Source organism: Ictidomys tridecemlineatus, chromosome 3 (genome assembly GCF_052094955.1).
Source record: "Ictidomys tridecemlineatus isolate mIctTri1 chromosome 3, mIctTri1.hap1, whole genome shotgun sequence".
Lineage (NCBI taxonomy): Eukaryota > Metazoa > Chordata > Mammalia > Rodentia > Sciuridae > Ictidomys > Ictidomys tridecemlineatus.
This window is the reverse complement of record NC_135479.1, coordinates 141229927-141302015: the sequence shown is the minus strand read 5'-3', so window position 1 is coordinate 141302015 and position 72089 is coordinate 141229927. Positions and strand designations below refer to the sequence as shown.

Genomic DNA, 72089 nt, shown 5'->3' with positions numbered 1-72089 from the left:
AAGGCCATGGATGGACTGCATTGTTCTCAGCGTTTCCTTCCTGCCTAGGCTCCCTTCCTGACTCCCTTTTTAAGTTTCTGAGAAACTCCTGTCTTCAAGGGACCACCCCTAGTGGGTTAACCTGGAGACAAGGTACCTGAAGTGCTTGCTGTCACTTCAGAGAAGAAAGACCCAGGTGGACCAATGGGAACACTGGAGGCAGATTTCATATGGATAAAAAGCCAAATGGAGCAGATCTGTTAGGAGAAACAGCAGGATTCCCATCGCTCCACGCGCCCATCACAGGCGGGAAGGCTTGACAAGAGTGAGTGGGGGAGGGGTAAGCAGGCCTTGAGGACTTGCCCAGTCCCTGGAAGCCTCAGCTGCCAGGACCCAGGAAAAGCAAAGGTGCAGGAAAGGAGGCCAGGAGTCAGGGACCAGGCACAGGCTGGGAGGGGCCTTGAGCTCATTCTCTGATCTCTAGTTTCCCAGTGCCTCCCCTTTCCCCTCCAGAGCTTCCCAGGCTGCTTCCTGTCTCTTACAATCTGGAGAAACCAATTTCCTGCAGTGGCTGATTTCATTTGATAAGGAAAGGGAGGGGAGCTGGAGCCAAAGCGCTAGCAGAAAGGGGAGCTGGGTCTTGACATTTCCTGCCCCATTTCAATCCATCTCGAAAGCAGGGAGATTTAGGAGAGAAGCTGCCAGCCAAATTCTTGCAAGGTTTGTTTTGAATTTTACAAGGACCGAATTGAAAGCCAACAAAGAACAGTGGCCAGCATATTTCCCAGCTCCAGAGAGGAAAGAACAATTCAGTTCAGGTCAACAAACTGGACCCTAGGGCCACGTTGTGCTGAGCCTGGAAGGAATATAAAGATGAATACATGCTTTCCTTGCCCTCAAAGCATTCCCAACCTTCAACTGCATCTGGAGAGCTAAAAATTAGCTACAGGGACTGGGGTTGTACTCACCTAGCACGTGTGAGGCACTGGGTTTGATCCTCCGCACCACATAAAAATAAAATAAAGGTATGGTGTCCATTTACAAGTAAAATATTTTTAAAAATTAAATACAAAGAAAAACTCATTATAAACATATTTAGTCTCGAATTACCAGGAAAGAATATGAACTCTCCCCAGATATATAACAATGTAACAAATTATTTATCCCATGTCCTTTCCTGGTGGTTTATTTTTTATTTATTTATTTATTTTAGTGAGAGAGGAGAGAGAGAGAATTTTTAATATTTATTTTTATTTATTATTTTTTAAAGACAATTTGAGCTATGATTCATACTTTTTTTAGAGAGAGAGAGAATTTTAATATTTATTTTTTAGTTTTTTCAGCGGACACAACATCTTTGTATGTGGTGCTGAGGATCGAACCCTGGCCGCACGCATGCCAGGCGAGCGTGCTATCGCTTGAGCTACATCCCCAACCCTTTTTCGGATGGTTTAAATGCAGCTTTAGGTGAGGGGCAGGGAAGTGGCCTTAAACCAATGATCCACTGGTGGTATCTTCTAGATTAGAATTCTAGAAGTAGATCTCCCTGTTAGGCTCTTGGTCCCAGGGAAAGAAAGAACCCCCTCTCCTCACAAAGGGCTAGAATCCAAGTCCCTAGAAATAATCTTAGTCTCCTGTCTTGTCTCTCAATAGCCCTCAAACCCTCAAGAATCACTTTTTTCCAACATCTAATTCCACATGCCCATGAAACAAAGGCCAAAATGCTGGCAAAAAGGAACTAATAAGGATAAACAGTGCTTTAAAAGTCCTCAGTCAGCTGGGGATGTAGCTCAGTGGTAGAGTGCTTGCCTACCATGCATGAGACCCTGAGTTCAATGTGTCCCAGTACTATAAGAAAAAAATACAAATAAAACAGTTTTTAATTAAAAAAAAAAAACACTTTAAAAAATAAAAGCACTCTGTCACATATAAAAATCTTTCCATATAATTTTTTACCTTAGTACCTCAATTCTTATAATTATGGAAGGCATATTATTATTATTATTATTATTATTATTATTATTATTATTATTATTAGACATCAAGGATTGAACCCAGAACCATGTAACCAATGAGCTACATTCCCTAGCCCTTTTTATTTTTTTATTTCAAGACAGGGCCTCACTAAGTTGCTTAGGTCCTTCCTAAACTGCTGAGGCTGGCTTTGAACTTGAGATCTTCCTGCTTCAGCCTCCTGAGTGCTGAGAATACAGGCATGCACCACTGTGCCCAGCTTGGAAGGCATTATTAATACCCATTTATAAATATGAAAACATACTCAGAAAAGGCAAGTGACTTGCCCAAAATCAAGTATATAAAAATCAAGCATATGACCTATGACCTAGTCCCAGCATGAGATGCTACTCTCCCAGGTGCTCTCTATTCTACCACACTGCTTCTATATGAGCACACGGTAATAGTGGATTTCAGAGCCAAGCAGTGAGAAGGTCCTAAGCTTACATTCCTGGGGGATCCCAGCAGCTTTATTCTTCACCACTGTGCTTCCATATCCCCAATCACTGGCGAACTGCCCCCAGGTGTGCAGGTGTGGACAAAGCTGCCAGACAGATTGCAGGCAGGTGTCTAGACTCTCTCCTATTCTGTCAGAGGATTCAGCAAGTGAGTGGGTCCAGCAAGAAAGTGGGGAACAGGGAGATGTGCAAGAAACTGAGAAAGGCTTCTGTCTTCTAGTGGTTGTGGTAGAAGATACACATGATGAGACTGGATAGATGAGGAAGTAGGGGGCCTGCCAGCTTTGGCCTTGCCTGGGGCTTCCAGAGTAACTAGAAGGTAGCTCTGGGGCTTGATCTATAATCTTGACAGTGGGGAAAACCAGGAAAATGTTGGAAACGGAAGAAGGGATGAGGAGGGTGAAAGGAACTAGAAATTTCATGGCCAAAGCAGAGGGTAATGAATTAGGGGAACAGCAAAAGAATAAAAAGCCAGGTTCTCAAAATTATTGACTTGACCAACTCCTTCCAAAAGAAAAGACTGTCAGCTTTACAGAAAACATGGTATTTGTGGCTCAACTCACCACAGGGTGTGGGTTTGCCTCTGAAATGGGGTTGAGGAACTAGTTAACTTTTTCCACTTAATGGGTTTCCTCCTGCAAGCTCCTCCCCTCAGGGCACCCCACAGCTCCCCACCCTACCCAGCACCTGAAGTGGGCTGCTGCTGCCGCCTGCTGGAGGGAACACTGTTGGACCCCCAGGGACAGGGACTCTGCTGAAGGGTGGCTACTCTCCACAACAAGGCAGAAGAGAGGACTTTAGGAGGTAGACAATAAAACAGGATTCAGGTACAGCCAGACACCAAAGTAACACTGTGTAGGAAATGTCTGACTTACAATCAGCATACAGGCCTGTTAAAGGGGTCCAGGAACACCAAGGGGAAGGGTAGCCACCAGAGGTAGACTTTTAATGAGGTCTAGACTGCCCATCGGTATCCTCTGGCTCATCTGAACCTTATTAACCTTCCTAAAGCCCCAACCTAACTCTTTAGTCGTACCTCCCACCCTTCCTTTTTTTTTTTTTTTTAAATGGTGCTGGGGATTGAACCCAGGGCCTTGTGAATGCAAGGAAGCACTTTACCAGCTGAGCTGTATCCCCAGCCTCCACCCTTCTTTCTTGCACAGGTTATGCTGCTGTCAAACTGGATTCTTCATTCTCCCCCACTCTCTCTCCTCTCTTTCCCCTGTTCTTTCAGTGCCAATATTCTTTCCTATCTACCCTGCAAACACAGCTCTCTGAAAAACATGCATTATGCAGATATAAAATTATGAAACAAAAATGATACAAGAACAGGTGAATATTTTTAAGCCTCTTAGTGTATTTTTGAATCTTGTACTCTGTGCCTATATTTTATATTTAAAATAATAAATTCATTAAATTGCTTATTTTTATCCAGAAGAAGTAGACTAGAAATCATGGAAACATAGTATATATTTAATGATTTTTAAAAATTCAGAAAATTTGTGGCCGGGCATGGTGGTGCAAGCCTGTTATCCTAGGGCTCAGAAGGCAAAGGCAGGAGGATCACGAGTTCAAAGCCAGCCTCAGCAATTTGGTGAGGTCCTAAGCAACTTAGTGAGACCCTATCTCTAAATAAAATACAAAAAAGGCTGGAAACATGGCTCACTGGTTAACTGCCCCTGGGTTCATTCCCTGGTAATGAGAGAGAGAGAAAGAGAGAGAGAGAGAGAGAGAGAGAGAGAGAGAGAGAGAGAGAGAGAGAGAGAGAGAGAGAGAGATTGTGAGTTAAAATATGATGAAGAAATTTTTATTTTTTTATTTTTTACATTTTTTTAGTTGTAGATGGACACAATATCTTTATTTATTTATTTTTATGTGGTGCTGAGGATCGAACCCAGGGCCTCATGCGTGCAAGGTAAGCACTCTACCACTGACCCACAACCCCAGCCCAATGAAGAAATTTTTAAAGTAAAAAATATGTAATAGCAGCTAAGTGACATGGACTAAATAAAATCAATAATCCATTTTCTTTTTTAAGTCTCAGAAGATAAGAGTGGTGAGAAAGGTGAAATAGGAATGATTTAAAAGGTAATTGTTGGGGCTGGGGATGTGGCTCAAGCGGTAGCGTGCTCTCCTGGCATGCGTGCAGCCCAGGTTCGATCCTCAGCATCACATACAAACAAAGATGTTGTGTCCACCGAGGTAATTATTTCCTGGATATCCACATTCAAGAGAATGAAGTTGAACTGCTACTTTACACCATAAGCAAAAATTAATTCTAAATGATCACAGACCTAAATATAAGAGCTAAAACTATAGATCCGTTAGAAGAAAACAAAGACACAAGTCTTTGTGAGTTTGAACTAGATAATATTACTTAATTAAAACAATTTACTACATATTCTTTAAAATAGCAAACAATACTTTATAAAATCTGATTAATGTGATTTTTCAGGAACATGTATTATATAGACAAAATTCATATTTTTTGAATGTCTGTTGTAATAAGATTTGAACTCCAATTACAAAATAGTGCAAGAGACTTGAAAATGAAAATGACTAACATATGTATGCTAAAATGAGAATTTAAATACAAGGGAAAGCAAATCAAAATTCCAATGACTTGTGCATATATAAACACTGAAAAGAATTGCTGGGCACAGTGGTGCACGCCTGTAATCCCAGTAGCTCAGGAGGCTGAGGCAGAAGGATCGTGAGTTCAAAGCCAGCCTCAGCAACTTAGCAAGGCCCTCAATAACTCAGTGACACTCTGTCTCTAAATAAAATACAAAAAATAAATAAATAAAAAGTATACACAATGGAATATTACTCAGCTTTTTAAAAGAGAATAAAATTATGGCATTTGCAGTAAATGGATGGAGTTGGAGAATATCATGTTAAATGAAGTAAGCCATTTATCATACCACAAATTACACTAGAGCTATAGTAACAAAAACAGCATTGTATTGGCACCAAAACAGACATGAAGACCAATGGAAGAGAAGACACAGAGACACCCCCACATAAATACAGCTATCTCATCCTAGACAAAGCACCATAAACATACATTGTAGAAAAGGTAGCCTCTTCAACAAATGGTGCTGAGCAAACTGGAAATCCATATGTAATAGATTGAAATTGAACCCCTATCTCTCACCGTGCACAAAACTCAACTCTAAATGGACCAAGGATCTAGGCATTAGACCAGAGACCCTGTGCTTACTAGAAGAAAAAGTAGACCCAACTCTCCATCAGTTCAGCTTGGGAACTGACTTCTTCAATAAGACTCCTAAAGCGCAAGAGGTAAAATCAAGAATCAGTAAGTAGGATGGGATCAAACTGAAATGTTTCTTCACAGCAACGGAAACAATCAAGAATGTGAACAGAGATTCTACAAAATGGGAGAAAATCTTTACCACCTAATCCTCAGATAAGGCATTGATTTCCAGGATATACAAAGAACACAAAAAACTTAACACCAGAAAAAATAAATAAAAATATATGAAAAAGTGTTCAACATTACTAGCAATTAGAGAAATGCAGATTGATACGACAATAAGATTTCATCTCACTCCAGTTTGAATGGAAGTTATAAAGAACACAGTAACAATAAATGTCCGCAAGGATGTAGGGAGAAAGATATTCTCATACATTGTTGGTGCAACCACTATGGAAAGCAGTATGGAGATTCCTTAGAAAACCTGGAATGAAACTACCATTTGACTCAGTTATCTCATTCCTTGGTATATACCCAAAGGACTTAAATTAGCATAATTACAGTGACACAGCCACATCAATGTTTATAGCAGCTCAATTCACAATAGCCAAGCTATGAAAACAACCGAGGTGTCCTTCAATGGAATATTATTCAGCCAAAAAGAAGAATGAAACTATAGCATTTGCCGGTACACAGATGGAACCGGAGATTATCATGCTAAGTGAAATAAGCCAATCACCAAAAGACAAAGGCTGAATGTTCTCTCTGACATGCGGGCTCCTTGGTAAAACAATTGATACCAGGTCTGCAGCAAGAAAAGTATGAGGTCAATCTAGGACAACTTGTTGTACTACAAATTTATCTTATATGTGTTTGCAATGACCTTTGTATAAGGTTATTCATTGCACTGTATCCATAATAAGAAAAGACTGGAATAAACTAAGTGCCTATTGATAAGTACTATGTGAGCCAGGCATGGTGATGAACACCTGTAATCCCAACTATTCAGGAGCCTGAGGCAGGAGAATCTCAAGTTCAGATTGCCTAAATATGCTATTGTTTATATGGCTGAATGTTGGGGTGTGTGGGAGGGGAAGCATGTTTGTCAGCATCTTTGCCTAATACCCGGGGCCTCATACATGTTAGGCCGGTGCTCTATCGCTTACCTATATCCCCAGCATCCTTGTCTGAACTTTAGGACCAGATGAGTTGAACATTTTATATTTCACACACAAAACAAAAATTTGAATTAAAAAAAAATTTCAATAAAATTACTGCTCTCTCATGAGTGGCTCCTAATGATATTTACCTAGAAGAAACAAGAAATGCAGTGAATGCTTACTCTGTTTCCTCGATACCCACTATTCTAAACAGCTCAACATGCATTTGTTTTGAACTATTTCCCTCTCCATTTAACATATCAGGAAACCCAAGCAGAGAGAGATGTCTTGCTTAAAGTCACGCAGGTAGAAAGTGTAGAACTGGGGTTTGAATTCTGGTGATCTTGACTCTAGCATCCATGCCTTTAACCACCACACTATGTGCTTTACAAAACTGGGTGACCAACACAACCTGACAAAATACCTTTGACAAATATGCAACACCCCTAAAATTGTTGTTGACCTTACCCTTCATTCCAGTGAACAACCAAACACAGCATTGAATTTACCTCTAGAGATAAATAGCAGAATTGATAGAGGAAAAAAAAATTAACATGTGCATTAGTTTTTTAGGGCTGCCACATGGTGGGGCGAGGGTACCACGAACTGATGGAATAAAAAAAATTATCTCACTCTTCTGGAAGCCCAAAGTCCAAGATCAAGGTGTCATCATGGTTAGTTCTTGACTATTTTGAACAAGAATTTGTTCCACAACTCTCCCCTAGCTTCTGAGGGTTCCCTGGCAATCTGGTACTTCTTGGTTTCTGCTGGATCACCCAGATCTCTGCCTTCATTTTTACATGACATTTCTTCTGTGTGCATATCTGAATCTTTCCTTTTTATAAGGACACCAATAGGAGTGGGGGGCTCATTTCACTCCAGTATGACCTCATCTGAACTATTTACATCTTTTTTTAATATTTATTTGAGTTGTAGTTGAACACAATAACTTTATTTTATTTATTTTTATGTGGTGCTGAGGATCGAACCCAGGGCCTTGCACGTTTGAGGCCAGTGCTCTATTGCTGAGCCACAACCCAACCCCACTATTTACATCTTAAATGATCCTATTTTCACAAGGTCTGAGGTACCCAGAGAACGGGATTTTAAAATGGGATTTAGGGGGCTGGGGATGTGGCTCAAGTGGTAGCACGCTCGCCTGGCATGCCTGTGGCCCAGGTTCTATCCTCAGCACCACATACAAAACAAAGATGTTGTGTACGCTGAAAAAAACTAAAAAGTAAATATTAAAATATTCTCTCTAAAAAATAAAATAAATGAGTTTTAGGATGATACAATTCAATCCATAATACTAGGTTTCATTACTTTTATTCCTGAAGAAATTTTCAATAGCTATTTCTCCTTTTGTCGAAGTTTGATTCTTAGAGACAACAAATCACAGATGCAGCTTCTCAGTTTGGGCTTAGCATCCAAATTTCATTGCTTCCCTGATTCAGGGAGGACCAAATCTACTGCTCTCTGGAAGAATCCTAACAAGTATACTAGCATCTTTTTATTTTTATTTTTTTAAATTTAGCTTTCTAAGGTCCATTGAAAGAATAATAAAAGAGATAATAAGTTTCTTGGGTATTCACTATAGTTGTTGCTCTCAGTCTCAATGACTTGCTCTCAGTATAAAACAAGAGCTCTTTTTTTTCTTTTTCCTGGTCACAAAACAGATATTTTTCTTTTTTTAAAATATATATATTTTGGCGATGGGGCTGGGGCTGGGGCTCAGAGGCAGAGCGCTCACCTGGCATGCGTGAGGCACTGGGTTCGATCCTCAGCACCACATAAAATAAAATAAATTATTGTGTCCACCTATAATTAAAAATAAAATTTAAAAATATATATTTTTAGTTGTAGGTGGACACAATACTTTTATTTTATTTTTAAGTGGTGCTGAGGATAGAACCCAGTGCCTCACGCATGCTAGGTGAGTGCTCTACCACTGAGCCACAACCCCAGCCCCCAAACAGATATTTTTCTACCACTCTCAGGCTCCTCAAATGTTACTCCTGAATGGTGATCTTCAAGTTCGGGGGAGAATTACCTGGAAATGTTTTTTTTTTTTTTTTTAAATACTGATACTAATGCCTTATTCCCCATAGACTTTATCCATCCTGAGCATCTTATCTTTTAAAAGCTTCCCAGTTACATAGTAACTTGATTGTGATGGAAAATGTGCATGTCAAAACTTAACAAATTGAACAATTGAAATGTAGATAGCTTATTGTATGTCAATTCTCAATAAAGCTGATGTAAAAAACAAAACAAGGGGCTCAGCAGTAGCTAGTGCACTGGCTTGGCCTGTGGGAGGCGCTGGGTGATCCTCAGCACCACATAAAAATAAATAAAATAAAGGTATTGTGTTCAACTACAACTAAAAAATAAAATAAAATAAAAAATAAGGGGAGCATTTAAATAAATAAATAAATAAAACGAGCTTTCCAGGTGATTCTAGTGGGCATGCCAAAATGAGAACCATTGAACTAGGTCAACTTCCTTTTAGCAGATGAGGAAACAGACCCAGAAAGGAAGAAGTCTGCTCAGGAAACTGTCGTGGCTTACAACACCTCCAGGATTTGGAACTGGTGGCTTCTGAACTACTAATCCAGTGGTCTTGCCTAAAAACCAAATGATAGAAAATTACTGAGCTCCTCAAAAAATTAAAAAGAGGCATTTGAAAAGTTTTAAGTATTAGAATTGTAACTCAGAGATGTGGGGCATGGGAGAGGAATATCTAAATCACCAGCATTTAATTGTAGGCTGTCCTTTCAATGTGTATACTAGGTACTGTAAGAGTAAAAGAAATTGAAGTTAAAGTGTAAGAGTTAAAGTGTAAAAGACAGGGCATTGTAAAGTTTCCAAGCTGCAGGGCCTGAGTTAAAAAGTGAAGGACCAGGTATTGTTAAAATCCTCTGTTACGACAATACCCGAACTGCCCAGTAAATATTCCCACTGACTTCCTGGTTGTCTAATAACCTGGGACTCTGTGTAGTTTGTCATGTAGTCCTTTAGGCCCTAAAACTAATCAGTTTGAATGCGTACCCCGCTTAGAAGTGACCAATCACCCCTGTCCAATCTGTTCCCACTAATGAATGTACTAATCACGTCTCAGAGTTGCTGTTCATTTTTCCGCGCCTCATGATGATTTGTTCTGATGTATGCAAAGCCCCCCACCCTCCCCCAAAAGTGTACTTAAGCATTGCTCAACCACTGCTCTGGGCTCTGGGCTGTTTTCCCTTCCTGAGTGAGCCTAGAGCCTCAGCACGCTGAATTAGGATCCTCTTTAATAAAAATCCCCTTATGCATGTTGCATGAAGCTGGTCTCTTGTGGTCTCTTCCTCCGACGTTTCGCCGGACCCTTACAGTACACCTCCCTTCACTGGTCCTACTGAATGGTGGAGCTGGTAGAATCAGAGGAAAGCAACTCATTAGCATCCCCCCACCCCTTCTTTCCCAGGGCACTCTACTACTGAGCTACATCTCCTTTATATTTTTTATGTTGAGACAGGGTCTTGCTGAAGCTGACCTTCAATTTGTTAGCTTCCTGCCTCAGCCTCTTGAGTCACTAGGATTATGGGCATGTGTCATTGCCCCCAGCTTCTCATCAGCATTTGTTTCAGTTGACTGTTCACTATTTGAACTATAATCTTATTAGTTCTAACTGCCTTTTTTTCAGTGGGTGGGTACTGGGAATTGAACTCAGGGGCACTCAACCACTGAGTTATTATGGTTATTATAAATTAACAACAACCGAGCCACATCTCCAACCCTATTTTGTATTTTTATTTATAGACAGTGTCTCACTGAGTTGCTTAGCACCTACCTTTGGCTGAGGCTGACTTTGAACTCACGATCCTCCTGCCTCAGCCTCCGAAGCTGTGGGATTCACAGGAATGTGCCACTGCACCCAGCGATAATATGGCCACTTCGATAATATAAATTCTGCCTATCCAGGAACATGGTAGATCTTTCCATTTTCTGAGGTCTTCTTCAATTTCTTTCTTTAGTGTTCTGTAGTTTTCATTATAGAGGTTGCCTGGCACCCGGCTTCCAATTGCCTTTTGATTCTAACTTAGATTCAACATGTTTGCAAGTTAATATATTGACACCACCACCCAATCTATTTCTTCTTTTTTATTCCCTAATAAAAAGAATATCATTATTCTCTACATGTCCACACTAAACTGGGTGCCTCACTCTTGACTCCTTAGATTGACTATTATGACCTGGCCTCAGTTTCCTTGAGCCATGCCCTGTCCCATTTCTCCAGTATGCATCATTTTCAGATATACTGGACCTCCTTATGCCTTTGTATCACAGCACATACTACTCCCTCTTCCTACAATCTTCATTAATATAAATCTTAATCAACTTCTAAGACACCACTTAGCTATCTCACCCCAGGTTAAGTTGAATATTCAGTCTCCTATGTCACCCTGGACCTCATACCCAATTTCACTAAAGCAACTATTCCACTGTTTCATGGTAGTCTATTTCCACATTTGTTTTCATACTAACTTATAAGCAACTTCAGAATAGATCTTTCTCTGCCTCCTCCATATCCCTATTATATCCTACTAGCACATCCCTAGTAACTGACAAGAGCCTGGTACATAACAGGCACAAGAATCTATTTAATGAATTCTTTTAAATATTGTTTTTAGTCATAGATGGACCCAACACCTTTGTTTTATTTATTTTTATGTGGTGCCAAGGATAGAACCCAGTGCCTCACAAGTGCTAGATGAGCACTCTACCACTGTGCCATGATCCCAGACCTTCATTTAATGAATTCTTAATTATTTTTTCATTCTTTCTAAATTACTGAGTTACTATAGGTGGGCAGGGATATCCTTCATAATTTCAGAAGCTATGGTGCAGTTACAGCTACATGGCCCAGGGAGTCAGTAACAGTTCCATATGATTCCATAGGTACTTAAGTTCACTATTCCAATAGGCTGTATTTGAAAGCATGGATGCATTTAGCTGCTTCCAAAAGTTTGATTCAGTTTTTGCTACCACTATGCCTTTCAGCAAATAGCCATCTGTCCTCTACTGCTCTGGAAAATTTGGCCATGAACAATATCATTCTTTGGCCTATTGGGGGTTGGGGTGGGGATAGATGTTACTGACAACTCATCCTAACTTTAAGCCTGCTTTCCTTCAAAGTTGGAGGTGGTCAACAAAGGGCATAGATGAATAAACCCGCAGGGGAAAAAAATTAACAGGTACATCATCTATTCTCATTATTATACACCTTTAATTAATCAGATTTAGGATACTATTTTAAAAAATTATTTCAAGGAGTTTTTCTTAAGGGAGATAGGAACTTAAAACCATTCCCGTTATTTTATTTCACCTCTCCCAATTTATTTGTAGAGGAAAGGAAGAGAATACAGATACCAAGTATCACACCATAGGATAGGGCTTGACTTCCCTTATCTTTTTCTTATGCTTCCCTGTTTAAAAGAAACAAATTAAACACCACAATAGGGTGACCTAAGGAAACTCCCTAAAGATTCCTGAGTCAATCATTATGAAATCCTATGTACAAAGGCTGAATAATGCATGACAACTTTAAATCCTGCAGGACTGCTTTCAGGAAACTATATTAAGATTAGAGAACATGATGCTGTCAACAATATTCTAATGACTACATTAAATAAAAAGCAATTGGTTTGGGGGAGGATCTAAAAATGAAACTAGGACAACAGACTGGTAAAGCTGTCCCTATCGTCTCTTTCCACTAAACAAAAAAGATACAGAAATTTCACACCTCCTTAATTTTCTGTTAGGAAATTAATTTTAATGTTAATATATTAAGAAACTTTTAGCAACATGCACTGATTCTCTTCTAAGCTTTGTATCTTGGAGGCCACTTGTTAAGCCAGTCCTAGACTAGTATGCTGCCTCTTCTAACTCTTGGCAAACAACCTACATTATCAACTGTTAGCTGGGGTTGTGCCAACAAGGAACAAGACCTACAGAATTACTGTTCCCTGTCTATGTTCCCTTCTAAACATTCTATTGTTAAAAGTCATGGAATTTATAGGTTAATTTTTTCACTACCTTTGGCTACAAGGCACCCCAATTTTTCTGACCAATGTATAAAATTTTTCCTTTCCAAAATGTAAGCAATCACAGGTGGTTAAGCTTTGTTTTAACTTTTTATTAGGAAACTAAAGCAAAACAACAGAATTCCAAAAAATTAAAATACAGAATTCTAGTTTCAATTCTAAACAAATACAAAATCTACACCAAGAACTAAAAATCAGCTTACCAATATTTACAAATAAAGGGGAATGGCTAAAATGCATTCACAATAATTATTTTTTCTTCATTAGCCTTGAATTTGCATCTCTCTCCTTTCTGCTTCACTTGGACTAGGACAAAGAATTTCTTTCTCATCTATCTTTTGTTAAATATCCTGTAACTGTAGAGGAACTTTTGTCTTTCTATGTAGTTCTTTCTCTGTTCCTCAACATATATGTAAGCCTATTGAGCTTAAAGATGTGAACACAAAGATGAGTCCATCAGAGACCCTGTCCTAGTTTAGGGAGTTAAGACACCAATAAATAATCAATAAATATAAATAATTTTATGCAAAGTATAAAGTCATACAGCATGAGTTAAGTATAGATACATATAAAACTAAGAAAATTTCAAGGAAGGAGAGATTACATTCAGCTAAAGGGATTGAGGAATGTTTTATAAGGATTGCATTTGGCTTGGGTATGGACTCTTCCTTCCTAATAAAGGCTTCAAAGTGGGCCTATCTACCACAGTCCCAACTATGGTGGTCTTGATTTCTGGAAAGTAATATTTTAACTCCTTAAACTTCTATCTCTTCAAACAGTTCATTTCTTAAAATTGGCCAAAAAATACTAGTTACAGTTTACATAAAGAGTAGTTTGGGGACTTAGGTTAAAAGTTAATAATCATTTCTATAAAGTTTAGGGGTTTGTTATTTTTTAAACTCCCCAGTCAAATCATATGTGAAAGGCAGAAGAGGCCTAATCATTAAGCCATGATTTCATATATTCAACTGGGCAAGACCTACTTGGCTTTAGGTGCCTTACCTTATATGAATAAGAATGAAAGATGAAATAAATAGCTTGATATTTAAAAAGTCAAAATAATGAAAAATTAAATGGGAACTATGAAATGATATCTATTAACCACAAAATTCCTTGTATGAAAAATTTTAATGAGTTATAAGCCAATGAACATTATTACAGACTTTAAACCTATTGATAGTCCTTTCTTTCCTATGTAAAATCAGATAAATAAAAACAGTCTATCTCAAGTATGACAGAAGACCATCGTCTGAATATAGGTAATGGTAATGTTTGCTTCCACATCTGCATACTTCATTAAAAGAACCAAAGAGTGAGCTCCCAGTTATCCAAGGCAACACAGTAAATTCAATTACACATTTTTTCCTGATCATGGTTGCAGTTGAAATAGTACAAATATTACTTTGCCTTTCATCCTTAGCACAAGCACTTTCCCCTTATTTTTTCCTTTACCCTCAATATCCTTGTGAGGTAGTGAAGGGAGGGAGCAAGAATTTTCTATTTTGCAGATGAGAAAAGTAGGTGAGTTTTAGAATAATGGTTCTCAACCTTGGTGGCTTATTGGAATCACCAGGAAGTTTTAAAATATCCTTTAGGCCAGATCACATTCTGGACGAACATCAGTGTCTTAGGATATGGGACCCAAGCATAAATTTTTTTATTTTCCTATGGTATTGAGGATTGAACCCAGGGCACTCTACCACTGAGCTACTTTCCCAGACTTTTTTTTTTTTAGACAGTCACCCTAAGTCGCTGAGTCTGGCCTCCCACTTTCAATCCTTCTCCCAATTTGCCAAGATTACAGGTGTGTGCCCCTGAACCTGGTAAATATAAATATTTTAAAACAAACTCCAAAGTGATTTCAAATACAGGCAAGGTTGAGAACTATTGGTTTAAGTAATTTATATTCAATCTTCAGGTACAACTATCTTCTACCTAAATGCTCTCTCAGTAACAATGAAAAAGAGATCTCCTTGAATATGGTAGCAGTTTGTTTTAATCATCTGGACAGTCACTGCTGGTCTCTAGTAACAAATTGATCCATCAGGATATAAATGAAGATTTTTTATTCTCCTGATGCTCATGCTAACTACGAAACTCCATTTTACAAAACTTGCAAAGGGGATATTTGGGAATTCAAATCTTTGATATAAGAATGGCTTGTTGTTAAATATTTAGGCAATTATTGGACTCTAGGTTCAATATGGAACGAATAACCATGTTTTTGTTTTCTAGTAAGCACCTTCAAAACTTTGTTGTAAATGAACATTTACTAACAAGACAAAATAGAAGTTATAAACAAAATTCTTAGCAGATGCTCTTGGAATTGACCATATCACAACCTGAAAATGCAACAAGTACTTAAAGGTCTTTATCACTTTGTAACTAGTCAATCTTCATCCTGAACCAGTTCTCTTTAATCATTTAGATTTAACCAATTGAGTTGTTCTACACCTAGAAAAACCAATTCCTGTGTCAGCTATATTCTCTAATACATTTAACATATACTTTCACTCTGTACAAGGCAGCTTTTTCTTGACATGGATATCGAAAAGAATCTTTAACAATCTTTTTTTTCGTTTCAAACAACATACCAAATGCACAATAAATACTTGTAAAACTTTCAGGTAACAATAACAAATCTTTGTTCTATGGCTGACATCTCCTGCTTCATAGGGATTTTGATAATTTTAACTCTCAAGGAGCAACCCAAGAACCCCAGCAAGCTGCTTGCTGTCCCTAATTTTATTAGATTTAAAATTATACATACGGCAATAATTTAAAAAGTACAAATATTTCACTTGTCTTAATTAATTCTTATATATCTGAAACCATACAATTTATACTTTCATACAGAAAGATGTTTGTTTCTCTTCTAACAAAAGAAAAATCTCAGCTCATATGTGTTGGATTATTAATTCAAAAGAGTGTTAATGAGAAAAAAAAAAGATTTATCAAAATAGGATGTTAAGCTCTCCTCCAATGAAAATTTCAAAACATTGCCAACCTGAAATTCTCAGCACAAGGTGTTATATTTCAAGTCCCATGGGGGCAATTATCTATAATGAGATTAATAAAATTAACCTGGGTTCAGGTTGGCACTGCTTCAGATGGGTAGGTAAACATTTTTTAATAGCCCCAAAGAAGAGTTTGAGGCTTGGACTGTTACATGATGTAAACAACATGAAATTAAAAAACTTTAATATCTACAGCATTATAAAGTTAAAAATAAAAGAATCATTAATTAATTCTTTTCCTAGGTTGTATGACTAATATCGTTCATATTTGAGGACTGTAAGAGCACATGGCATTGTTTTCAGTTATGAGACACTTTCTCAGAAAGCCAAAAAAACCCCCAAAATATATATATTACTATTATGTTTAGATCATCTTTACTGATATATGAATAATCAGAAATAGACTTGTCTTCCCTCAATCTTTAGCCAGGAGATTGAGGAGTCTTAACTATAATTTTGATGGTTTAACTAAACAAAAATCAAAACAAGCCAACAACAGACAACAGACTATAACAGTTACAGGAACTGAATCAAAAGTAAGACCAAATGAGCCAATACAACACATCTCCTCTTAAAATCCTCCTCTTTGTAGTTACCCAATTGTCCCTAAATGTTATTTTGATTTTGTACCATGTAGTGGTTTTTAAGAAACTGAAATAGAACAAAGCAACCCTTTGTCCTTTTTTTCTTTTTTACAGTTCTTTTTTACACACATATTGTATATACAACTCTTAAAATAGCTGCACAATTTTATTTCTCATTGTTAGAGAAGTGCAGTCCAAGCAGACCATGCTTCTCAATATATTAAAAATATTAAATAAAACCCAACCAGTTTCATACTTTTCTAATAGTCAAGCTGGCTGGGAAAAAAGGGACTGGAGAAAAAACAGGCAGTTGTAAGATGGGATCAATCTTTTTCACAAACGCATTACTTAAAAATCCTTATCCCTTTTATGGATGTCCCTAAAATCTCACCTTTAAAGTTGGAAATAACACATTGCTAACATAGAGACAAAATCTGTTGCAACATGCATATGTCAACTGCCCACTCAACCAACTGCAACCCTGAGGATTTTTCTGGCCCAATGGAAAGAGGAAACACTAAGATAATCTGTTAATAGAGTTGCTTCTCCAGTTTACAATTTCATGTGTTTTTCAGGATGTTTCTTGGACATGCACATATGACACTGTCACTTCATGATTCTACTTTCCACAAGTAGATCTCTTCTCCAGTCTGTCTTTCATCCCAAGAAAGCTACTGTCATCCATCCAAGGGTTTTCCAAGGTAAACCAAAGTCACTTCTGTGTTGCCATATACAGCAGAAACTGCTGGATATAAACAGGCCTTTGGAAGTCCTCTAAAGGCAACCCCCAGGAACTCATATCCACGTTCAAAAGCTAAAGTCTTATCTTCCATGTCCAAGATGACTCGAATTCTTTCTCCTATCTGCAAAAAGACATCAAAAGACAGTCAGAAGGGCTGGGGTTATGGCTGAGTGGTACAGCGTTTGCCTAGCAAGTGCAATGCACTGGGTTCAATCCTCAGCACCACATAAAAATAAATAATTAATCAAATAATTTTTTTTTAAAAAAAGTTAGAAGAAAATACACCAAAGGCATAGCCAGAAGAAACATGACACAAATTAAGAAGTTAAAATATTACTAAGAAAAAAATATTTTTAATGTTATCTAGAAAAATAAGAAGGGAAATCTTTTGGTCAGAGAGAAACATCTAGAAGAATAATATTCTCATCAAAAGTGTTTATTCTGATCACTTTTCTGAGACAACATGGGATCCACATTTAATTACTAACAATTTAAATGTTCCCCCTGAACTGTCCCGAGATTTTATATATTCTTTGCTTAAAGATGTTTCTTAAGCAAGTTAACACTAACATCTGTAACTTGGTCTATTTTGCCAAAGGCTATATAAATAACCTTCTCAAATCACTATTGAATATACACACATAGAACGTTATTAAGCTACAACATGGATTAACATGAAAACATTATGCTAAATAAGCTGGACATAAAAAATAAATATTATATGATTCCATTTATATAAAATATCTAAAATAATTAAATAGAGACAGAAGGTAGAATGGAGGTTACCAAGAACCGAGGAGCAGGGAAAATGAGGAGTTATTGTTTAGTGAATTTGGAGTTTATGTTGGGGATCACAAAAAATGTTTTGGGTATAAATAGCAGAGGTGGTTACACAACATTGCATTGTTGTATGCTTACAAAGTGTTAAAATAATAAATGTGCTATGTATATTTTACCATGATTTAAAAAAAAAATCACTGTAATAAAACACTCAATAGGCTTAAGTTTACAAATCAGTTCCAATGTGGAATTTATGTAATCATGGAAAATTAAACCTGTCTATATTATTCTAAAAATTTAGAATTGGCTTTACTGAATAGTCAATTTGTGGTCCAGTTATAAGAGTTCAGACTATTAAACTAAACTGAAAGCTCAATATGTTCATTTCTTTCTCCATTCTGAAAAGCAAAGAAGAATGTTTCATCTTTATAGTTTGCTATAAGAGAGTTGCATTTATATATTCAGAGGTAGAAAGTTCGAATATTTACAATAAAAAAATCAAAATTTAATAATTCCTGATTACAATTCCTATCATTGTCATTTACTTTCCTTTGCTGCATTTTTCTGTCACAAATAATTATCAACATCTGCTTTTCCTTTCCTTTGCCCAACATAAAATAAACTCATATCTTACTCTGTGGACCTAAGAACCTCCAAATCATCACCATCAATGTTACTACCAAAACAACACCAAAAACAACAAAATGGAAATAATATTTTGTTGAGTAATTGTGTATTTCGTTTGCATTGTGCCATTTAATCCTCATGTAAATCCGAAGAGTTACTCATATTTCACAAAAAACAAGACTACAAAGACAGGATTAATCCTGCTAAAATTTTTAAGTTTGCTTCAACTTTGAGCTACACCATGCATACAGAGTAGGAAGCAAAAAGTAAAAGTCTTACTAGCTACAGAGGGCAGTGAATAAATCTTGAGGATGGCATAGCAACTGGAAACTGTAAGAAGGTACTCCAGAAGCAAAAAAAAAAACCACAGAGAGGGGTGAGCCCATATGTTTGATAATAAAGTCTGCCCAAATCCTTTGAGACTACAAGGATTTCAGAAGCCAGGGAAACCCCCAGGAAACCAGACTGAAAAGCAGCAAAGGTGATGACATTAGAACTGGGCAATGGCATTAGCTACTTCATACCACGTGGAAGATCAAGTTTATGGTTTGAGTCCAGGTAAATTAAATACTTACCATTATAAGAAAACCTACACTCTTCAGAGAATAAAACAAGTTTCTAGAAAAACAAAACATTCCAGAGTTTTGTAAATAATAAAACATATTACCTACATTCCAGTTTCAACAAAAAAAAATGACTTTGTAGGAAAAGAAAAGGAGGTTGCGGGTAGGGGGTTTGTCAGCAGAAACTGACTCCAAGTAGGCCTATGTGTTACATTTGGCAAAGACTTCAAAGTAGCTATCTTAAATGTGTCCAAAGGATAAAATAGTATTTAGTAGTGAATAAGCAGAAAATCTCAAAGAGAAAAGCAAACTCTAAATAAAGAAACCAGCTTGGCATGGTGACACACTCCTGTAATTCCAGCCGTTTAGGAGGCTGAGACAGAAGGATAGCAAACTTGAGGCCAGCCTCAGCAATTTAGTAAAAACAACCCTGGGTTCAATCTCCAGTTACAAAAATAAATAAATAAGAAAGAAATTCAATGAAAAGTCTAGAGTTAAAGAGTATAATATAACCAAAACTCATTAGCCTAGTTCAATAGCAGTTGAGATGGCAGGAAAAAGAAGCAACAAACTTGAAGATGTTGCAACAGAAATGATCTAATCCAAAGAACATAGAGAAACAAGCCTGTGTGTGTGTGTGTGTGTGTCTGTACATGTGTGTACATAAGTTCATAGACACAGAGACAAGGACATTATCAAGCAGTCCAATAATTACATTAAATATAAATGAACTAAACACTAGAAAGCAGAGATTATGAGACTGGGTTAGATAAAAATCAATACCACATGCTACGTAGGAGACCCACTTTAATACAAGAAAGAAAAGGGCACCAGGGAGCCCTTTGCAAAATAGTAAACATGAGAAAACTGGACAGGTTATATTAAAACCAGACAAAACAGATTTAAAGGAATCTGAACAGTCAAAGGTCATTTCATGACTACAAAAGAACTAATTAGACAGAAAGATATAACATTTAAAAATGTACATTCATCCAATAACAGAGCCCAAAAATCTATGAAGCAAAGCTGACAGAAAGGAAAGAATAAACAAGGTAGCAAGTGTAGTTTAGGATTTCAATACTTCTCTCAGTATAAGAACAGAAAAAAAGAAAAATCAGTAACAATACAGAAGACTTGAACCCTATCGACCAACTTGACCTATCATAGAATATTCCATCAGTTTATATTCTTTCTAGGCACACATGAAACATTCCTCAAAATAGGTCATACATGGGAATTAAACAAGTTAGTAAATTGAAAAAGAAAATTGAAAAAAAATAAAACAGAATATGTTTCTGAAAAACACTTGAAGAATTATCATTATAAAATTACTGCAAAGGTAGTGACAGGAGTTTATCTTTGGTGATTATGAAATCCAGACACCCTTCTATGTAGGGTATTTGCAGAACATAAAAAGACAATGAGGAAAGAATTCTATAAAATAAAATAAAATACTTCCAGGTTTTATAACTCAGGAAATGGAATACGTTTTTAGTTTTTCTACTTTAGTATGCCTGATAGGTCATCAATGAGACTACAGATTTCAAGCTACACATGGCTCTGAAATATGGAATCTATAGTTCCATAAGACTTCTAATTTCTTATCAGATTACTGTGTTTTATACTCTATCACATCTATAGTAATAAGGCTTTTAGAAATAGTAATTATAACTTTGACTCCAGAATAAAATGAGTATGCCTTAAGGCTAAGGTGAAAAGAATTAAAAACTCTAGCAGTTTGTCTGAACTTGTCTGTCTCTAGAAATTATTGACACCTCCAAGGGTTTTGAATCCACAGATTAATAAGTAGCTAGCAGAGGGTGAGTATGCATGTGTAGGTACATAGGTGCATTTGTTGAGCTGAGATACGTAGAAAACAATAATTTGGATATGCCATGATATAGGAAAGATGAAATCTTGATCAAGAACTCACAAACTATAATCCCTGGGCCAAATCTGTCCTGCAGCCCATAAATAAGATCTTATTAGAACACAGTCATGTTCATTTGTTCATATATTATCTACAGCTCATTTGTGCTATAACAACGGTTGAAAGCTGTGATAGAGATTGTATTGACTGCAAAGCCTAAAATACTTACTTTATGACTTTGTACAGAAAATGTTTCCCAATCCTCAATCTAGAACAAAGATGAGTTGTTTATGGTGGAATATGCATTAACAGATATTGAGATACATCATATATACCTTTTACTTTAAAATTATATAAAAATTTATAAGCCTAAAACAAATTAAGGTGTGATTGGACAAAGGCCCACACCTGAAAACAGTTTCTCACCTGGTATTTTGGTGCATTGTTGCATTGTGGAAAACTGCCATTGACTTCCCCATTATGTAGTAGATTATTGTCCACCAGATTCCAGCCCCAGCTCTGGTCGTCGCTTCCCAGCAATGCCACATAACCTTGGCACTGCATGGGGGCCCGTTTTGTAGCAATTCCAATCACTGCCACAGTGCCCAGAGGGCCCTCCCACCACACTTCCCATGCATGGCGGCCCTCACTGAAACCGATCTTGGTCCTTGCACCATCAGTGCTCTGAGCGATAGGGTTTCGATGCAAAGTAAAGCCATTCTTCTTAATATAGACATTCCTGGAGCAGTCATTAGTGCTGAAGGCATGTTGGAAAGCACGTACCTAAAAAGACAAGAAATAGACCAAAGAAAAAGAAATTTGATTTTTCTTAAACACTGAGAAATACCCAAACTTCAGACTATATGTTTCTAAAAAATAAGTTTATATATTTTTAAATAACATAATAAGTATTCCAAATAATGGCTAAAGTTTCAGGATGGGATACTAACATAAAACATTGCATAACATTAAGATAACTGCCAAATGCAAAGTGTGGTGGTATAGTAGCACATGCCTGTAATTCCAGCAACTCTGAAGGCTGAAGCAGGAGATTGCAAGTCCGAGGCCAGTCTTTGCAACTTAGCAAGACCCTTTCTTAAAATAAAAAATAAAAAGGGCTGGGGACATAGCTCAGTGGTACAGAAATCCTGGGTTCCATCACTAGTAACACACGTACACCTCCCCCACCAACTGGAGCCAGACACTGGAGCATGCCTACAGCTACTTGGGAGGTAGTGGGAGAATCAATTGAGCCCAAGAATTCAGGACCAGTATGGGCAATATAGCAACCTAACCACAGTAACCCTGTCTCTTAAAATAAATATGTACATACCTATACATATAAATACATAAACAGAATTACTGCAAAATGTTTCATTACTGACCAAATTTCAAATTACAGTATTTCTCCAAATGGACTTCTTAAAACATTAAAAAAAAAAAAAAACAAGAATCCTTATATCATTAGAGATAATACCGAAGTGTTTATGGATGAAATAATGATATCTAGGGGCTGGGGATATGGCTCAAGCGGTAGCATGCTCGCCTGGCATGCGTGCGGCCAGGGTTCGATCCTCAGCACCACATACAAAGATGTTGTGTCTGCCAAAAACTAAAAAAAAAAAAAAAAAAAGAAAAGAAATAATGATATCTAAGATTTGCTTTAAAATACTCAGGAGTGGGAGAGTGCATGAGGTAAACATGACCATAGATTTGTCACTGGTCACTGGTAAAGCCTGGTGATGGTATAGGGAAGCTCAAACTGTTTTCTCTGCTTTTGCTTATATTTGATCTTTTTATATAAAAAATTTTTCAGGGGGGCTGGGGCTGTGGCTCAGTGGTAGAGCGCTCGCCTAGTATGTGTGAGGCACCGGGATCGATCCTCAGCACCACATAAAAACAAAGTAATGTGTCCGCCTAAAACTAAAAATACATAAATAAATAAATGTTTAAAATTTTTTTTTCAGGGGCTAGGGTTGTGGCTCAGTGGTAGAGCAATTGCCTAGCATGCATGAAGCAATGAGTTGAATCCCCAGCACCACAAAAAAATAAACAAATAAAATAAAGGTATTGTGTCCATCTACAACTAAAACAAAATTAAAAAAAAATTTTTTGATATTAGCAATGATGCCATGGAAAACAATTATATTTTAGGGCTGGGAATATAGATCAGTGATAGAACATTTGCCTAGCATGTGCAAAGCTGTGGGTTCAATACCCAGCACCACACACACATATTTGTATAAAACATATGTGTATATATAAATGTGTAAATATATATTTATGCATAAATACATGTACACATATATTTGCATGTCAACACGTTTGTATATGTATAAATAATATACAAAATAAAGACCTTAGTTATAGCAGCTCTATAATTTATAAAAATTTTATTAGCCACAAACTACCTTAGGTCCTTAGTTTATTTTCTAGGTATAACTCATATACTAAGACATGACCACTCTGATTTTTCCAAATCAAATAATCTCCTAGATAACATCTAAACTCAAGCAGTAGACTTTTTTATAAAGAGATAGTCTTTAAGAGCAGTTAACAATAGGATCCTTCAGTAATTACAAACAAACAAACAAACAAACAAACAAACAAATAAATAAATAAATAAATAAAAGGACTGGGGATGTGGCTCAGTGGTTAAGTACCCCTGGGTTCAATCCCTATGCTTATTCTTCAAGTCTCACAAATTCCAGCTGCTTTTTTTTCTATCTTTATTCTCTTTGTCATACTGATCAATTAATAACCTCTTCCTCTAATTTCTGTGACATCTTCCTATTTTACTGTAGTGATCCCCAATTATATTCTTTTTATTGGCCACCATTCCTCTGCCTCCTTAAATTCTCCAGTCCTTCACCATGAATTCTTTCCAGGCCTGTCTTTCTAAAACAGCATCTTTATTGCATCTCACCCTAGTTAATAACCTTTAACAGTTCCATATTTAGTACCATATCAATTGCAAATTCTTCTGCCTGGCTTTTTTTTTTTTTTCTACAGGGGAGTAGGGTACCAGGGATTGACCCCATGGGCGCTTACCTACTGAGCCACACCCAGGGCCTTTTTATTTTTTATTTTGAGACAGGGTCTCACTAAGTTGCTTAGGGCTTCGCTTAATTGCTAAGGCTGACTTTGAACTTGTGATCTTCCTGCCTTAGCATTCCAAGTTGCTGGGATTATAGGTGTACAGCTCCTCTGCCTGGCTTTTGAAGATCTCCAGATTAGATTCTTATTTCCTTTTCTACTTTCCTTGTATCCTTTCTGCTTGCCTCATCCTACGCATTCTCTAACACCACCTCCATGAAGCTATTCTTAACCAAGGCCATCGAATCTCTTTCTCTTCTGAATTCCTATCCACCATTGTCTATATCATACAACACTTAATTATATAGATTTTACTTTCTAACGTACCTCTAACCACTTGATTCTAGTAAAAGTATCTTGCCCCCCCCAAAAAAAATCTAATCTAAATTTATCAAATTTCTGTAGTAAATACGGGGGACAGAAGAACATGCTAAACAATACCATGAAATCAGCAAAATCCAATCTCATGACAAAGAAGTTGCAGGGATGAGATGTTAAGATGCATGGGGCTGGGATTGTGGCTCAGTGGTAGAGCAGTTGCCTAGCATGCACAGGGGCTCTAGCATGCACAGGAGCCTTGGGTTTGATCCTCAGAACTACATAAAAATAAATGAATGGAATAAAGGTATTGTGCCCAACTACAACTAAAAAAATATATATATATTAAAAAAAGATGCAGAGTCAATCTGTATACTAAAACAGCCTAAAGAGACACAATTAACATGATAGCCTTATATAAATTAAATAAACCATAATAATAAAATTTGAGAATCAGAAATTAGAACACTGCATATTTTATATTAAGAAAATTATTTTCTTTTTAGAAGTGATTAACGGTATCATTATATTGTCTAATAGAAATGGATACTGAAAAAATCCAGATGAAATGGAAAAATACCAAATAAAACAATCCATAGCTTCTGTCTCAGTCTCATAACAACTTGGATTTTACATTATAGTAAATAGCTTTAAGACCTAGTTTAAATCTGAAATTTAGACAATCAGATGACAAGTATTATGGGACTAACTAATGCTATTTGGTGACATGTAAAACATGAATTTTTAAAAAGAAAACTCCTATCTAAAAAGAACAATTTTTTTTTTTAAGAGAGAGAGAGAGAGAATTTTTCAATATTTATTTTTTAGTTTTCGGCAGACACAACATCTTTGTTTGTATGTGGTGCTGAGGATCGAACCCAGGCCACACGCATGCCAGGCGAGTGCGCTACCGCTTGAGCCACATTCCAGCCCCTAAAAAGAACAAAATTTTAAAAAGAAAGAAAACTGCTGGGATTAGATGTGTTAGCAGACCATGTGCCAAGCATGCATGAGGCCTGAGTTTGATTCTCAGCAAACAAACAAGCAAATTTTAAAAAGGAAAAGAAAAAAAAGAAGGAGAAAACCAAATAGACGGACAAACTTTAATACTTTTCAATTGTAGTTATCCCAAATCTGTTTCAATCCTTTCGAGTTATTCAGGCTCCTCAGAAATTCTACTTGACTCTGCTCCTTACCCCACTCACCCAGTTAGCTGCCCATCTACATGGATTTGTTGTTTATGATAGCTCTCCCAGTCATCTACTTCTTTCCTCTATACTGTATTTCTGGTATGTGCACTAACCTCTGCCCTCTTCAGTTCATCTTATGGCCCCCTGTCTTTATTTTTGTGGTACTGGAGATTGAACCCAGGGGCACTCTACCACTAAGTTATACCCCCAGCCCTTTTTATTTTGAGACAGGGTCTAAGTTGCCCAGGCTTATCTTGAACTTGTAATCCTCCTGCCTCAGTCTCCTCAGTATAGGCATGTGACATTGTGCCCAGATGGCCTAGTCTCTTTAAAGCACAGCTTTTATTTTGTCACTCTTCCAGTCAAACTTCTATGGGTTTTCCAACTATAGAACAAAGTTCAAACAATATACTGAAAGCTATATTTCAAAAGGCTCATTTCATGATATATCCAGTCCAGCTTATGTTTATAATCATATTCCTCTTCATTCATTCATTCAATATAACTGAACTGTTTTATATTTTTAACCTAGACATTTACTCTAGCTAGAGCCTTTAACAGCTACCTACCTGTAATTGCTGATTTCTCAAAAACACCATAAATTCTAATCTACCCCAAATGAACTTGTTTGTTGCCAGTCCTCTAAACCTAGCCAAACTTATTATTATGTAAGCCAGATACCTAAGAGTCATCCTTGGCACCTCCCTCTTTCTCATCCGTTTCAAATCTATTGCCAAATTCTGCAGATTTACCTTCCTAAACCTATTAATTTCACTCCATCTCCTTCGCTATCTACTTTCTAATTTTTTTGTCTATCATATCTCTAAGGTCCCTCCACCTACCTCTCCTACATATTAATGCCAGAAATATCTCCCAAAAATGCAAAATAATCATAACATTAATCCCCATATCCCTAAATTCCTCCTGATTACAATTTGAAATGGCTTCCCTATATCTGGCCCCAGTCCACTTCTTCCATCTTATCTCAAACCAGCTTGCTCTCTATGCTCCAGCCACATAGACATATATTTTCTGTCCCTTATACTCATCAGATTCTCTTAAATGGCTCTTCTCTCTCCCCTTGGCCTATTTATCTTTATTCTTCTGATCTCAGTTCATGCATCACTTCCTATGAAGAAAGCATTCCCTGACCTCCGACCTATGTCAAATTCTCCCATAACTGAATCTCAGAACTCCATGTGTCTCTCCTTCATGGTACTTATCAGATGCAATATTCCCCGACTAGACTGTAAACTCCATAAGACAAGGCATTCATAAGAGTTTGCTTTTTTTTTTTTAAGGATTCTGTCTTTATTCCCCCCTCCCCTAATTTTATCATAACTTATTTCCCTCCACATTTTTTATTGGTAAATTAGATTTGTACATAATGGTAGGATTTATTGTTACATTATTTATACATGGACACAATACAGCAATATAATTTAGCCAATATCACTCCCTTGTACTTCTCCTTTCCTCCCCTCCCCACTGCCTGCTCCCTTTCCTCTATTAAACTGATCTCCTTTTGATTTTCATGAGATTCCCCCCTTTCTGAGTTTGTGGGGTATTTTTATTCACCATTACATCTGCAAAATTAAGCACGGTACCTCTGATTTCCTCTTGTTCACCTTCTGTTCAAAATACTTCCTCCTCATAGGATATCCAAATCCATCTCATCTTTAAAATTCGGCTCAATAAAACCTCAACTTCAAACCTCCAATTTTCTACTCAATGACTTCCCTAGTAGACAGTATCTGACTTCTTCTGAACTAATCTTTCATCCTTAAGACATTTAAAAATGGTCCTGTAACATCTAAAAGAACCTATGATTAGTAGTACAAGCCTGGAATACCTAAATGCATGAAGAATACAAACCAAATAGTAACACAGGTTGTCTCCAAGGAGGGGAACTGGTTGGCTTCAAGAAAGGGCCCAAGGGAAGACCTGGCTTTATATCATTGTGCTTTCATTGAAGCTTGACTCACATGAACACATTATCTAATATTTGTAAGATACATATCTATTAGAAGTAAATTATCAAAAAAATCTTAATATAAGCAAAAATAAACTTTAAAAATTAAAAACAAACAAAAAACCACTCATGAAACTCATACATTTATCAGGCAAAGTAGAACAGAATTGCAATCTTCTGCACTCTCTTATTTGCCTATAATTCCAGCTACTCCGGAGGCTGAGACAGGAGAATTACGGTATGAGACCAGCCTCAGCAACTTAACAAGATTCTGTCCCAAAATACAAAAAAATTAAAAGGGCTAGAAAATGTAGGTTGGAAGTGATGCACCCCTGGGTTCAATCTCCAGTATCAGACAGAAAAAATAATAAGAAAGAAAATGAAAAGAAAAAGCTGCTATCCATCTCTGGATCCCTTGTTTATATGTCCTGGAGAAACCTTGGGGCCCTACCTCAACCTGTTACTTGGCATTTTTATTTTCTATTATGAAGGTAACAGGAATATGGACAAGAATCTAGGGGGAAGAAAAGGAAGCAGCAAAAACTGGAACTGGCATGTTAGATGACAAATGGAACAGAAGAGAAACATCAAGGTAGAACTATGAAAAAGTTAGCAAGGAAGAAGTCAATAACAGTAGCACAAGGCAGTATTAGGACAATTATCTGGTGCGGATGGAATGATGTTCTGTGTCTTTAGTTAGCAGTGCACACTTGTAAGCTGGAAATTCAATGAAAGGGGTATAAAGAAAATGTGATTATAAATCAGAGCTTGGAAGAGATTAAATGAATGCAAAGATCTCAGACACTAAGCCCATATTAAAGCAAAATTATCTTATGAAAGTCTATATGGAGACCAAGGAGAAAAATAAGATCAGAGTATTTTAAGGAACAATAGTTGATGGTCCGTCCTCAAGAGGAAAGAGGGTTGAAAAGTAGAACGAGTGATTGATACAAGTGGTGGGAAACCATCCAATCTTTTAAAAGTGGACACGAAAGTCGGGTGGGTTAAGCAGCACAACTTCAATCCAAAAGAAAAGAGGATCTTTATGGAGGGGGAATGTGAGGAAGGAGCGGTGGAAAGGCGGGATGGTGAGACGAGGCGTGTGACTCAGAAGCTTAAAGAAAGCACAGAGAGCAGCGCGGAAGACTGGACTAAGGGCAGTAGTGTGACCCGGGGTTCCCTCACCTTGGCCTTGTAGCTGGGCAGGTTGCAGAGGATGTCCGTGCGCAGAGCCTCTTCTGCCAAGCTGCGGGCGCACAGGCTCCGCCACACCTCGCTGTTCTCATCGCCGTGTAGGCAACGGTACCAGTGCTTGCACACCAGGGCGCAGCTCCGCAGCTCCGACAGCTCCAGGTAGGAGAACACCAACTCCAGCACCCGGCTGGGCAGCCGGCCCCCGAGTCCCGCGGACCCGGAGCCTGCGCCCGCGCCGCCACCGCTACAGCCAGCGCCGCCCGAGGCTGCCCCAGCCCCCGGGCCCGGCGCCGCCATCACCTCACCAGCCGGCCCGAGGGCCGCCGCCTCCGCCGCTTTCCCCCGTCTCTGCGCGGGAGGCCAAGCCTCGCCTTGAGACCGGAGCAGCTCGCTCACCGCCCCTTTCAGGGCCAACCGCCGGCGCCTCCACCACTCCCGCCCCTGCCCGGGGGCGTCCGCTGCGCGCCCCGCCTCACTGAGGGCAGAAGCACCGGCTGCACGGGCGTCCCCTGCCCCTCCCCCGCGGCTCAGTGCGGGCGCCGAAACCGCCCGACTCGCCCAGCCTCCTCGAGGCGCGCCGGTGGCTCCGCCATGCGGGTTGAGGGCACGAAGCAAGGGCGCACGCCCCGCTCGCTAGCTGTTCCTCTCGGCCCCGGATGTGACTGTTCGGCTGAGGCGCCTCGCGTTCTACGCTTAATGGGATTGGACGCGGCTGATGAGGTCATCACTAGGAGCCCAGGAGGAGAAGGGGAACGCAGGTAGGAGGCTGGTGCGGGTGGGTTCTGGGTTGCGCTCCGGTACCTTTTCAAGCTCTTTTTGCTCTAGTGGCTGCGAGTCCGCTCTCTTGGGCCCTTTTGCTTGGGAAGTTTTCCCGTAGCATTTGGTTCCTGTTAAGTCTCCAAATTAACGTATGAAACTTCTCTTTTCCTGCCAGCCAGTTCCTAGCGATGCACATTCGGTTTGAGTTGGATCCTTTTTCTTTACCTTGGGTATCTGGAGCCGTCTTTTCCTCGTCTGATTTGATCCGTTTCTGTACCTTCGGCGGCTGAGGCGGTCCTTTCCTGGTCAGGCCCTCTTGTTCTTAAATATCGATACTTAACCAGAATTTCTGACCCACCGTGCGCTCCAAAAGTACATTTGAATACCCTCTACGTTAGAATACCTGGCTACATTTGAATACCCTCCTGACGCCGCCCCCCGAAAATTTGGATAACTTCAAAGTGCCGTTTGCGAACTAAATAGGTGCCGTATTTTTTGGATAAAATGTGGTATTCCCAGATCCACTGCTTCGTAGATTAAGGCAATGTGTTGGGGGTTGTTTTGTTACTTTATTACTTACTTTATTTTTATGTGGTGCTGAGGACCGAACCCAATGCCTCACATGTGCGAGGCAAGCGCTCTATCACTGAGCTATAACCCCAGCCCTTAAGGCATTAATTTTTAATTAAACAATCCAATAGAGAGAATGACATGGTGACCATATTACAGATGGTTTCGTGGAAGGAAAAGAATTTCAGCATTATTTGGTCATAGTACGTTTTCCTAGAGGACCCCAACCGTTTTCTGACAGCCTTTAAAGAACACATAGGAAAAGAACAATAGTCACAGCGTGAGCCTGGCTCCATACTAGTTCTTTTACATCGTTTTTGTTTTTTGTTGTGCAGTACCAGGGATCGAATTCAAGGCCTTGGTGGCACTTATGCAAGTACTCTACTACTGAGCTACATCCTTAGCCCTCTACTCTGGTTTTTATATAATCCTCAAGACAATTCAAAGCTGGTAATTATTTTTAATAGTAGGGTTCACAGATTCCCTTAGTAGTCACCTTCAGTGTCTTGCAATCTTTATGTAGTAAGAAATCTTGTCTGAAACTTCCTGTGTATAATTTCTTGTTCTCTAATGAAAACAAGAACTACAACCTCCATCCCTTCTGTTATGTAATAACTTGTTTATTTCCGGTTCCTTCTTCCAGATATCTTTTTCACCAAGCTCAGTAACCCTGAGCTTTTGTTTTTACTAATACCAATGTCACAGCCTTTCAATCATTTTGACCACTATCCCATTTCTCCATGTCATGACCAACTTTAGGAAACAAACCTGTAAAGGAACAGTGACTATTGTTTATAGTAATGGTGATGCTAAGGTATTTCCTGAGTTCCAAATAACAATTTTTGTCTGAAAAGACAATTATGTTTATTTTAAATTTGCAAGAATGAGGTAAAGTTGATGCCTCAGAGAAGGGGATAAAGAATCGTGCAGAATCAACAGATGTAAGGCACTGACAAGGTGTGGTGCACTGCAAATGTAGTCCCAGCTACTCTGGAGGCTGAGATAGGAGGAGTACTTGAGCCCAAGAGTTTGAAATCAGCCTAGGCAACGTAACAGAACCCTATCTCTTTTTTCTTTCTTTGGGGGGGTGTGTGTGAGAGAGGGCGGGGGGAGGGAGAGACTGGCAATTGAACCCCCTGAGCTACATTACATCCTAGTCCTTCTTAATTTTTTATTTTCAGACAAGGTGTCAAAAAGTTGTAGAGGCCATCCTTGAACTTGTAGCCCTTTTCCTCAGCCTCCTGAATAACTGGGATTACAGTCCTGAGCCACCACACATGGCAAAACCCTTTCTCTTAAAAAAGGGGGGAGGCATGGACATTTGAAGAAGTGGACTAGTGGAGGTATGGCTGGAGAAAAGTGTTGCTAATCAAGATTATTCATTTATTATACTTTGAACTTTATTTTGTCTGAAAGTACAGTGAGGTAGAGCCTTTGAAGGATCCCATGAGATAATTTTGATGTTTTTCTAGTCCATCATTTAGGTGACTTTCAGTGGCAGACCATCCCCCAAGTGGCCCAGGTAGAATTTCAAGGGAGAAAAAGATTCCTCCTTTTTACAAATCTTTTACCTGCTCATCACCCTTCCCCTTCCCCACCTGTTTATTGCCCTCATTCTGCCCTCTGGCTATTAGAACTGTCACCTGTGGCACTCCACCCTCAAGTTGCTCTCAAGATACCACACCTTGTCCTCACCCACTTCATGATCTCATTAAGTGTTAGAAGGGAGGACTCTATCATCTAAAGTAATTTATAGGAGGATATTAACTGCCATGCTTGATCTTTTAGGCAACTGCATAGGAAAAGAGAAACTTATAGATTTAGTACATGAATGTGGGGATACTGGTACTTAATCTATTTCCACTAAGCTTTCTAGTCCCAGTCAGAAAAATAAGAAACAGTAGCTTGCTAACAACTCATTCCTGAAGGATTGTTTAATTGAACCCAAATTTAACACATTTTTCTTACTATCCTTCTACCATAGAGGTCTGTTTAACACTTGTCGATAGTGGTCTTTGGGTAAGTTCCAAATAACAATTTAAAAAACTAAGTAATCAGTTGGTTTTGGAGGCTCTTGTTGAATCCCTGATCAATATTCCATATGACAAATGCTGATTGACTAAAATTAAAAGCCTCACTTGAATGTATAGATTTTTTTAAGTTTTTCTTAGCTTTTTTTTTCTTTTAGCATTTCCAGTAATACATCTTTTTTTTTTTTCCCCCTGACCAGGCAAGTGACCAGTAAATATTACCCATGTGATTTCAAGATTAGAAATTTAATTCATTTTAGAATTTAAGGTAGAACTGTTCTTAGATATTGTGGGTTTTCATACAAGAGTTACAATTTGTTCCTATGGAAAAATTTATAGAAAACATCATTGTTGGTTATAATAGTGCTTTTAAGCATAATGTCCACTTATTGCCTAACTTCTCACAATTTGGGGTGGAGCTTAAGCAAATGTACTTTTAAAATTGAATTAATTTATTTCAGAAAAGAATTATATTAGGAAGAAAATCTGCTAAACTTTTGTCTGCCAATCAACATTTTTTTATTTGGAGCTACTGTGAATAGAATTGTATTTGAGGAAATAAAAGTACTAGAATCCTGTCTCATTCTTGTCTTACCTAAAACCTGAAATCCGAGTAGGGATGCCAAACCTGTATGCATACACAAAAAATGCATATGATAGAATCAGAGTACAGACTTCCTGAAGCTTTTGGGGGGAGGGGGGAAGACACGGTATTGAAACCAGGGTGCTCTGCCCCTGAATCACATTCTTCAGCCCTTTTTTATTTTTTTATTTTGAAACAGGGTCATTAAGGTACAGGGCAGGCTGACCTCTAATTTGTGATCCTCCTGCCTCAGGCTTCCGAATTGCTGGGATTACATGCATGCATCACCACTCCCAGCCAGACTTCTTGATTTAAATTAAAGTTGATTCACCATCACAAAATTGAGGCCCTAATTTAGTACAGAAGTGATCAACACTCTAAGAATTAATAGTTAAAATTATTGGTGACTTAAATTGCCTTTTCAGTAGTTAATTTAAATTTTATATTTTAAGTTGGGAAAGCATCTTTGCCAGATGAAGTGTCAGTATGACTATGACAGTTCCTGCCTTTATTTAAAATCATAAAGGGGCTGTGGATGTAGCTTAGTGGTAAATGGTGTGCTTAGCATGCACAGGGCCCTGGATTCCATCCTCGGCACACACAAAAAAAATAAGTCATTTGTCCTTTCTCTTGATTTATATGGAGCTTTTGGCAAGAATCTTTGTTATGGCAGAAGATTATTTAACTACCATTTAAGTACTTCTCAGCAAAAATCAAACCACCAGGGCTTCTTTACCTCCCTCTGAGTCATTTCCTCTCTAAGAGTCTCCCTTAGATCTTTGTTTCAGTGTCTGTTTAATTAATTTCCTCTATATACTAATTTAATGCTTTTGCTGAAAAAAAGTTTTATGTTTTGTCTTTCTCCCATTTTATCCTCTTTATGAATATTACTGTATGTGATTTTATGACCTTGATTACTAATATGTCTGAATTTTTTTTTGCAGTCTAATTAGTGATTGTGCATGTGAAAGAGATAAAGGAGTGTGGCTACAAGTAGGAGGAAATAAGCAGTTTTGTATTGAGAATGCAAACTTTAGGCACCAGGTTGTTTTAAATGATTTAAAAAAATTTTTTTTTTTTTAGTTGGGCACAATACCTTTATTTTATTTATTTTTATGTAGTGCTAAGAACCGAACCCAGTGCTTCACACATACTAGGCGAGTGCTCTACCACTGGGCAAACCCCAGCCCTCAAATGATTTTTTTTGAAACATTATTGGAATTTATCTCTGTACCATTGGGCTAAATTCAAGTATCTTATCTGAAAGTAATAAAGCAATTCAGGGAGTTTTTCCTTTGGTAACTTCTCTCTTGGACTGTGAAATGAAAAAGTAAATTTGTCCCGATAGATTTGTTTTCTTTTTTTCATCTGACCATTAAAGTTGTATAAATTGTCCTGATTTCCTTTTTTAGACCTTAGCAGTAGACAGCTGAGACAGGGCAGTATTATGTGTCAATTCCAGTCTGTATGTCTGAGATTTCTAGAGTAGGATAAATCTAAATTTTATATGTTCATACTATTATTGTATAAGTGCAGGTAGATACTAATATAGTTTTAGAATCCGTGAATACATTTAAAAGCTGTACTAAACTATTAATAGCATTTGGTCATTTTTTTCAAAGAACACTAATAAAACTATTGTTAAGTGCAAAACTATTGTTAAGTGGAATTGTTAGAAAAAGCTCTTCATTATTTAACTATTTGGAATCCCTTTATATTGGTTTTCATGTATAAATCCTAAGAGACAGGTGTCCTTGGACAAATTACTTAACATTTCTGAGATTCAGAGTTTTTGTTTATTTGTTTTTGTGGTGCCAAAAATTGAACCCAGGGCCTTGTGCATGGTAGGCAAAAGTTCTACCACTGACCTACACCCCAGCTCAGTGACTCAGTTTTATTATCTGTAAAAAAAACCAAAACTAATCAGAAGAGTATTTTGAGAATAAATTGGTAATAGCCTATTTAATAAGTCTCCAGTGTCTCCCAGTGGCCCACATTTTTAACCAGTTCTCCAGATGATTAATAGTGTAATACATGTTTTAAAATTCTAACATACATTAGAATTACTTGGAAGACTTGTCAAACACATTGCTAGGCCCTATCCCCAGAAGTGCAGATGTATATGCCTAGGGTAAGGTCCAATGATTTCTATTCTAACAAGTTCCGTAAGTGATAATGATGCTGCTAGTCCACAAAGTGCCATAGGAAACACACTTCGAGACCACTGTTGTAATATATTTGTTGCCATTTTGACCAGCCTAATAAAGATGGGAAAAGTAATAATAGGAATTTGTTTTTGAGTACTCATTATATGTGCTCAGGGTAATATTATATGTGTTTTATATATATTAACATTTCATTTTCTCAATGACTATATGAAATAAGTGGGTGTTATTATTATACTCACTTTATAGAGATGGAAAATTAGTCACAGAGAGGTTCAGTAAGTTGCCCAGGCACCCAGCTAATACACACCTGGAGAAACTGGCCACAGATTTCACACTCTAAAACATCCCTTTAGATCAATCCCCAATGCCAAAAAAATGAAAAACATTATCCAGATGAAAAGTATAATGTGATGATTGTGCAGCCCTCTTTTTAAAAAAGTTTTTCTAGTTTAAAATAAGTTATATTTAGTGTTTATTCTTATGTCTCATGACAAAAACTATAGAGGATCAAGTTTACTTGGGTTCCTGATGGTAAGGGAAGCCCACTTAAGCATATGCCTACTAGTATACCTCTGCTTTCAACTATTATGCCCTGCATTCAACTAGGTTTTGATAAACTTGACTTTTAATGTCTTTAAAATTGTCTTTAAGCTGTCTTTTTTAAAATAATTTAAATGAAATGCTGCTTATTATATTTGTATCCTACCATCAAGTTCTCGTATAAAACATGATATTATAGTTTTTTTCCCCTTTCACAGAGTCTTCAGGGCCATTATGGCAGTGAAGTGGACTGGTGGACATTCTTCTCCTATTCTCTGCGTGAATGCAAGTAAAGACGGGCTAGTGGCTTCTGGAGCAGAGGGTGGAGATCTCGTGATTTGGGGTGAAGATGGGACTCTTTTAGGACACATGCAGTTCCAAGGGACTGATGATGTTACCAGTGTCTTATTTTCTCCATCCTGCCCCACCAAGCTCTATGCATCACATGGAGAAACCATTAGCATACTGGATGTCCGATCCCTCAAAGATTCCTTGGACCATTTTCATGTGAATGAAGAAGAAATCAATTGTCTTTCATTGAATGAAACTGAAAACCTGCTGGCTTCTGCTGATGACTCTGGGGCAATCAAAATTCTAGACTTGGAAAATAAGAAAGTTAGCAGATCCCTGAAGAGACATTCCAATATCTGTTCTTCTGTAGCTTTTCGACCTCACAGGCCTCAGAGTCTGGTTTCATGTGGCCTGGATATGCAGGTGATGATTTTGCAAAGAATACTTGAGTAATTTCTAAATGTGATTTGCTAGCAAAATGATGGTTTTGGGTTGGTTGTTTTGTTGTTGTTTGTTTTGTTTTTGTTTTTGTTTTGTTTTAGCACTGCTGTGAACTGAACCCAGGTCTTTGTACATTCTAAGCATATGATCTAGCTACATACTCAGGCCCCAGAATCAAGTTATTGATCATGCTAAATAAGTTGCATTTTCTATTCTGTACTAACATGTCTTCTCCATTTATGAACCTTAAGCTTTATTTCTAAGTTGAATGCTAAACTGACAAAACCTAGTAGATTTGATTCACAAAGTAATCATTAATCCTTTAGTTATCCTTTCTGTATGCTTTAAAACATTTCTAAAACCTCAGGATTCAAATATTTGATTCTAAACAAATAAAGGGAAGTGCAGAAGGTAGAGTTGATCCATACATTCTCTACAAACTCTGTGTTACACTTTAAAGAAAGGAAAGGAAAGTTGAAGGTCCTGACTCTGTTTTTACTTAAAAATTCTGGAGTACATTAAATGAAATAGTGTGCGTTGATGACAATCAGAGCATTGGGTTTTGAAAGCAACATCACAAGTTAGCCCAAATTCAGAGGAAGACTACCATGAAAGTAGATATATCTAGAAAACACATTATACATGGGAGCTGGAGGTGCTTAGTTTTCTTGAGGGTTGAAAATGGAATATGATAATTTTTTTTTATACTTTTATTTATTTATATGTGGTGCTGAGAATCAAACCCAGTGCCTCATACACACCAGGCGAGTGCTCTACCACTGAGCCACAGATTTAGCCTCAGAATATGCTAATTTAAATGACTGAAGTCATAGAGAAACAGATTTTGGATTAATAGAACAGTTTTTGTATAGCTTGAACTTTTCCCTTGTTGGGATGCACTTCTCTTTGAGAAAATACATCTCATCACTGAAGTGAAAATAATCATGACTTCTCTGTTGTACTTAGTGCTTGCTGATTTACATATATTAGTTTTAATTCTAATCTTACCCTCCCAGATCATTGCTTTTCTATAAATAAGGAAACTGAAATTGAAATTAAGAGTCTATACTACTGCCTGACCAGAATTCAAACCTTAGTCTCTCTGGCTCCAAACCCTATTTTTTTTTCTCTGTGACACCTGAGGTATTTAAACAGAATATCATCAGGAATGTGATAGGAGCTGGGTGCATTGGCATACACTGTAATCCCAGCTACTTGAAAGACTCTCAGAGTCGAGGCCAGGCTGGTAACTTAGCAAAATGAAAAATAAAAAGGGCTGTGGATGTAGCTCAGTGGTAGAGTGTTCACCTAACACATGTGAGGCACTGGATTTGATCCTTAGCACTACATTAAATAAATAAATAAAGGTAGTGTGTCCCCCTACGACTAATGTGTGTGTGTGTGTGTGTGTGTGTGTTTTAGAAAAATAAAATTCTGGGGCAAGGGATATGGCTCAAGCAGTAGCGCGCTCACCTGGCATGCATGTGGCCCAGGTTCGATCCTCAGCACCACATACAAAAAAAACAAAGATGTTGTGTCCGCCAAAAACTAAAAAATAAAAATATTAAAATTAAAAAAAAATTCTTAAGGAACACATGACCTCTAGAAAGTCATTATTTAAAAATGGCTTATGTGCCCAACACTATTCTAGGCATCGAAGCTGTATTCTCAAGAACATACAGGGTTTTTTTTAAAGAGAGAGAATTTTTTTTAATATTTATTTTAATTTTCAGTGGACACAACATCTTTATTTTTTTAATGTGGTGCTGAGGATCGAACTTAGCGCCCCGCACATGCCAGGCGAGCGCATTACCACTTGAGCCACATCCCCAGCCCAATATACAATTTTTAATGCTAAGACTCTTTGTTTCTATTAACCAGTAAAGGAATTTTCTTTTCACCTTCCTGGTCCGTGGTCTTTGCCCTTTCCTCCTCCTCCTTGTACATCTCTTAGGAATCCATGAGGCTGATTTGGTGGTGGTTACAATGGCCATCTCTAGCTTCATTAAGCTACCAGCATTTAGTTGGGGGGGGGGGGCGGTAGTTGGAGAGTCTAGTGGTGGGGTCAGTGGATGCCCTGCAGTGCTGGGATTATTCCCAATCAATGAAGAATTGCCCTACCGAAGTGTTCTAGTGACTCTTGAGGATCATTCTATATGAGGCACAGTTACTCTACAACCTCTAAATTCCTTTCCACTCCTAGATCTTTGACAAAACCCTTTATAAACCTACATTCTCTATTCTTGGGGTGATAATCTGCCTGTTTGGTTGTGAAGAAGCACTGCACAGCCAGGTTGATACCTGTTTTGGTTTTTTTTAGGGAGGCCAGTTTTAGTGTGTTTTTGACTAGTCATTCTTTCATCTTTCAGCTATTCCATTTTTCATCACTGGCTCATTCATTATTCACTAGGCATGGTAGTTAAATATGCAGAGGTGACCCGTTCTCTTCAGATAGATGAGGAATGAACATCCAGAATTTTATCATTTTGCCTCCACTTCTAGGTAAGACATTTTAGTGGTAAGGCAGCTGCTAGTTAACAGCCTAGGAAACAAATATTCTGTGAAAGTTGGGTTTAGGTAGTAACCTATTTTGATTTGCCTGGCAAAAATGTTAAAAGTTCACTACAGATTAACTTTTGTAGTGGTCTTTTTTATAGCAATTGTAGCTAAGATCAACTTTTTTTTTTTTTTTTAATTCTGGGGATCAAATTTAATGCTGGCACATTGCTAGACAAGTACTCTCTACCATTGAGCTGCAGCCCCACCACCATGTTTTCAAGCAATTCCTTCCTTCACCAAAGTTGAAACTTTTTCTATAGTTTACTTTAAAAAACCTGGTTGTCCAGTATTATTCTAATAAATATATTTTTTTATTTTTTTTTTTTTTTTTTTTTTTTTTTTTTTTTTTTTTTTTTTAAAGAGAGAATGAGAGAGGAGAGAGAGAGAGAGAATTTTTTTTTTTTTTTTTTTTTTTTTTTTTTTTTTTTTTTTTTTTTTTTTTTAAAGAGAGAGTGAGAGAGAGAGGGGGACAGAGAGAGAGAGAGAATTTTAACATTTATTTATTTTTTCTTAGTTCTTGGCGGACACAACATCTTTGTTGGTATGTGGTGCTGCTGAGGATCGAACCCGGGCCGCACGCATGCTAGGGGAGCGCGCTACCGCTTGAGCCACATCCCCAGCCCCCTAAATATATTTTTTTAAAGAGAGAGTGAGAGAGAATTTTTTAATATTTATTTTTTAGTTTTCGGCGGACACAATCTTTGTTTGTATGTGGTGCTGAGGATCGAACCCAGGCCGCATGCATGCCAGGCGAGCGCGCTACTGCTTGAGCCACATCCCCAGCCCCAGTATTATTCTAAACTTTAAGAATAGCCTGCTTTTGGGGAGCCCAAGAACATAGACATGATAGTAAAAGAACATAAAAGTTATAAAAGTCTTTGTTTTTATTTAGACAGGTTTAAATAATTAGGCAAATTGCATTCAAAGAGGTAGAGACCTGCCAGACACAGTGGCACATGCCTTTAATTCCAGCAATTTGGGAGGCTGAGGGAGGAGGATCTCAAATTTGAGGCAAGCATCAGTAATGTGACACCCAATCTGAAAATAAATTGTAAAAGGATTGGGGATGTAGCTTAGTGGTAGAGCACCCCTGGGTTCAGTCTCCAGTACTACAAAGTAGGGGGAAATTTTTGAGCAGGGCCATTTTGATATGTTTGCATTCACTTCTGACAGTTTGCCAGTTGTCCATTTTCACTCCCTTTGACTTTTTAAAAATTATCTTTATTTTGTTAATTTTTTCATGTGATGCCAAGAATCGAACCCAGTGCCTCACAGGTGTGAGGCAAATGCTGGGCTGCTGGCCCCAGCCCCAGCCCTCCCTCTGACTTTTTACAGACCTATAAGCCTCAAACTTTTATTCTTTTCTTTCACTATCTCTAGCTCTCCTGTTTAGGGTGTTAACTGCTCAAACAGCTGGTTGAGAAATGAGCGTGAAGTGCTTTGGAGTCTTTGGCAGTTAAGACAAATAAAGAAACATAAAAAGTGAGTTGGGGATGTAGCTCAATGGTAGAGTACTTGCCTGGCATGTATAAGGCCCTGCGTTGATCCCCAGCATCAGGGATTGAGGGTCAAAAAACATAAAAGGAATATCTAAGCAGGTACCATCCAAATTATTAGTATTTGGAAATAACTATAAAATTGGTAGACTCTAAAATGATTTAGCACGTTTAGATAATTTATATCAAATACAAAAATGTTCACCTGCTGAAAACACATTTGGTGCAGTTTGTTTTAATGTCTTAGGAGGACAGAAAATACAGTCCTGACATTCTAGGGCTGTATGAGAACTGGGGTACCTGCCAATCCACTTAAACTAGCAGATTTCTGTAATGTCAGTTTCCTTGTGTTCAGGTTTTTTAATAGCATAACTGATGATCTTATCAGTTTAGATCTGTTCATTTGACTATCTAAACAAGGCTGTGTTTATCCTACTGTCCATTAAAAATGTGAGTTATAAAATGTCTGTTCTTGAAAGGATTAAGAATGTTTTCTTTCTTGGGCGCGGTGGCACAGGCCTGTAATCCCAGCAGCTCGGGAGGCTGAGGTAGGAGAATAGAGAGTTCAAAGCTAGCCTCAGCAATTTAGCAAGGCCCTAAGCAACTCAGCAAGACCCTGTCTCTAAATAAAATATTAAAAAGGACTAGGGTGTACAACAAGAGAAGTGAAAAATCTGTACTCCATTTGTGTTCAATGAATCAAAGCATTCTGTTGACATGTGTAACTAATTAGAACAAGTAAATAAATATCCAAAAATTCTCATAAGCATATTAGTGGGGGGAAAAAAGGACTAGGGGTGGGTCTTAGTGATTAGCATAGATTGACATGGGGGGGATGAATCTAAATATTATAGTGTAAAATTAGTTCTCAAAGCTTTTTTGCTTGTTTTATTTAGCATTTTGTTTAAGTCAGTTTAGTAAATCTAAAATCATGGTAGGGAACAATAACAAAAAAGCCAAATATAAAACCAGGATGTCAAATTAATTAGCAGATACATTTGAGATTTCTCCTCTTCCCCAGCTGTTATATTAGGCAGAAGCAAAGATGAATTAAATCCCTGGAAGCAGAAAATCCAGCATTATATATCAATTAGTAGATTAGAAATGCAGTATGTATAGGAAAGACGGTGGAATGTGATGGTCATCATTACCCTAGGATGTGACTCTACTTTGTGTACAACCAGAGATATGAAAAATTGTGCTCTATATGTATAATATTAATTGTAATGCATCCTGTTGTCATATATAACAAAATTAAAATTAAAAAAAATAAAATTAAATATAAATGGTTCAAAAAGAAAAAAAAAGAAATGCAGTAGTGCACACCTATAATCCCAGCTACTCAGGAGGCTGAGGCAGGAGGATCTAAAATTTGAGGCCAGCCTTGGAAAATTAGACCCTGTCTCAAAATAAAATAAAAATGGGCTGTGAGTATATAGGTCATTAATGGAGTGCTTTCCTAGTATGTGTGAGGACATGGGTAGAATCCCCAGTACTGAAAAATTTAAAAAAAAAAAAAAAAAAAAAAAAAGATTTGGAACTAGATATGGGATAGAGAGAGAGACTGGGAAATGTAAGTTCCTAGGGTTGGTAATTTGAGTAATGGGAAAGAAAAGGAAAGCCATTCCACAATAATCTAGATTTAGTTTATTTAGGACTTTTTATAACAAGCATAGATGAAAATTAACAAATGTCATAATCAGCAGGGTTTTTTTTTTTCCCCTTGTTGTTTTATTTTTTAGACAGGGTCTCACTATTTTGTTCAAGCTAGCTTTGAACTTCTGGACTTGCGTGATCCTTCTGCCTCCTTAGGAGCTGGGACTACAGGCAGTGCCACCCTGCTCAGCATAATCTTCAGTTTACTTGAAATGATGAGATAGAAAGATATGGAAACTGGTAGCTGCTTAGCAATTACACTTTAATGAGTTCTATTCATATCATTATTTAGGATCTTGTTTTGTAAATTCTACCAACCCTTCTGCATTCTAGCTTTAAGTCCAGTTTTAGGTGGCATTCTACTGGCATGTTCTGGTAGAGACTGATTTGTTTTTTTAAATATTGCTGGGAATGTATCCAACTGATCATTCTCAGACTACTTTGATGATTTTGTTAGAAGCTGGACAAATACTGTGGTTGAGCAAAATGGCTAGTACATTGTATAACTGTAATTTCATCTTATTTAAAGGTGATGCTATGGAATCTTCAGAAAGCCCGGCCGCTCTGGATTACAAATTTACAGGAGGATGAAACAGAAGAAATGGAAAGCCCACAATCACCTGGTCAACTCTTAAATCCTGCTCTAGCCCACTCTGTCTCTGTGGCATCATGTGGCAATATTTTTAGTTGTGGTGCTGAAGATGGTAAGGTTCGAATCTTTAGGGTGATGGGAGTCAAGTGTGAACAAGAATTGGGATTTAAGGGCCACACCTTGGGGGTGTCCCAGGTCTGTTTTCTGTCGGAATCCTATTTGCTGCTTACTGGAGGGAATGATGGGAAGATAATGTTATGGGATGTGAGTAGAGAAGTTGAGAAAAAACAGAAGAGTCCTGCAAAACATACCCACAGAAAGAAAACTAAACGAGCAACTTACACCAAGCAGGGTGGAAACACCAATGCTTCAGTAACAGACGAGGAAGAACATGGCAAAATCTCACCAAAGCTAAATATTGAACATGGAGAAAAAGTGAACTGGCTCTTAGGTACAAAAATAAAGGGACATCAAAATATATTAGTAGCTGATCAAACTAGTTGTATATCTGTCTATCCCTTAAATGAATTTTAAATCCAATAAAAACTGTGGAAAAACCGATTCAGATTTTTTAAAAATTCTACTTCACTTATCTGTAAATCTGTATATCTTACACTTTATCATGTAAAATCATACCATTTCATTGTATAAATTTAAAAAAAAATAGAGAATTTTTTTATTATTTATTTTTTAGTTTTCGGCGGACACAACATCTTTATTTGTATGTGGTGCTGAGGATCGAACCCAGCGCCACATGCATGCCAGGGGAGCCTGCTACCGATTGAGCCACATCCCCAGCCCTCATTGTATAAATTTTTAAGTCATTTGAACAGAAGAAGATAATTGGATAATATTTCATATAGTAATGACATTAAAATTCGGAGAAAGAGAACTAATATTCATTGAGTATTGACTGTGTACCAGTCATTTTACATATATATGTAATAAATGAAATATATTACATATATTTTATTTCAACTCAATGAAATGAGCAATTTCTCCCATTTTACTGGTACAGGAATCAATACCTAAGTTAAGTAACTTGAGGACCCAGGAAAATTTTGGGCACAGTTAGTTGCATGGAAAGGCCTTTGGTTGTCTTGTCAAGCCTTCTGACTTAGGGAAGCCCACATCCCTATCCAAAAGTGGTTACCACATTAGTTGTGACATTTATTATTTCCTTTTTATTTTTGCTACTAGGGATTGAACCTAGGGGCACTTTACCACTCAATTACATATTTAGTCCTTTTTGATTAATTTATTTTTAATTTTGAGATAGGGTCCCACTAAATTGCTCAGGGCCTCACTAAGTTGCTTGTGATCCACCTGTCTTAGCCTCTGGAGTGGCTGGGATAATAGGCATGCACCACCAAGCCCAGCAACCTTAGTTATTTCTGATCCTAGACATTTTTTTTTTCTGTAGATGGCCACAATACTTTTATTTATTTTTTTAATGTAATGCTGAGGTTCTAATCCAGTACCTCACACGTGCTAGGCAAGTGCACTACCACTGAGCTATAACTGCAGCCCTGATCTCAAAGGTCTTGAGGAGCCTTACTAGGTTGTAAGAAAAAAAATCTTTTGTTCTTGGTAAGGCGCAGAGGCCTTACCAATTGCCTATCCTGTGTTTATAAGAAAAGCATTCCAGGGTCAAGACAGTTTAAAATATACAGCGATTCAGGCTATGATGCTGGAGGGAGCAAGAATATACTGAAGTTATAAATAATCAGAATTCCAGTTGGTTGTGGTGGTGAATGCCTGTAATCCCAGTGGCTTGAGAGGGTGAGGCAAGAGGATCACAAGTTCAAAGCCAGCCTCAGCAATTTAGCAAGACCCTTTCTTTTTCTAAATGTTCTTTAAGCTTTTCCTCACACTGCCTATGCCTTAGAGTGTTTTTGTTTTGTTTGTGTTTAGTAGTACTAGGGATTAAATCCAGGGGTGTTCTATCACAAGCTACATCCCCAGCCATTTTTGTTTTTTTATTTTGAGACAAGGTTTCACTACATTGCTCAGGACTCTAGTTGTAAGGGATGAAAACCAAATTTTAATTGTCTTAAGGGAATTAGGGATATAGCTCAGGGGTGGAGCACTTGCCTAACATGTGCAATGCCCTGGGTTCAATCTCCAGCATCATGAATAAATAAGCAAATGTTGACTTAAGGGAATAAAAATCAATTTATTGACTCACATAATTGAGAAAGCCAAGAACAGTGAAGTATGTACTGCGGGGGTTATGCTGATGGGACATGAGTCTATAAGCACCTCACCTTTTGGAAGCCCTTTCGTAGAGATGGCAAGAGAAGCCTCAGCAATTTTGAGCCAGAAACCAGCCATTTTCAAAATGTCTTCATGGAGCCTTTTTAATTTATTTTTTATATGAAGGGGTTGATTTAGACTTCCCTAAGGTGTCTTCTGAGCTATTTTATGGGGTGAAAAACAACACCATCATAATATAGTGCTTACATGCTTATCCAATGTTTATAACATTATATTAAATGCCAGCAAGCAGTAATAATCATGAATAACTTCTGGAGATTATAGGAAGATCTTTTGAAATTTACCCAAGTACAACCTCATTTTAGCTACTGATTTTGAATATCAGACACCAACTCAAACTGCCCAAACAAAAAGGGAAATTTTACTTTTTACCATCAGGACAAGAGAGGAGGAGGGAGTAAAATTTTCTCTTAACCCAAAGGTAAAATGGACCTTCCCTTCTCTTCACTCTCTTTCCAGGGAAACCATTAAGAACGAAGACCACCGTACTTTCTGTCTCTTGAGTCCCTATAGTCACTTGACTCTGTTTCTTTCTACCTAGTGGCTTTAAAAAAAAAAAAAAAAAAAGATGGCTTTTTGGGGTTACATCAGCAACTCTTTCAAAGCCAGAAACCAAGTGGAACAGTTTCCCAGGTCCAAGTTCCAACTTCCTGAGAAAATCAGATTGGTCCCTCTTAGGTGCTTATCCCTTATCCAGTCATCTCTGGTTAAGAGATGTTATCACATACATGATTATTGCCAAAGGGGCCCACTCCCATATGAGGAGATATTTCCAAAACAAGCTTAGCTCTGGGAGTCAGCTACCATTCAGGATAAATAGGAACTTGACCCCAAAGATTTACAACCAACTATTGATACTTTGATAGAAAATATTCATTGTGAAATTTATAAACAAAATGAACTATTATGAGTGCCAAATGTTTTGCTACAGTTTGAGTGTAAGGAAGAGAGATGTCTAGATTGATTAATGAGACTTTGAAGAAATGTGAAGCTAAAGTAAGCAAAAGAAAGCATCTCTGTCTGAGCTTATAGAGAACCAGAATTTCCTTTTTGACTATGGTTTATCTCTGGTAAGTCTGCTGACCACTCAGGTAACAAGTAGGAACTTCAGTGATTGCTCTCCCAGAAGTAGACTTTCAGTGACAACCACCCCAAGCCCCACCATTTTTAGTAGGCTGAGAAATATGCCCCCAAAGATAATCAGGTTCTAATCACTGAAACCTTTAAATATTACCTTATTTGGTGATATTTGTAGAGGTGATTAAGTTATGAGTCTTATGTTAAAAAATTATAATCATAGCTAGGTGTAATGGCACACACCTATAATCCCAGCAGCTTGGGAGGCTGAGGCAGGAGGAGGATCGCAAGTTCAAAGCCAGTGACCAGCACCTGCGTCATGAATCAAGGTTCGAAACATGAGAAACGGCTAGGGAGTTTTGAATTAAAGAGACAAGACTCTAATTACCTTTAAACCAGCTCCAGGATGGCTCCTCCTAGCGCCAGCCTCCAGCCACCTATTGTGGTATCGAGGTTTACTGAAAAGGAAAGAGAGAGAGAGAGAGAACATGCCAGGGAGTGGACTTTTATTGGAGAACAAAAAATTCTGGGGAAAATCCCATCCAGTGAAAATTAAGGGGGACAGCATCCCAAGGTCTTTGGGGTAGTGGTCAGACACTCCTCCACATGGACAAGCCCTCAGATCTGAGAAGGGTGGGGAAAACTCTGGACACAGGATGTGCCTAAGCGCCTCTCACCTAGAAAGGGAGGTAACTCAAATCACCTCTGAGAATGGCCTCCCACAGCCAGCCTCAGCAAAAAGCAAGGCACTAAGCAACTCAATGAGACCCTGTCTAAATAAAATAGGGATGGGGAGGGGCTGGGTTTGTGGCTCAGTGGTAAAGCGGTTGCCTAGCTTGTGTGAGGCACTGGATTTGATTCTCAGCACCGCAAAACCACATATAAATTTAAAAAAAAAAGGTCCATCAAAAACTAATAAAAATATTAAAAAAAAAAAACAGGGATGGGGATGTAGCTCAGTGGTCAAGTGAGTTCCATCACTGGTACCCCCCTAAAAAAAAAAAACTATAATCATGTTTGTTTATTTTTCTTTTTATTGGGGTGTAAGATGCTTAAGGGTAAGGATTGCCTTATTGAGATCCAACATGGCTGCGGGCGCGGAGAGATCAAGTCTCTGACCTCTTCAGCTGTGCGGGCATAGGGAGTCGTAATCTGTCTAAATGCTGTTTGCTCAGGATCACTAGGCAATGCTGAGCTGACGTGGATCTGGGGCGAACAGTCTGGGCCTCTCAGAACACACACCGAGCCTGGATCGGCTGCATTCAAGCTCCTGTTCGCCTGCTTCTCGAAGCCAAACTGCTGTGACTCAGCACTAACGATCCCGCTGAAACTACTGGTCGGCCTTTCTGAGCTTATGGAGGTAAATGCCAACCGAGCCTTCATAGGCAGTGGCCACAGGATTGAAACGGGCTTGGGAGAGACAGTCAGGAACCACCCGTTGCATTGGTCACCTGGCAAAGGGAATGAACTGTCACCATTTGCATGGGATACCACCATGGCAGAGAACTGACATCACTAGAATGCAGCGGAGGAGATAACTTCATTGAAACTAGCCGCGACAGGTGTGTAATCTCCTAGCCATCCCTCTCCACACAGCGGGGGAAAAAATTCTGGGGAATTAAGGACCCCTCCCAGCTGTCCCGTGAGCACGATAGCCAGACCAAACGAATCAGGAGTGACGCGGTACTCGCGGCACGGAATTCCCAGCTACCGCTCCCACCAGTGCTGACAACTGAGGTCTCTTGCACCAACTACCGGGGGGCGTGACTACCGGAGGGCAAGCAAATTCACTGGGGGTTCTCAGCCCCAAGATCTACAAACTTAGGGTCTGAGGGAATGGCAAACAGGGAGAGGGTGCCCAGGCTTTCATGAAAACAGGACTCCCAGGAGCAGCAGACATGGCGTGTAGCCAGTATTGTGGTGAGCGTCACTGGTGAGTGGGGCCTGGCTTGAGGAAAAGTGGGGAAGTGACTAGACACAAGAGAAGGCCTTAGGCACTCAGGATTGGAGACCCGCCCAGTCTGGGAGGAAGAGCTGCTGCACAGTGATTGGTTCCTGCTTATTGAGAGTAGAAGCTTGGCCCACTGGGCACAGCTCCACCTACTGGAAGAGAAGTTAATCAAACTCTAAGACTGCATTTATTAATTTTTTTTATTTGGTTTTTTTGAAATTTTTAAAAATTTTTTTTATTTTATTTATTTTTTTAAATTTTAATTTTCATTATTTTATTTTTTTTAAATTTTTTTTCTTTTTTTCTTTTATATTTTTTCTTCTGTCTTTTCATTTTTTTTTCAATTTTCTTATTCCCTCTTCCTTGAATTCTACCTGCTTACTCTCATTCTCTTTAGTGACTTCTTCCTTTCGTTCTAATACCTTTCCTCCCAAGCATAAATAAATTTATAGGAGTAAACAGTAACTCAGCAGTCAAACAGAACAAGAAGTAACATGAGCAGCATGAAAAAGCAGGGAAGAAAAGGAGTACAAACAATGCAGGACAGCCTAAATATTCAGGAGGACCTAGAGTCATCAGAAAAATGGTCATATAAAGAACTCAAGGAATACCTTAGACAGATGGAATGGAACTTTAAAGAGGATATGAGACAGAAAATTCAAACAGTGAAAGAACACATTGAAAATGAATTACAAAAGAAAAAAAAAGAAAATGAATTACATAAACAGATAAAAGAAGAAGTTAAGCATCTTTATCAGGAGATAGAGATTATAAAAAAAATCAAACAATAATTCTAGAAATGAAGGATACGATAAACCAAATTTAAAACTCAAATGAGAGTATCACTAACAGAGTGGAGCAAGTAGAAGCCAGAACGTCAGATAATGAAGACAAAATATATCATCTTGAAAAGAGTCTAGCCAACTCAGAAAGGCTGGAAAAAAAATCACGAGAAAAACATCCAAGAGATATGGGATAACATAAAAAAACAAATCTAAGAGTCATCGGGATAGAGGAAGGTATAGCGATTCAAACCAAGGGAATGAGTAACCTGCTGAATGAAATAATTGCAGAAAACTTTCCAGAAATAAAAAAGGAAACGGATATACAAATTGTAGATGCAGAGACCAGAGGAGGAAGATGCTCCAGGCGCCCAGCCAGACCAGAGGAGGAAGTCCGCCCCACTCCAAGTGCTAGTCCAGAGGAAGCCCATCAACCCTTAAAACCCATCAAAGGGGGTGTGGCTACCAGCACAGTTCTGCGGCTGATCCAGGTACCCGGTTTCCAACTCCCCCACCCTTAGCTGCAATAACTCAAAATATTTCCCACAAGCTTTTGGGGGTTGTAGCTATCAACGCAAAACAACAACTGTACCGGCACCTGGTTTCTACCTCAGAGACTAGAGTAGGGAAGATACAGGTGGAAGCTCATTTCCTTTCACACTGGCTATACCCACTACCCTGAATACAGAGGCTCAAGCTAGGAATAGACAACGCCACCTACTGGAAGCAAGGAAAACAGAGACTTTTTTTTCTGAGAGACTTTTTTTTCCCTCTTTCTTTCTCTTTTCTTCTCTCTCTTCCACAACTTCAGCATATGTGAAACCAAGAACTGTGCATGAACAACCGAATTACCAAAGTAATATAATATAGAGGAATTGCATATACCCCACCTCCTCCCCCATTTTTTTATTTCAATCTTACTTCCCTTTTCCTTCTCTTATTTCTCTTTTCTTCCTTGTTATTTTTTTTCTTTTTTTAAATTCGTATTCTCTCTATCCCACTTTCAACCTCCTAACTTTTGCTATCTATACATAGGGTAACTATCTAAATAGATAGGAGGTTGAGTCTATATATTCTTCCATAAATTACCAGTCTAGTGGTTAGAGTTCTCCAAAGGTGCTAAGTTAGTTTAACCTCATACCCTCACTCCGTTCCTGTTTCTAAGTATAACATCCTTCGTCTGAAATTAAGTTTTCTATATGCCACCAGATATGGTACGCCTTTTATGAAACTAATGAATATATTCTTAAGTAATAATTAAAACCAATATATATAGTCTTAGAATCTAACTATAAATGTATTAATAATGAAAACTTGTGCTTAGATAATGTACTGTTGATATTGGGATCTGTTAACATTGTCTTTCTCTGCAAAAGAGAGATTTTGGAGCTATACAAGAACAATACAAATATATAAGGGAAAAAACATTAGCACAACAGTTTCACAAAGCTAGAAAGAATCATGAGCAGTATGAAAAGACAAGGAAAGAAAGGACCACAAACAATACAGGTCAATTCAACATTAGATGAGGTAATATCTGCAGCTGATGGAAGGTCAGACAAAGAGTTCAGGATATACATGCTTCAGATGATCTGGAGTCTCAAGGAAGACATTATACATCAAATACAGACAATGAAAAATCACTTTGACAATGAATTACATAAACAAATCCAAGAAGCAAAAGATCAACTCTATAGGGAGATAGAGGATATAAAAAACAAACAGAAATCCTGGAAATGCAGGAAACAATAAACCAAATTAAAAACTCAAAGGAAAGTATTACCAGCAGAGTATAACACTTAGAAGATAGAACTTCAGACAATGAAGACAAAGTTTTTCAACTTGAAAACAACATAAACAGCTGAGCGAGAATGTTAAGAAATCACGAGAAGAACATACAAGAATTATGGGATAACATCAAGAAACCAAACCTAAGAGTTATTGGGATACAAGAGGGTACAGAGGTCCAAACCAAGGGAATGAGCAATCTATTCAATGTAATAATACTAGAAAACTTCCCAGACTTAAAGAATGAAAAAGAAATCCAAATACTAGAAGCCTACAGGACACCGAATGTACAAAATCATAAGAGATCCACACCAAGACACATAATAATGAAGATGCCCAACATACAGAATAAGGAGAGAATCTTAAAAGCCACAAGAGAGAGGAAGCAGATTACATTTAGGGGTAAACCGATCAGAATAACTGCTGATCGTTCAACATCTCTGAAAGCTAGAAGATCCTGGAACAACATATTTCAAACACTGAAAGAAAAATGGTTCCAACCAAGAATCATCTATCCAGTGAAATTAAGCTTCAGGATTGAAGATGAAATAAAAATCTTCCACGATAAACAAAAGTTAAAAGAATTTGCAGCTAGAAAACCAGCTCTTCAAAACATCCTTGGCAAAACATTACATGAAGAGGAAATGAAAAATAACAATGAAAACCAACAGCAAGAGGTAGTATAGTAAAGGAAAAATTAAGCATAGAAAAAAAACAAATCATGTTAAGTATCATACATAACCAAATATGGCTGGAAATACAAACCATATCTCAATAGTAACCCTAAATGTTAATGGCTTAAATGCACCAATCAAAAGACATAGGCTAATAGAATGGATTAAAAAAAAGATCCAATGCCGAAGTCTGGCTTGGCACAAATCAGGAGCCACTTGTCAAAAAGAAACTAACTTTATTTTTAGAACTACAAACGCCAAACAAAACAGCTCCAGGGAAAAACCCTCAGAGCCCAACTGCCACCACCGGCTTCCACAAGCCTCTCTCCCCAACACCAGCCTTTTCCTCCCACAATCCTCCTCCTCTTGAGGCCGATTGGCTGGGTTGCGTGGGCAGAGCCAAAGAAGTCACCCAATGAGCAGCTCCGTGGAGGAGCCAATCAGCTAGATGTTGCTGGGGCAGCTGTGAGCCAATCATCAGCTGGCAGTCTGAAGGGCAGGAAAACAGCCCAATGAACATCACCGCAGAGGAGCCAATCAGCTAGATGTTGCTGGGGCAGTCTGAAGCTTGCTGGCAGCTGGAAGTTTGCTGGGGCCCCTTTGGCTGTGGCTCTCAACATCTCCCCCTCTCTGTTTAAACAACAAGCATGTGGCTTATGGACCGTGCCTGCCTTAGGTTGTCCAATACATATGGTCCTTACCCGTCTTCGGATGAGCTGACCTCAGGGCGTCAGCCTCCTGTCTTAGGTTGGTACCATTGTAATTGGATCTTACCCGTCATTGACTACCGGTCCAGTACAGCCACACCTGTGGAGAGGTCTCAGCGGGGGGGGGGGGTGAGGTTCTTTGCCTCACCTCTGTTGACCCCCAAATTTTAGCTGAATGATCATGACAAGCAGAAGGGAGGAAGATATACCAAGTCAATTGACGGTTCTGTAAGCAGTTCAGTGTAAGTTCTGTAAGCAGTTCAGTGATGGCTATTGCAGAAACTGTAGATTAGTTTTATCTTTGTCTTCACCGGCACAGGGATGAAGATAGGAATTCTGGCAATAATGACTAAAGAAAAAATTAGGTAACATTCCAGAAGACACTAAAAGAAAACAATTTTCTTAACAATTTATATTATCTTCATCGGCACTGGGATGAAGATAGAAATTCTGGCAATAATGGCTAAAGAAAAAATTAGGTAACATTCCAGAAGGCACTAAAAGAAAACAATTTTCTTAAAAGAAAACAATTTTCTTAACAATTTATATTATCTTCATCGGCACTGGGATGAAGATAGAAATTCTGGCAATAATGGCTAAAGAAAAAATTAGGTAACATTCCAGAAGACACTAAAAGAAAACAATTTTCTTAACAATTTACATTATAGTGAAGAGAATTATTAAATATAATGAAAACTAAAGGTGAGAGTAAACAAACAGATCTGTTAACCTCCTTTTTTGTTTACATATTAAAACAATTCTTAACAGTTATTTACCCAATTTAAATTAAACCATTTAAATCACGTGAATAAAAAAAAAAAAATATTTGGATCCATCTTTTCATGAGCGCTCATCATATATGATATATAGAAATACGTACATTGGACATACGTACATTCAAACATATAACACAAAACACAAGTGTGCACACATAATATAATACATACAACACATAACACAATAGTAAAGGCCTTATAACTTTTTACAGGTAAAATCTCTATTGCAATGTTTAAAAACTCTATAGTCAAAAAAAAATAGAACTGATCAGCAAAACATTAACCTAGGTCTGTATGAGCTCAAAAAAAATAAAATAGAACTTCATGATATGGGAAAGGGCAATAATAAAATAGATATTGAAAAAAGCATCCTGGTTCTGTCGCAGATGTAAGGATAGCCAAATTGGAGTTTTGGATATCAGCTATTATGGATTTGAGCTAAATCATCTTCTTTTTGGTCTGTAGAAATCGCTTTAGTTAATCTCTCTGGAATCCAAATCAGCTGCTGTTCTCCCTGTGGAAACACAAAAACAGACCCCCGACTCCAGACAATCACTGGGTCAGGATTTTAGTTAATCTCTCCGGAATCCAAATCAGCTGCTGTTCTCCCTGTGGAAACACACAAACAGGCCCCCGACTCTAGACAATCACTGGATCAGAACCTTGGTTAATCTCTCTGAAATCCAAATCGGCTGCTGTTCTGGGTCAGAACCTTGGTTAATCTCTCTGGAATCCAAATCGGCTGCTGTTCTTCCTGTGGAAACACACAAACAGACCCCCGATTCCAGACAATTACTGGGTCAGGACCTTTCCATTGTCCTGTTAGAATATCTTTCCAAAGTACCTTGGGCTTATGTACATTTTTTGGACACATATGCCTTTCTGCAGCACTAAGTCCTGATGAATCCAAATTTAAAAAGTTTAGAGTAAAAAGGGTTATTTTAAGTTTATCTTTGGGGAATATATACCCCTTCCCAATTCCATCTTTTTGCTTTAATAAGTACATTTTAATAGTTTGATGAGCTCTTTCAACTATGCCTTGACCCTGTGGATTGTATGGGATTCCTGTTATATGAGTAATGCCAAATGATGAGCAAAATTGTTTAAAAGAAGTAGACGTATAACCAGGGGCATTATCTGTTTTTAACTGTTTTGGAATGCCCACAGTGGCAAAATTTTGTAAGCAATGAGCTATAACATCTTTACTACTGAATGAACAAAGGGTTACAGAAGATATCAAAGAGGAAATTTAAAAATTCTTAGAGATAAATGAAAACTCAGACACAACATATCAAAATCTCTGGGACACTATGAAAGCAGTACTAAGAGGAAAATTCATTTCATGGAGTTCATTCCTTAAAAGAAAGAAAAGCCAACTAATAAATGACCTCACACTACACCTCAAAGCCTTAGAAAAAGAAGAACAAATCAGCAGCAAATACAGTAGAAGGCAAGAAATAATTAAAATTAGAGCTGAAATAAATGAAATTGAAAAAAGAAACAATTGAAAAAATTGACAAAACCAAAAGTTGGTTCTTTGAAAAAATAAATAAGATTGATAGACCACTAGCCACGCTAACAAAGAGAAGAAGAGAGAGAACCCAAATTACCAGCTTACGGGATGAAAAAGGAAACATCACAACAGACAATTCAGAAATACAGAAGAAAATTAGAAATTATTTTGAAACCCTATACTCTAATAAAATAGAAGATAGTGAAGGCATCGATAAATTCCTTAACACATATGAACTACCCAGATTGAGTGAGGAAGATATAAACAACTTAAACAGACCAATATCAAGTGAGGAAATAGAAGAAGCCATCAAAAGACTACCAACCAAGAAAAGCCCAGGACCGGAAGTATATACAGCAGAGTTTAACAAGAACTTTAAAGAAGAACTAATACCAATACTCCACAATCTATTTCAGGTTATAGAAAAAGAGGGAGAACTTCCAAATTCATTCTATGAGGCCAATATCACCCTGAATCCCAAAACAGAAAAAGACACCTCAAAGAAAGAAAACTACAGACCAATATCCCTAAAGAATTTAGATGCAAAAATCCTCAATAAAATTCTGGCAAATCGTATACAAAAACATTTCAAAAAGATCATGCACCATGATCAAGTAGGATTCATCCCTGGGATGCAAGGTTGGTTCAATATACGGAAATCAATAAACGTAACTCACCACATCAATAGACTTAAAGATAAGAACCATATGATCATCTCGATAGACGAAGAAAAAAGCATTCGACAAAGTACAGCATCCCTTTATGTTCAAAACATTAGAAAAACTAGGCATAACAGGAACTTACCTCAACATTGTAAAAGCTAACTATGCTAAGCCTCAGGCTGCCGAAGTCTGGCTTGGCACAATTCAGGAGCCACTTGTCAAAAGAAACTAACTTTATTTTTAGAACTACAAACGCCAAACAAAACAGCTCCTCAGGGAAAAACCCTCAGAGCCCAACTGCCACCACCGGCTTCCACACGCCTCTCTCCCCCACACCAGCCTCTCAACCTCCCACAATCCTCCTGCTCTTGAGGCCGATTGGCTGGGTTGCATGGGCAGAGCCAAAGAAGTCACCCAATGAGCAGCTCCGTGGAGGAGCCAATCAGCTAGATGTTGCTGGGGCCGCTGTGAGCCAATCATCAGCTGGCAGTCTGAAGGGCAGGGAAACAGCCCAATGAACATCACCGCAGAGGAGCCAATCAGCTAGATGTTGCTGGGGCCACTGTGAGCCAATCATCAGCTGGCAGTCTGAAGGGCAGGGAAACAGCCCAATGAACATCACCGCAGAGGAGCCAATCAGCTAGATGTTGCTGGGGCCACTGTGAGCCAATCATCAGCCGGCAGCTGGAAGTTTGCTGGCAGCTGGATCATCAGCCGGCAGCTGGAAGTTTGCTGGGGCCCTTTGGCTGTGGCTCTCAACATCAGGCTACCATCATTCTAAATGGAAAAAAACTGAAGGCATTCCCTCTAAAATCTGGAACAAGACAGGGATGCCCTCTTTCACCACTTCTATTCAATATAGTTCTCGAAACACTGGCCAGAGCAATTAGACAGACGAAAGAAATTAAAGGCATAAAAATAGGAAAAGAAGAACTTAAATTATCACTATTTGTGGATGATATGATTTTATACCTAGAAGACCCAAAAGGGTCTACAAAGAAACTACTACAGCTAATAAATGAATTCAGCAAAGTGGCAGGGATATAAAATCAACACGCATAAATCAAAGGGATTCCTGTATATCAGTGACAAATCTTCTGAACTGGAAATGAGGAAAACCACCCCATTCACAATATCCTCAAAAAAAAATAAAATACTTGAGAATCAACCTAACAAAAGAGGTGAAAGATTTATACAATGAAAACTACAGAACCCTAAAGAGAAAAATAGAAGAAGATCTTAGAAGATGGAAAAATGTACCCTGTTCATGGATAGGCAGAACTAACATCATCAAAATGGCGATATTACCAAAAGTTCTCTATAGGTTCAATGCAATGCCAATCAAAATCCCAACAGCATTTCTTGTAGAAATAAATAAAGCAATCATGAAATTCATATGGAAAAATAAAAGACCCAGAATAGCAAAAGCAATTCTAAGCAGGAAGTGTGAATCAGGAGGTGTAGCGATACCAGATTTCAAACTGTACTACAGAGCAATAGTAACAAAAACAGCATGGTACTGGTACCAAAACAGGCGGGTGGACCAATGGTATAGAATAGAGGACACAGAGACCAATCCACAAAATTACAACTATCTTATATTTGATAAAGGGGCTAAAAGCATGCAATGGAGGAAATATAGCATCTTCAACAAATAGTGCTGGGAAAACTGGAAATCCATATGCAACAAAATGAAACTGAATCCCCTTCTCTCGCCATGCACAAAAAGTTAACTCAAAAATGGATCAAGGACCTTCATATCAAATCAGAGACTATGTGTCTGATAGAAGAAAAGGTTGGCTCCGATCTACATATTGTGGGGTCCGGCTCTAAATTCCTTAATAGGACACCCATAGCACAAGAGTTAATAACTAGAATCAACAAATGGGATTTACTTAAACTAAAAAGTTTTTTCTCAGCAAAAGAAACAATAAGAGAGGTAAATAGGGAGCCTACATCATGGGAACAAATTTTCACTCCTCACACTTCAGATAGAGTCCTAATATCCAGAGTATACAAAGAACTCAAAAAAATTAGACAATAAGAAAACAAATAACCCAATCAACAAATGGGCCAAGGACCTGAACAGACACTTCTCAGAGGAGGACATACAATCAATCAACAAGTACTTAAAAAAATGATCACCATCTCTAGCAGTCAGAGAAATGCAAATCAAAACCACCCTAAGATACCATCTCACTCCAGTAAGATTGGCAGCCATAATGAAGTCAAACAACAACAAGTGCTGGCGAGGATGTGGGGAAAAGGGTACTCTTGTACATTGCTGGTGGGACTGCCAATTGGTGCGGCCAATTTGGAAAGCAGTATAGAGATTCCTGGGAAAGCTGGGAATGGAACCACCATTTGACCCAGCTATTGCCCTTCTCGGACTATTCCCTGAAGACCTTAAAAGAGCATACTACAGGGATACTGCCACATCGATGTTCATAGCAGCACAATTCACAATAGCTAGACTGTGGAACCAACCCAGATGCCCTTCAATAGATGAATGGATTAAAAAAATGTGGCATTTATACACCATGGAGTATTACGCAGCACTAAAAAATGACAAAATCATGGAATTTGCAGGGAAATGGATGGCACTAGAGCAGATTATGCTTAGTGAAGCTAGCCAATCCCTAAAAAACAAATACCAAATGTCTTATTTGATATAATGAGAGCAACTAAGAACAGAGCAGAGAGGAAGAGCAGGAAGAAAAGATTAACATTAAACAGAGACATGAGGTGGGAGGCAAAGGGAGAGAAAAGGGAAATTGCATGGAAATGGAGGGAGACCCTCATTGTTATACAAAATTACATATAAGAGGTGTGTGGGAAATGGGAAAATAAACAAGGAGAGAAATGAATTACAGTAGATGGGGTAGAGAGAGAAGATGGGAGGGGTGGGGAGGGGGGATAGTAGAAGATAGGAAAGGTAGCAGAATACAATGGTTACTAATAGGGCATTATGTAAAAATGTGGATGTGTAACCGATGTGATTCTGCAATCTGTATTTGGGGTAAAAATGGGAGTTCATAACCCACTTGAATCTAATGTATGAAATATGATATGTCAAGAGCTTTGTAATGTTTTGAACAACCAATTTTTAAAAAGTAAAAAAAAAATGCTCATTTCAAAAAAAAAACTGCCTTATTTCTCTTAAGAGTATATTGGTGGGGCTGGGGATATGGCTCAAGCAGTAGCGCTCTCATCTGGCATGCGTGCGGCCCAGGTTCGATCCTCAGCATCACATACGAACAAAGATGTTGTGTCCGCCGAAAACTAAAAAATAAATATTAAAAATTCTCTCTCTCTCTCTCTCTCTCTCTCTCTCTCTCTCTCTCTCTCTCTTAAAAAAAAAAGATGCTTAAATAAAAAGAGTATATTGGTGTAGCTTGTCCTGGTACTTGTCCACCCCACAACCAACATTAACTTTAAGACCCTTTCACAGACCTGTATTGAGCTCTGTGAGGAAAAGTAACTCTGAGGAGATGAAAAAATAATTAAAAATAAAATGAAAGTGAGCAAGAGATTTAAACAGACACCTCACCAAAGTGGATTTGTAAATGGCCAAAATGTACATGAAAAAGTGCCAGACATTAATAGTCATTAGGTAAATGCAAATTTAAAAACATAATGTAGGGCTGGGGTTGTGGCTCTGAGGTAAAATGAATAAAAATATTGTGTCCAACCACAACTAAAAAATATATATATATATTTTAAAGTATTAAAAAAACACAATGTAGAGCTGGGGGTGTGGCTTAGTGGTTGAGCATGCGTGAGACACTGGGTTTGATCCACAGCACCACACAAAAAAAATAAATAAAATAAAGATATTGTGTCCATCTATAACTAAAATAAATAAATAAAAAACACAATGAAAAATCACATATCCATTAGAATGGCTAAAATTACAAAAGTGACAATGTTGATGAGGATGTGGTTCTGAAACTCACATTGTTGGTACAAATGCAAAATGATACAGCCACTTTAGAAAACAGTTTGGCAGTTTCTATAGTTAAATGTATGCTTACTCTATGACCCAGCAATTTCATTCCCAGTTATTTTCCTCAAGAGAAATAAAAATTATATTCACAAAAGCTGGATGCTGTGGCACACACTTGTAATCCCAGCAGCTCAGGAGGCTGAGGCAGGAGGATCGCCGATTCAAAGCCAGCCTCAGCAATTTATGGAGGTCCTAAGCAATTCAGTGAGACCCTATCTCTAAATAAAATATGAAAAAGGGTTGAAGATGTGGCTCAGTGGTTAAGCCCCCCTGAGTTCAATCCCTAGTACCAAAAAAGAAAAAATAAGGGCTGGTATAGATCAGAGGTAACCCTCCCATTCCCTGGGTTTAATCCTTAGTACTGCCACCTCCACCAAAAAAAAAAAAAAAAAGTTTGTGCTTCTTGGAAATCAATCTTGTAACCCACTTCTGCCTCCTAGTGACCACTGATTTTTTTTTCTTTTTCTTTTTTATTTTTGCCATGCTGCAGATCCAGCCTAGGGCTTTGCACATACTAGATGAGCACTTAGCAATACTGAGCTACACCCACTGCACTCATCTGCTCATCTTTTTTCTGCTTTACCTTTTCTGGAATGTCATATAAATAGGATCATATAGCCTCCCAAATCTTGCAGGTATGTGTGACCAAGTCTGGTGGAAGCACAAGGGAATTTTTTAGGGAAATGGGGATGTTCTGTGATCATCATGATTGTGGGTAGTTATGTGACTATAAACATTTTCCAAAACTCGTCAAGTTGTAGTTTTAATTACGGAATTATTGAATTTTATTTTTAAATTATATCTCAAAATGATTTTGTAAAAAGGTTGCTTGCATTAAAACTGCAGTTTCAAGACAAATGTCTTAGACATTTTTCTAAATCTATTACTACCCAAAGTCCCTTGTACATAGAAAGTTTGAAACCAGGCAAGTGTAATTCTCATGACTGGGGAGGCTAGGGCAGGAGGACTGCGAGTTCAAGATCGGCCTCAGCAATTTAGTGAGGTCCTAAGCAACTTACTGAGACCCTGACTCAAAAAATAAAAGGGCTAGGGATGTGGCTCAGTGGTTAAGCGCGCTGTGTTCAATCTCTGCTACCAAAAAAAAAAAAAAAAAAAAAACGTTTGGATCTTTCACTGTCTTTGTTAAGGTTCATCTTGCTTTGATTTATCACAGCTCATTTTTCTCTTAAAAAAAGAATTTTTTATTATATTTTAAAACTTGGGCTGGGGATGTGGCTCAAGCGGTAGCGCGCTCGCCTGGTATGCGTGCGGCCCAGGTTCGATCCTCAGCACCACATACCAACAAAGATGTTGTGTCCGCCGAGAACTAAAAAAATAAATATTAAAAATTCTCTCTCTCTCTCTCTCCTCTCTCACTCTCTCTTTAAAAAAAAAAAATTTTAAACTTAATACTTGCCCATATTTCTCTAGTTTGACATTATGATGTTAGAAATATTAATACAAAGAAGAGTTGTAACTGGGTGTGTGTTCAAGGGAAATACCTCCTTCAGCAGATACAGGTCCCCCAAAGACAATGGAGTCACTCAACACAAGGGTCAATAAACCCCTTCCCCAGTTCTCTACCATCAGTTCTCCCTCCTCTATAGCAGTAGTGGAAGTCACAGGAAATAACAGGAAGACTTTATCTTCCTTATGATGTCATAGATTTTGGTTTGAAAAACTCACAAAATCTAAAATGCTTTAAAAATAAGTGGCAGAGCCAGGCAGGCGCAGTGGGGCATACCTGAAATCCCAGCAGCTCTGGAGGCTGAGGCAGGAGGATCACTGATTTCAAGCTAGCCTCAACAACAGTGAAGCGCTAAGCAACTCAGTGAGACTCTGTCCTCTAAAATACAAAACAGGGCTGGGGATGTGGCTCAGTGGTTGAATGCCCCTGAGTTCAATCCTCGGTACCCTCCCCGCAAAAAATAAATAAAATAAAATAAATGGCAGATATAAATATTCAGGCTTTTGAAAAATCTAAATAAATTTGAGGATACATAAACCAAACAATAGATGTAATTAAATTAGAGAAAAGTTTTGTAACTGAGTCATTCCTCTGCCCAAGATAATATCCATTTGCCAAATGCAAGAGAACCTGCTCTAAAGTAGCTGGTATCAAATCCATGCTGTAAGAGGAGATTTAGTTTCTGTAAAACAGGCATCAGCCATGATAGCAAGTTAATGGTGTCAGTTTAATTTTATTAGCTATGATTTGTCTTGGGAGTCTCCCCAGCTCCAAAGACTAACTTCCCCATCCCCAAGAAGAGCCGTCCAATGGTGAGCCCTGCTGGCTCACATGATCTTAACCCACCAATCAGACTAGCCCTGCTGGCTCACCTAATCCTTACCCACCAACCAAAAGCACCCCATGCCAACTGTCAAACCGCCCCCGACTCTATAAATATGCAGAGCTGTTCCTCAATAAATGGGCATTTTGTCCAACGGCAAGCCTTGATCGTTCTTTCATTGGTGCCAAAACCCAGGATCGAACCAGGGACCTACTCAGCCGCTAGAGAGATGCTTACCTACCCCTTCCTCTCCCCTCTTCCCAGCCCTGGGAGTATCTGGCCCAGGAGGGGTCCCGAAACGCCTTGGCCAAGGTCTCCCACAGCTCCAGCTCCCATCCAGGACGAGAGCTTCGACTGTCAGGATTCAGTGACAACCAATCTCTACAGCTCGAACCTGCCACTTAGGCACTTCTAATTTTTTGGCTCTAGCGGGGACTTCCCTTTTTCCAATAAATCAGTTTCTTCCTTCTCTGCGTCCTCTTCCCTCCTCCTTACACAGGTAACGTGTCCTCTCTGCCGGTCGACTCTCCCCTACAATGCCTCTTGGATCAAATATAGCACCCAGGCCTGGCCCACTTATCCCTTAGATAACCAAAGCAGAGGCCCCTTTTTGGGTCCCTGGATCCCTCCATTCTAAAGGATCTCTTCCAGGGTTTCTTCTTTTTTTTTTTAAGAGAGAGAGAGAAAGAGAGAATTTTTTAATATTTATTTTTTAGTTTTCAGCGGACACAACATCTTTGTTTGTATGTGGTGCTGAGGATCAAACCCGGGCCACACGCATGCCAGGCCAGTGCGCTACTGCTTGAGCCACATCCCCAGCCCCCAGGCTTTCTTCTTGCTCTGATCTAATCCTGCTCTCTGCACCTCTTGCAAACAAATTCTTCTAGCCAGTCCAAAGGACGCTCAACAGATGACAGAGTTCTCCTACTTAATTTCTTGGCCTTAAAGGGATATCGGGCCTCTCCACAAAAGGTCCAAATAGCATGTATCTAGGTTCTCTATCTCTCAAGGGGAAAAGGCCATTACAGTAGACAGAAAACAGTTTATTGTGTCTATACCTACACCAAAGACTAAAGATGACTCTCCTTCTTGGGTTTGGCTGGGTATTTCAGGGCCTGGATTACTTTTGAATTTCTCCCTCCTCGCCAGGCCGCTATATAATCTGGCCAAGGGCCCCAAGATGAACCCATACTCTCAGCGGTAGGGAAGCCCTTTAAAAAGGCCCTCCTCTGGGCACCCACCCTGCCTCTCTCAGACCTCTCCCGAACCTTCACCCTCTATGTAAAAATAGGGACAAAGTCTGGGCATTCTGGGTCAGGAATATGGCCCCACATTTGCACTAGTGACCTACCTATCCAAACAGTTTGACCCCACCATCAGGGGTTGGCCCCTATTCCTCAGAGCCCTAGCAGCGGCCCATGACCTCCAGAAAGAAGCACACAAGCTTACCTTTGGCTCCCTGATAACCATCTCATCTCCTCACCATCTAAAGGATTTTCTCACTTACAAGGGGGCTACAGTCACTTCCTCCTTCCAGGATTCTATCCTTCCTTGTCTCTCCTTGAAAATCCCTCCATCTCTTTTCAGCCCTGCTCTCCATTAAACCCTGCCTCCCTCCTCCCATCTTCTCACTCACACGATCCTGTCCACAAATGCCTGTAGGTATTGGAGACAATTTTATCCTGCCCTACCACCATTTCTGAGGGACCCCTGCCCTCTTCGGACCTCGTCTGGTTCTCAGATGGTAGCTCCTTTATATACGAAGGGGTTAATGTAGTGGGGTATGCTGTCATTTCCCTCTCATCCATCACAGAGGCAAAACCAAACCTCTCCCACTGAATACCACCAACCAACAAGCTGAACTCATAGCTGCCACAAGGGCATGTGAGCTAGCAGAGGGAAAAACCCTCTCCCTAGATAATATGTCTTCCATATCCTGATCTCCCACATAGCCATTTGGAAAGAAAGGAGGCTGTTGACCACCAGAGGGACGGCAGTCATTAATCCCATACTTATTTCTGGCCTAATAGGAGTCTCCAGGCTGCCTTCCCAACTGGGAATAATCAATTGCAAGGTCCACTAAACTGACTCCTCCCTTACTACTATGGGGAATTCCAAGGCTGATCAAGCGGCTCCATCATCCGCCCTACAGAGCTTTACCTCCTCTGCGCTACCGGGGATCGACCCAAAGATTCCCAACAACTCTTCCAGTTTCTTCACTCTCTATTTCATTCTAGTCCACAGAGTCTCACTACTTTCCTTCATTCCTTTTTCACCCTTTCCCCACATGATAAGACCCTCCTACAACAGATCACTTCCGCTTGTCTGATCTGCCTGAGAACCAATACCAATACTCCATTAAAACCTAAATCTTTTCCCTTCTCATCAGGCCCGCGGTCATACCCGGCTGCAGACTGATTTCACCAACATGCCCCAAGTAAAAAATAAGCCTTTCCCACTTCTAACAAGCAGGCCTCTACAGTAGTTGACTCACATAATTCCCCCATTTTGGGATGCCCACTTCTAACCAATCAGACAATGGCCGAGAATTTACCTCGCAGGTAACTCAGGGACTGGCTCACATGCTATCACTCCCTTGGCATTTCCACTGCCCTTACCATGCCCAGGCTTCTGGAAAGGTTGAAAGGACCAATCGGTCCCTTAAAGAGACCCTCACCAAGCTCACCATGGAATTAAGCCTGGACTGGGTAAAGGTGCTTCCCTTGGCTTTATTGTGCATTAGAGCTTTGCCAAAAAAGCCTTCTAATCTCTCACCTTTCGAAGTCATGTATGGCCGTCCCCTTGTTCCTCCCTGACTGCCTACAGAACCCCTACCCATCTCTGAAACCTATGCCCTGCCCCTCCTCTTCCATCTACACTCTGAACTCTGGTGCTATCAAGACTGGCTCCTTCCTGACCCCAGTCTCTCTCAAAACCTTACCTGGTCAACTTATTTACTATTGCTCACCAGAGGAAAAGTCCCCTCTAAAACCAAAATGGAAGGGCCCTGGCTCAGGTGATTATGTGTACATCCTCAGCGGCCAAACTCAAATTACCTAATAACCAACTTACCCCATGGATTCATATTTCCAGGCTTAAGCCCGGCACTCCTACACCTTCATCAGAAGAGCCAACGATTGTCACCTGTCATTAATTACTCTTGTCAATGCTCCCCCTCATTTCTGGCCCCTCTTGGGTCCTCTCTTTGACCTATATTCAAGGGAAGTGACCCTCAGGGCCCCCTCCAGCCAGTCCCCCTTCTCTTCCTTACAGACCCCCTACTTGCTTGGATCTGGCCGGTAGTGGGACTGTTGTGTGTTGTCCTTCTGACAAACCACTTAGGTGTCCAGAGCATGGTGAACCCTGAATAAGTGTGATCATAAGAGAGCACTTTACCAGTTGCCTTTTGGGCCTAAGGAGGAACATGTGTGTTTTGTTTACCCTCCCAGTTTCATAAGAATTTCAAGTATCAGTATTTATAGTTGAGGTGTTTTACATAAAACCTGGAGAGAGCTGATTGCTCTCAAAGGGAAATATGGTAACAATGGGCCACCATCTTCCCTTGGCCGCCTTTGAGAAAGGCAAAGAGAGAAGCAAGCTGGTACACCCAGTTAGGAGAAAGTTTGAAGAGCAGCCTTAATAGAGAGGGGAGGGAGCTAGATTGGACTAGGAATGAAGAGTGGAATTGAGGGTGTTAGTTGCAGGACAGGCTGGTCTACAATTCATGTCAAATAAAGTTATCTAGCTGCAGGATGACCTGGCTTCTCAAACCCTCTGTCTGGTTCTTTATCACCTGTTGGCTTCAAGCCCAAACACCCAAGCCCCCACTCAAGGCTGGACACTTAACCCCCCTTGTGCCAACAAGACAGCTTGCAGACCCAGAGACTCCATTAGATTTGGGCTATAAAATCTCCCTGTATCTGTTCCTTCCCTTTATCATAAAGTTCATTCAGACTCAGGTGGGTAAAAAATGTCTAATCAAGCTTTTACCAGCTTCTCCTCAGGAATTACCAACTCCTGGCTACTGATGATACCTCCAGTCGAGATCTATGCTGAATGGACTGACATCATCATGGATCTGTGGTGGCAAGGAACCTTCCTTGATACCGGTCTTCTCAAAGATGTTGTGTCCGCCGAGAACTAAAAATAATAAATATTAAAAAATTCTCTCTCTCTCTCTCCCTCTCTCCTCTCTCACTCTCTCTTTAAAAAAAAAAAGAATTAAGTACTCAAGCTTGAATTCATAGGTCCTGAAAACCCTCTGGAGTGACCTTTAGCTTCTCCAGGTGAGACTAAGACTAGGTCAATGATTTTGCTGGGGAATATGGGAAAGTAGCAAAGTTAGAACCCACAGTTTGTAGGTAATGGGGATATTCTGGTGGAGCACAGAGTATTTTTATGTAAATATATATATACTGGAGATTGAACCCAGGAGTGTTTAACCACTAAGCCACATCCCCAGCCCTTTTTATTTTCCTTTTGGAGAAGGGGTCCCACTAAGTTGCTAAGGGCCACACTTAAGTTGACAAGACCAGCTTTGAACTTATGATGCTTCTGCCTCAGCCTCCCGAGCAACTGAGATTACAGGCATACATCATTGCACCCTGCTGATTTTAGTGTAAATCCTAAAGTAGCCAAGTAGGAAAATTAGTCACATTATCAGTAGGAGATATTGGAGTTAAGATGAAGCCCAGGTTTCTGGCCTCAGTGACTGGGTGGATCCTGGTGGCCATAAATCCAGGAATGGAACACAGAAGGTAAGCAGGTTTAACTACTTAGACCCACTTATCTGCCCAGACTGGCCTCAACTAGCCATTCTGATGTTATTACCATCAGTTCTCCAAGTGTCACATAGCTGCTGAGATTAATCAGGACACATAGCTGCATGTGAGAAAACCCTTTTGGTAATGTGTTTGTTTCCAAAAAAGCATTGAGGAGACTAGGCACATACTTTTCTTTCTCCTTGTATCTGTTAATTCTCTTACTGTAAAATTTACTCCTTTTAAAATAATATACTCTAATTTTCTAACTGATGTTACTGTTCTTTATGATGCCTTATTCTTTTGGTTCTTAGAATTTTCAGCATTTTTTCTTATTCTGTTTTTATTTTGGCTTTTTTCTTTTCTTTTCTTTTCTTTTTTTTTACCAGGGATAAAACCTATGTGCACTTAAACATGGAGCCACATCCCCAGCCCTTTTTATATTTTATTTTGAGTCAGGGTCTCACTGAGTTGCTGAGGCTAGCTTTGAACTCAGAGTTCTCTTGCCTTAGCCTCCTGAGCTGCTGAGATTACAGTTGTGTGCCACCACATTTTTAATTTTTGATAATAAAAATAAAACTAGAGGCTGGGGATGTGGCTCAAGTGGTAGCACGCTTGCCTGGCATGCATGCGGCCCGGGTTCGATCCTCAGCACCACATACAAACAAAGATGTTGTGTCCACCGAAAACTAAAAAATAAATATTAAAATTCTTTCTCTCCTCCCTCTCTCTCTCTCTTTAAAAAAAATAAATAAAACTTAGGGTCTCACTAAGTTCTTAGGGCCTTCATAAATTACAGAGGCTGGTTTTGCACTCCCAATCCTCCTGCCTCATTTTCCCAAGCTGCTGGGATTATAGGCATGTGCCACCATGCCCAGCCTAAATAGATTTCTTTACAATTAATATAATTTCAATTTCCAAAAGTCAAAACAAAAATTTTAAATGTTAGTTTCCAGGATCATAAAACCCTTGTTCATTTTTTTCAGAACATCACTAGTTGTATTATTCTACTATATATCTTGTCTATCTCCATCATTGGAGAAATCTTCAGAGGATGATATTCCCTGCAAAACTAGGTCCTCTGAGACCAGTACTTTATCATCCTGGCCAAAATCAGATTTACCCTTGTTGATTTAAGAAATATCTAGCTGGACCAAAGGCCGAATATTTTCTCTAATATGTGGATGCTAATTCTCAATAAGGTGGGGAGGGACACTGAAGAAGAATAGTGTTATCTTAGATTAGGTAGAGGGAAGTGATGGGAGAGGAGGAGTGGGGATGTGGGGATAGAAAATATAGTAGAATGAGACAGACATTATTACTTTATATATATATATATATATATATATATATATATATATATATATACATATATATATGATTTGATTGCATGACCAATATGATTCTGCAACATGTACACTCAGAAAAATGAGAAATTATATCCCATCTATGTATAATATATCAAAGTGCATAAATACATTCTACTGTCATGTATAATTAATTAAAACAAATTTAAAAGTTTAAGAAAAAAATTTTAAAATATGCTTAGAAAAATGCTTAATGGCATGGGAATTACTGATGTGTTCATTGTTGGGAAAACATGTTACAAAGAAAGACAAAAAGATTCTATGTTCTTTCTTTTCTTTTTAGAGAGAGAGTGAGAGAGAGAGAGAGAGAGAAAGAAAAGGAATTTTAATATTTATTTTTTAGTTTTCGGTGGACACCGCATCTTTGTTTGTATGTGGTGCTGAGGATCAAACCCAGGTCGCATGCATACCAGGCGAGCAGGCTACCGCTTGAGCCACATCCCCAGCCCCTCTATGTTCTTTCAAATGATATGTGTTTAACAGAGGCTTGATGCAGATGTTGAAAAAAAAATACAAGGAGTTTTGTGGTTCCTTGAAAATTTAAATTATTTTACTTAAAAAAATACACACACACACACACACACACACACACACAAACATACACACCTAGCTGGGCATGGTGACACACGCCTGTGATCCCAGTGACTTAGGAGGCTGAAGCAGGAGAAAACAAGTTGGAGGCCAGTCTGGGCAACTTAGACCCTGCCTCAAAAAAAAAAAAAAGTAAATAAAAAGATGTCAGTATACAGCTCAGTGGTAGAAGTCCCCTAGCTTCAATCACAGTACCACAAAATTAGTATTAATAATAATAATACCTAAGATGGGTGTGTGCCAATAATCCTAACTACTCTGAGGCTGAGGCAGGAGGATTGTTTGAGCCCAGGATTTCAAGACCAGCCTAGACAACATAACAAGACCCCGTCAAAAACCAAAAACAAACTAAATGCCTTGATCCTATTCCTAAAACAAACAAACAAACAAAAACACTGGTTATTGCTTACAGAATCAGTTTAACATGTTACAGTATAGTGTGAGGATCATCCTTTGAGAATACTTAAAAATCTGAATGAAAACTTTTTTAAAAAATTGATTGACATACAGAAAGAAAGGAAGAAAGAAAGAAAGCCAGCTAGCCAGCCTGGCAAAGTGTGCAGAGCCTGGAATACAAAGCAGAAGGATCACAAATTCAAAGCTAGACTCAGCAACTTAAGTGAAGTTCTAAGCAACTTAGCAAGATCCTGTCTCTACATAAAATATTAAAAAGAATTGGGGTATGTGGCTCTGTGGTTAAGCATCCCTGGGCTCAATCTCAAGTTCCAAAAAGAAAAAAAAATGGTTCACACAGTGTTGTACGTCTGCAATCCCAGATACTCAGGAGGCTGAGACACCAAAAAAGGAAAAAAAAAAATGGATTTTAGGTGGGTGTGGGGAAAGCTGAGACAGGAGAATCACAAGTCCAAAACCAGCCTCAGCAACTTAGAGAGACCCTGTTTCTAACTAAAATTTAATGAGGCTGGGGATGTGGTTTACTGGTTAAGCACCTCTGAGTTCAATCCCTGATATAAAAAAAAAAAAAAAGAATGGATTTAGTGCTGGGTGCTGTGGTGTGCACCTGCAGTCCCAGAGGGAAGCTGAGGCAGGAGAATCACTTGAATGCTGCAGTCTGGCTGGGCACAACTCAGGAGCCACTTGTCAAAAGAAACTAACTTTATTTTTAGAACTACAAACGCCAAACAAAACAGCTCCTCAGGAAAAAACCCTCAGAGCCCAACTGCCACCACCGGCTTCCACAAGCCTCTCACCCACACAAGCCTCTCCACCTCCCACAATCCTCCTGCTCTTGAGGCCAATTGGCTGGGTTGCATGGGCAGAGCCAAAGAAGTCCCCCAATGAGCAGCTCCGTGGAGGAGCCAATCAGCTAGATGTTGCTGGGGCCGCTGTGAGCCAATCATCAGCTGGCAGCTGGAAGTTTACTGGCAGCTGGAAGTTTGCTGGGGCCCCTTTGGCTGTGGCTCTCAACACTTGAACCCAGGAGGTTGAGGCCAGCTGGGGCAACATCACTAGATCCAGTCTCAAAAGGAAAAAAAAAAGTGTGCTGCAGAGCAGTCTTTGTAATAAATGGGATTGAATCAATTGTGTATCCACATGGAGAAGATATGAACCTTAATCTCTTTCTTCACATTATCCAAAAATTATTTTCAAGTATATTGTAGATATAAATGAGATAAAGCAATAAAACTTCTAAAAGGAAATAAAAATATGACCTTGGGGTAGGAAAGATTTCATACATAAGGCATCAAAATGAAAGCATTGATCAATTGGACAATAGTAAAATCAGAAACTTAAAAATACACACACACACACACACACACACACAGTATCTGTTTCTAACTAAAATTTAATGAGGCTGGGGATGTGGTTTACTGGTTAAGCACCTCTGAGTGCTTAACACACACACATCAAAACATCATTAAGATGGTGAAAAGGGACTGTATGGCTCAGTGGTACAGTGCTTGCCCTAGCACATGTGAGGCCCTGGGTTCGATCCTCAGAAACACACACACACACACACACACACACACACACACACACACACACACACACACATCACACAGAGAAAAAATGGTGAAAACGAAGCCAGAGAATAAAAAAAAAAAAGACCTGAATGATGTATGTAACTGATAAAGGACTCAAAATCAGAATAAATTAACTGATCAATCAATAACAATAGTTAAAAGTCAGAGAATTCACTAAAAAAATGGGCAAAAGAGGCACTAGGAGTGTGATTCAGTGGTAGAGTATGTGCTTAACACATGAAAAAGGCCATGGGGTTCAATACCTAAAACCAAAAATATACAGATGCCTGAGTAAAAGATATGAATAAGCTAATAAATGTCCAAAGATCAATAAATATGAAAAAGTGATCAACTGCCGCAGTCCGGCTGGACAAAATAACCGGGAGGTGACAAGCAACTTGAAAATTGAAGGGGGAACTGCTTTATTGCGGAACAGCAGAGGTATATATACCTAACTGATTACACACAGCTTGACTCAATTAGTATCATCTAGATACAGCAGTCAGCCAATAAGGAATCCCCACCATCTTAATGGCTCCATGGCATTGCCTCACAAACCACTCCTCCTGGCAAATTGCCAGGCACCATCTTGACTTGATTGCAGCCCCCAACAATCAACTTCATTGGAAACTAGGAGTGCAAATTAAAATACACCTACCAGAAAGGCTAACATTTTAAAAACTGACAATATCAGTATTTGTGAAACTGCAGAGGAACTAGAACTTCATATGGGAATGAAAATGATAAAACCGTTTTCAAAACGGTTCAAAAAATAATTTTCAAAAAATAATTGGTATATGTGTAAATCGGATTTTACGAACAGCCTGTGGCACAGTAATTCTATTTCTAGATATACCTAACAGGAATGTGGGGCAGCAAAGCATGGTGGTGCACACCTGTAAACCCAGAGTCGTAGGAGACTGAGGCAGGAGGATCGCAATTCAAAGCCAGTCTCAGCAACTTGGTGGGGTGTTGGGACCTTTTACCTCCCTTGGGACTGTGGCTATTATTGGGCGTTGGCTGAGGTGGCCTCATGGGTTCTTCCAGAGCATTTCTATATATGTGACCTGGCTGGATTGACTCAGGGGCTTTTTTGACTTTAGCCCCACTTAATGGTTTAATCTGAAATCTGCCTAGGCCCCTTAGTGATAGTGATGAAATTGCCCCTTATTGGTTCTCGCTACTGTCTCTTCTTACCCCCTCCTATCACTGTATAACCTTGTCCCTGACACAATAAAGTTGAGATTGCTGCACCTCTATGGTTGACTGAACTCCCAAAGCAGTGTGATTCTTGGCCAGGCTGGGTGGCAGGCCAGGTCAGGACACTCATCATCTCGCTCAGCCCCAGAGACACTAGCTGGTCTAGTGCCCTTCACTACCTCTGTCGGAGGGCGGTTCCCTCTGACAGTGGGGCTCTTAAGGAACATAGCAAGACCCTGTCTCTAAATAAAATATAAAACAGGCTGGGGATGTGCCTCAGTGGTTAAGTACCCTGGGTTCAATCTCCAGTACCAAATAAATAAATACAAACAAACCTTTAAAGATGGCTCTGATTTACAGTAAACTAATGGCCTACCAGGACAAAACTCAATTATTCTTGAAAGGAATACAATAAAATCCATATGATCAACATTGGAATATTATAATGAGTATCATCCAATAAAAATTATTATACAATGACAAGAATAGGCAAATCTATTTGTTTGTTTGTTTGTTTTTGTTTGTTTGGTTGGTTTTGTTTTACAGTACTGTGCCGAAGTCTGGGCTTGGCACAAGATCACGAGCCACCACACAGCTTTGTAGGTTCAAACAGCAATTCTTTATTCCCGATCTCACACCGCTTCCACACAGGTTCAGGGGCAATCCCCATCCCCCCCACACACAATTCACGTCCTAAATACTTTCTCTCCAGGAGAACTCAGCAGGAACTCAGGCAGCAGGCACGCCCTACTCCCAGCAGGAATAATCTTCAACCTCCAACTTCCCTAAAACTCCTATTGTCACGCCCTCAACCCAAGGACAGGGATACTGCAAGATACACCCTAATCCTGGATCCACCCTGGTCATTGAGCAGGGTCACCTTTCTCAAACACACAAGCAAGGTCGCAGCAAATTAACATGGGGTACGCTGGCAAGGATTACGATGCATCCTACTTGGCAATGGCTCTCAACAGTACTGGGGATTGAATCCAGGAGGGCTCTATCACTGAGCTATGTCCCCAGCTTTTTTTATTTTTATATTAAGACACGATTGTTAGGTCGGTGGTGGCTGGTGGCGGTGGTGACTGGGTGGCCACTTAGAACAAAGCAGTCCAAGCTGGAAAAGAACAT

At 39.0% G+C, this 72089-nt stretch overlaps 2 protein-coding genes across 3 annotated transcripts; one reads left to right on the top strand and one right to left on the bottom strand.

The window, feature by feature from the left end:
* Positions 1–14022: 14022 nt before the first annotated feature.
* Positions 14023–29527, bottom strand: Fbxo45 (F-box protein 45). The gene is made up of 3 exons (XM_021720187.3): positions 28858–29527; positions 21523–21879; positions 14023–17377 (listed from the first exon to the last, which is right to left on the bottom strand). The coding sequence occupies exons 1-3, from the start codon at positions 29161–29163 to the stop codon at positions 17192–17194; spliced, it is 849 nt and encodes a 282-aa protein (XP_021575862.2). The 5' UTR covers positions 29164–29527; the 3' UTR covers positions 14023–17191.
* Wdr53 (WD repeat domain 53) lies at positions 29479–43112 on the top strand. Of its 2 annotated transcripts, none has more exons than XM_005340288.5 (3): positions 29479–29624; positions 35735–36230; positions 42489–43112. In XM_005340288.5, the coding sequence occupies exons 1-3, from the start codon at positions 29563–29565 to the stop codon at positions 43083–43085; spliced, it is 1155 nt and encodes a 384-aa protein (XP_005340345.3). In that variant the 5' UTR covers positions 29479–29562; the 3' UTR covers positions 43086–43112. The 2 variants fall into 2 exon arrangements, with proteins under 2 accessions (XP_005340345.3, XP_040126172.1); XM_040270238.2 differs by lacking the exon at positions 29479–29624 and adding an exon at positions 29666–29930.
* The last annotated feature ends 28977 nt before the right edge of the window (positions 43113–72089 follow it).

Coding starts and splice junctions, on each gene's coding strand:
- Wdr53 (XM_005340288.5), top strand. CDS start 29,563: ATGGGATTGGACGCGGCTGATGAGGTCATCACTAGGAGCCCAGGAGGA. Junction 29,625..35,734: donor GGAGGAGAAGGGGAACGCAG/GTAGGAGGCTGG, acceptor CCCCTTTCACAG/AGTCTTCAGGGCCATTATGG. Junction 36,231..42,488: donor CATGTGGCCTGGATATGCAG/GTGATGATTTTG, acceptor TCTTATTTAAAG/GTGATGCTATGGAATCTTCA.
- Fbxo45 (XM_021720187.3), bottom strand. CDS start 29,163: ATGGCGGCGCCGGGCCCGGGGGCTGGGGCAGCCTCGGGCGGCGCTGGC. Junction 21,880..28,857: donor TGCCCAGCTACAAGGCCAAG/GTGAGGGAACCC, acceptor TTGTCTTTTTAG/GTACGTGCTTTCCAACATGC. Junction 17,378..21,522: donor ACAATGCACCAAAATACCAG/GTGAGAAACTGT, acceptor GTCTTTTTGCAG/ATAGGAGAAAGAATTCGAGT.